At 41.8% G+C, this 72,089-nt stretch overlaps 1 protein-coding gene and 1 long non-coding RNA gene across 2 annotated transcripts in view; one reads left to right on the plus strand and one right to left on the minus strand.

Moving 5' to 3' along the window:
* Window positions 1-5,431: 5,431 nt before the first annotated feature.
* Window positions 5,432-53,271, plus strand: LOC121850050 (slit homolog 2 protein-like). Its single transcript, XM_042340065.1, has 4 exons — window positions 5,432-6,375; window positions 24,730-24,801; window positions 29,101-29,172; window positions 53,196-53,271. Exons 1-4 carry the CDS (start codon window positions 6,203-6,205, stop codon window positions 53,269-53,271), a joined length of 393 nt encoding a protein of 130 aa, XP_042195999.1. The 5' UTR covers window positions 5,432-6,202.
* Window positions 53,272-68,046: 14,775 nt separating this feature from the next.
* LOC103177283 overlaps window positions 68,047-72,089 on the minus strand; it is a 12,478-nt gene continuing 8,435 nt past the window's right edge. Inside the window, exon 4 of the long non-coding RNA XR_487704.2 lies at window positions 68,047-68,196. This is a non-coding gene — a long non-coding RNA (uncharacterized LOC103177283). The remainder of the gene's footprint in view (window positions 68,197-72,089) is intronic.

The raw sequence follows: 72,089 nt of genomic DNA on the forward strand, positions 1-72,089 counted from the left end.
CTTCCTAAAAACAGCTGTCATCATCCCTATACTAAAGAAACCTTCACTGGACTCATCCCTGCTCACTAACTACTGCCCCATCTCTAATCTCCCTTTCCTTTCCAAGGTCCTTGAAAGAGTTGTTGCTTCCCAGCTTCACTCCTTCCTCTCCTGCCACTCCCTTACGAACCTCTCCAATTGTGTTTCTGTGCTGTTCACAGCATTGAAACAGCCTTGGTCAAGATGACAAATGATATTCTGTCCATCTATCTCCTCATCCTTCTCGACCTCTCTACTGCTTTCGACACTGCTGCCTCTGCATCCCTCCTCTTCGACCGTGCCTTTGACCACCCTCCTACCCTCTCTTCCCTCCACCCTCTCTGATCCCACCTCCCTGCCAGTTCAGGTCCTAATTCCTGACAGTTCAGCGCCAAGGATGTCCTCCTGATGTGAAAGGCGCTTTACAAATGTAATTTTGTATTGTATAGTCTTTAGTGTTGCTAGTAACCTTCCTCTCCCACCAGTGCTTGGCTGAACACTTGTACAGTTGCTGTTTCCAACATGCTGTATGTATCTTAAGCCCTTAACAGATTGTCACCACTTAAATGTTAATCTGCAAAGGAAATCACGGGGTTTGGGAGACTATTTTTTGGAATGTTTGCAGGTTAAATTGTATACATATTTACATAGATCCAACAGCACCGAAACAGAGCTTTGGCCAATTGGTCCATGCTGGTGTTTATACTCCACATGAATCTCCAACAATCCTTACTCCTCTCTATGTCCTTCTCCCTCGTATGTATATCTAATAATAATGATATAATTTGCCAGATTCTGGGTGCTCTGTAATGCTACATAAATAGAGCAAATGTAGACCCAGATAGAATTTCTCCCTCAACATAGCTTAACCCCACTTACTGCAATTTAGCCTTTTATTGAAAAATCATTCGGTCAGCCCATAATAAAACAAGATTTTATAAAAGAGGTTTGTTGTTTAAAACACTGGACTAGTAGCGCCCATAAAGTGCATCTACCCCAGCGTACCATTTTTATTTTCCACACTAGTTGAATAGATTTGCTATTCAAGTGCCAAATTGTGGGAAATTCTTTCCTGTGAGCCTGTGCCCATTAGGAAATGCGACAAGTTTACCCCAAACAGAGAAACCAAGAGAGTCCGGGCTGGATTTCAAACCAGCCATGTAACCCAATCCAGAAGGCAAAAACATAAAATCTTGGCAGGGACTGTTCTTTAGCTAAAAAAAGCAAAAGTAAATCTGTTCATAACTTGAGTTTAGAACAAAATTCAGACCATGCGCATCTCTGACCTCTGGATCTTACTGATTGAGGCTCAGTAACAATATATATATATATATAGGTTGACGGAATTTATAATATCATATGTCATTTATCCACCAGCACTTCATCTATTTACAAACTCTCTCACGTACAACGTAACCTGTACAAAGCACAGTATTTCCTGGTATCAAAAGCTTGTCGCGCTCCATTTTTAGTAAGTTGGTGTAAAGGCATTTTCTTTTTGTTATTGCTCAGCCATTCCTCTACAGATCATTTTGATGTTGTTCCTAATTTAAGACATGTTAATAAAAGCTACTTAAATGTAAGTTTACCTTTGGCCATGCTCTTGGAATATCATTATGCTGCTTAAACTGCCTTCATTGAGCAATGGGTCAAAATTCAAGGATTGAAACAGTTAATGCAAGTTGAACTCAGAGGCCCATATCTTCTCTGAGACCATCCAGCAAGTGAGAAGCTGTGAAACTAATGATGGGCCAGGCATGAGAGTCGCCCTTTGACAACCTAGTTAGCCATCTTAACAGGGCCATAACATCTCGCAACCATGTGAAAGTGGGGAGATCCCCAAGGTTGGCGTTCAGGGGTATTGACCCTACTCAGGAACCAACGCTTTAATAGTTGGTGATCATGCCATGTTCTGTTCTGAATTCATGCTTATCAGTTCACATCTTCTCATGCTGTGAAGTGCATCACCAAACCCCAATTTATTCCTGTTAATCTCACACACAGTAGCTCTGAACAGTAGGAGAAACTTTAAAAACTTTACGCACTTCACTGAGGTTGATAAAAGTTGTTATACTCAGGCCAGAGGAGAGCAGCTCCTAACCACAGAATGGAAACAACAGAAAGGAAAATCATTAGCAGATTGATAGAACTTGCATCCATAAATGTTAACGATCCCTATCTGCGAAATCGTCGTCAGGCGAGTTTTCAGCCCATGTTCCTCTTTCTCTGGAATCCATTTTGGAGTCCCTCCAACTCGCTCCCTCATCTCATTCAAGGTCCGTCTCAATATCTACCTCTTTAATTGCGCTTTTGGTTATTTTTCCCTTCCCCACCTCGCTTGGTTCCTTCCCCCAGCTCAATATCCATCCGGTAATTTTAAGCACCTTGGACATCCTCTCGACATGAAAGGTGCTATATAGATGTAAATTTGCATTGTATTGTATAAATATCATTTAACATTCAGTGGAGTCTTGTAGCATATTGGTTAGAGCACTCACCCCACAAGTGAGAGGACCCAGGTTCAATTCCTGGGCAGGGCAAAACCTTAAGCAAATTTTCTTACTCTACATGCCTTTGTTTACCTTGCAGTAAGTACCAACCCGATTGTTAGTTGATTGGCGGATCGCTTTCTGGGGAATAAACCCTTAAAAAATTTTAATAATTTGGTCACTCAGTCCCCGACTGTTTGTCTGCTAACTGCTGTGTGCAATTGGCTGCCGCGTTTTGCCCACAAAATATGCAATCAATTCACTTTACAGTATATTTTCGAAGACCTGATAAGATATCAAATGCAATGATTATTGTTATATATCTCAAAACCTCTTCCTGTTAAGAAGGGCACGAAAAATGTTAAGGTGATGCAGAGATATTAAAAACATAGACACATTCACAGAAGATAATACCAGTAATACCATCACATTTCTTTGCCACTACAAAGCATACCAATTGAAAATGTTACACAAATAGAGCCAGATATAATCATGCCTGTTAAGTGACCACAAATATTTTAACAATGGAAATAATGGTAGGCTTACGAAAATCAGCCTGGCTTAGCTGGTAGCGGTCTTGCTTCTGAGCCAGAAGGTTGTGGATTTAAATTCCACAGCAGAACTTTGAATTCGTATCGGTGTCTAGGCTGACACTTCAGTGCAGCGCTGGGAGGGGGGGCGTGGGCTGCATTGTAGAATGTGCCGCCCTTTGGATTAGATTTGAAACCGATCCGATCTGCCTGTTCAAGTGGATATTAAAGCTCCTATTGCGTGACTCGAAAAGGGAAAGAAGTTCCTGCTGGTGTCCTGGCCAACCAGCCTGGGTGTCCTATCACCCAGATAAAATTGATCATTCATTTCAGGGCTGTTTGCTGGGACATTGCTGTGTACAAATTGGCTGCCGCGTTCGCCTACAAAAAATATACAATTATTACATTCTGCAGTAGATCCTGTGAAATGCTTTGAGGCAGCCCCCTGACATGGAAGGAGCTATATTAAATGCAAAGATTATTATTTTAATATGGAGATCAGGAGTATGAATCCCAACAAGTACACCAAAACCAGTGGTTGGGACAACAAGCGGCAATCAATTCACTCAGCACAGCTCAGGTGTCAAATCTGCTTTTCGTGGCTTGGTCCCACATTACACATGTAAACATCCAATTGTTCTTTTTTGTGATATTTGTTTTAATTACTTCTCCACAACACACAATCTCAATTAGGTATGAAAATCTAGTGATACTGCAGAATGTCTCATGCGACAAGATCTATGTCCCGGAGCTGCATGTGCTGCTGATTGTAGAGCCACCAGAGGGCGACATAGCTGTAGAGAAAGTTTAATTATAGTATATTCAATGTTGAAAATTCCCCAAAATGAAGAAATGGGGTTTTCCTTCGATTTCTCCCGAGATGAATAATTCCTCTTGGTTGGAATCCAGTCAGACATTTTGTCTGTTAGTTGTAAGCTTGTTTTTAAACCGCGTTTAAATTGAATAAAACTTGCTCAGAGCTGGTAAGAGTGTGTACACTTCTGCCTTTGAACCGAACCAGAATGAAGCGCAGCTTCCACCGATCAATAAACCTGACAGCAATTGCCTATATTTACATCAATTAGAATGTCTGCCTTCAGCTTCCCTTTCTCCCAGTTGGTTTCTGTTTATGAAGCACTCTGAGACACTATCCTGGGTTCTATCCAAGTGTAATTTGTTGTTGTTGTATATAAAATGCAAGTTGTTGTTGTTTGGCGCATCACTAGCGTATGTCCTTGAGGCTGTCGGCAAAGGCAGTAGCATAGGAAAGGTTTCTTACAAGATGCAGCGTATTTCAGAAAAACATCCCTCTGTTTCACCAGATTCTATTACTATTACCTTTATCATTTGTATATAAACTAGGGATTCATTACTCGTTAATCAAAGCTTACTGGTTGTAAATGAAGTAATTAGCTGATTGTTTTTCCTGCTGGACTCAGGTTTCATTGGTGCTGCTGCTGTCCTGGGACTTTCTCAAGTGGCCGTTCTTTGTGTGTCAACTATTGATGGTGAATTTTGGCAAGAGGGTAAGAGGAGCATCACCCACAAATCTCCCTCTTTCCTTACTCAGAGTCCATCCATCTGCAGTTTTCCAGCAGGAGTCAATGGATAGGGATTGGGCGCTGAAACCCATGTTGATTTTTCCCTCCCCTATTCTAGTGTCACTGAAGCCAATTATAGAGTCTTCGTAGCAATACAACTGCAATCCACTAACTGAATAAAGGTGCTGAGCCACCAGTGTCCCATAAACAGTCGTGGATTGAAGTGATCAATTTATTATTATGTGAATATTGGCTACGTTCACCTACAAAAAACACTCAAACTACTCTTTACAGTAAAATCCTATGAAAGGCTTTGAAATGTCTTGATAGTGAGATAAAGCACAATGCTGAATGCAAGGATTATTATGATTATTATTACAGGAGACTACAAGCAAAGAAGCAGAGAAATGACTTAAAAAGTTACGGATAAAAGGAAATCTTTTGTTTTGGCCGCGGAATAGATTTACAAGAATCCACTTAAATAAATGGTTTCACATTCAACAATCTTGAGAGTCTCAATCTTCTATAGGAAAAGAAAAATGTATTCCAAATAAGTGACATTTAGTTAACAATAGGAACAGAGACATAGAGTGAGTAAGGAACAAAAAAACACAGAGGAAGAGAAGTGGGCAGTCAAAGGCTAAGACTGTGTGTAAGTAGGTGTGGGTGAGGGAGAAATTGTAAGAGAGAGAGAGTGTGTGTGCATGTGTGTGGGAGAAAGAGCGCAGCTTTCATTCTAACATGTTGGGTGACATCAGCAAGGAGGGAACCAGTAGAAACTTCAGCTGGGAATTTAGGGCGAGTATAAGAACTTTTATCTCAGAAAAGGCACTCCAGAGTGCAGAGCTAGGAAATGAAAGGAACTACTCCATGATTTTACAACAATCACAATAACAGCAGGAATGAGAGAAAGCTGGGATCAGTCTTAGTACTGGGAAAAGAACACAAACCAACCCAGGATCTGAGCAGAGACTGTCCCACTCCTTAAGTTTGTGAAGAGTAGCCTGTGAAGAATTCTGCATGAGTTTTGAGGGTATAAAGGGCTTGTGGACAGTGGTGTAGTTTAGTGCTGAGAGATTTGATGGATCAGAAGAGCTGAGAGAAGCTGGTCTCTTGTTTTTGCCTGGAGGCTCCCTTGGCTATTCTCTCCCAATCAAGAGGATTTAAAAAAACACACTGACTGATCAGGAATACTGTTCAGTCAGAAAAAGCCTGCTGGCTGGAATTTCTTTTGAAAAGGAAAAAGTTTCAAGCTGTTTTGAGTCTTCTCCTGGTTGGTCAAGGAGTTTAAAGTGAAAGGTTTTGGAGGAAGGATTGTAGTCTGGAAACTGCATGTATAAAGGCTTCCAGGAATGTTGGAGTATTAGATTAAAGGTTAGGGGTCGGTGATTTGTAGTATAACAGGGTCCTCTGACTGCTGGATGTTTGAGGAGCAAGATATACTTCAGTGGGTATAAGCAAGAGCTGGGGGCTGTGAGTTTCACCAACTCTCTGCTTGTGAAAAAACTTTTTAAACTAATCGGAGGGAGGGAGAAGCTGAACTCTGACATACTTGTTCCTGCTGCTTGCAATCTTTTGCTGCTTGTACCTCTCTCACTCACTCTCCTCCACTTTGCCTTTCTTGATGGCTGGATTTAAGGACAGGATTCTGTGCTCTCTCATCCTCGCTCTGGTGTTTTGGGGACTTTGTGCCCACAGTTGCCCAAGTCGTTGCATCTGCTCTGGATCCAATGTGGACTGCCATCGTTTGGGATTAAAGTCTGTTCCGAAGGGAATACCAAGGAATACCGAACGGCTGTAAGTAAATCAAAATTCCAATAAAATGCATGTTTATTTCTTTCGATGAAAGATGTAAGATTGAAATAAAATAAAAAGATGCTAAGTACATTTTTAAAAGGTGTATATCAATATTAATTTGCTCGCGAATACTTTTTAAATCACGGCGAGGTCAATATTTCAAAGTTTCTTGATTTGTTTTTCTGGGGAGGGTGCATAGGTGAGCAATTGTGGGAACTGCCGAGAATGGCTAAGTGGTTGCCAACAGCAACATCTCCACTCTGTGCAGACGAGTGAACTCGTTGAAGTCCTTTTAGCCACACTGTTTCTGAGGTAGTTTGGGAAGGTGAGGAAATCAGATTATTCTGGATCGCAATGATATTGTACAGAAAACAAAGTAGAGAGCCCTTTGTGGTGATTAATGACATTGATGCATTCTGTACTCATCCCAGTGCTGTAATAAACCTCTACTGATGATGAGACACTGGGAATGCTAGCCATGTGTAGAGCAGTTAGATACTCGCGAGTGATTGAGGCACAAAACACATTGAGGGAGTTCAGGAGACACCATAAACTCCAAGAACAAAGTTTTTGAAAAGTTTAGAAGTTTTGATTGATCCTTGAACAGCGAGTATTTTTGGCAAACCAGCCAGTGTGGCTCCTTCACAGTAGGTGCTAGAGAATGGGCGGTGGTAGAAGTTAGAAGTCGTACTGGGGTCCAAAATGCGGTACTTGTAACCCATCCTGTCCTACAGGGAAGCAGATGTTAGCCCCACTGGCCTGTGGGATCTCCCCTCAGTCATATCCTGGAAACAGATTATGTCAGAGAGGAGTTCCTGCAGATCAGCAAGATGTAAATCCGACTCCCTGCAGGGCTCTGTGTTTCCAAATCCTTTTCCAAACATCACATTTTGCACCATTTCCTCAATCTGTCCTGTGGAGTGGGAAGGGCACAGAATTTAGACATGTTTTCCCCTCACCTGGATGATCCGCTGCTGGTGAGGGTCAGGGTCAGGTCGTTGCATGTTAATACCTGACGCTGTCCACATTTAAGCATTAGCAGCTGGAGTGTAGACCTATTAGCCAGATGATAACCTGCAATGAAGGAAGGTGGGAGCAACCATATCACATATTTTCTTACGCATACAGGGTTCACAACATCACTGCATTGGTTTAGATGAAAAAGGCCCTTCAGCCCATCTGATTTTATCCCTCCAAAACACCCACCTTGCCTTCCCCCATCACAGCATCAAGCTGCTTTCTAAATGAGTCCAGTGGCCCTGGTAACCTGTTCCAGTCACTGATTACCCTCTGCATAAAGAAGAACTTCCTGATATGTGTCCTGAAATTGCTCTTTACAACTATGTCCTTTTGTTCCACTGTTGGGTTTTAAAGTATTGATCTGGGTTTACTTCTTCAATCTCATTCAAAATTTTGTTCAAAATCTCTGAATCGTCTTCTCTCAAGGCTGAAAAATTGTCTCTGGTTATTCAAAGTTCCTTGGTGGTCCCTGTGTATGTGGAGGCGAGCACAGGATCAGATTCGGGGTACGATGTCTCCCATAGTCTGTTAACCCAGGCAATGGCCACCTGGTGAGGTTCCAGAGAAACAATATCTTTGTAGAAGAAGAAAACAATATCTTCGTACAAGAAGAATAGAGCCAAAAGGCTTCAGGAGAGGTGGTCACTTGTTGAAGATGAATTAAACAAAATAACCCTGGATATATCCTCACTGCCGTCAGTATGTGTGGGGGAAGGGCAAGTATCCATCATGGCTCTAGACTGCAAACACAGCTGTCGCGGTTGCCTTAGCACTGGGATTTAACCAACTATTTCTAATGTGAAGAATAAATATTGCTGCTAATTACTGTTGTGATGTGTTAAATAAAATCCATTTGTGCCCAAGCGCTGTTGTTGGTGGAAGGGGGGGGTAAGGGCAAAATGGATCTTCGTTATCACATACACAGCATTATTGGGTAAACCTAAGAGCAGGTTACAGATCTCTACTAAATTTTACGAACTGTTAGGACAGAACCTTGCTTGTCAGAACTAAACATTGTTAGAAATTAATCAAAAAATCTTTCACTTAAAAAAAAGCACTGTCTTGTGTTGTAGTCTCTACTTCGTTAGGATTCTGTGGCATCAGAATTACCTCTTCAATGAACTAACATTTTTAAAAGGATTGCACTATCTTTAAAGATTTTATCTTTAATTAACACTAGTGTTTTGTGATGAGCTACAGGTTTTCCACTGAGTTGTTTGCTTTTTTGTACATTCCCCCCACCCCTCCCCTCGTGCCGTCCCCCTGCACATGTTCCATGAGTTAGAAACGCATAATAAGAAGATCAGTGATGCACTCGCCTTTCACCTCGAGGATTCTGGCTTGAATCCGTCTGAGATCAATGAGGCGAAAGTCTTTCTGTTACAACCTTATTAGAGAAAGCCAAATACACCTGGCCAGTCTTATCTCCATAGTTAATGGGTCGTCCATAAACTTGGCACAAATTGCAACTGAGCTAGTAATAATCCATGCTGTACTCTCCCTGTGGTGTGCTGGATGGGACTGTGTAAAGGGTTTCTTCCTCTGTATCAATCCCATTCTCTAATGTGGACTTCTGAGTGCTGGATGGAATAGTGCAACTGACCTGTGCTGACCCTGTCCTGGGAGCGTTTGACTCTAATAGAAGTATTGGGACGTCCTCCCGACGTGAAATGTGCTCTATAAATGCAATCATGTTGTTGTTGTTGTATTGTAGCAATAAGAAAAATGTTCTGACATTCCAGGTTGAATACAGCACAGTAAAGTTCCCTCTACACTTCCTCATATAACACTTCCAGATCATGTAGAGCACAGTTTATATATAGAATAAAACTCCCTCTACACTGAACCATCAATGACTTCCAGATCACATTTGACACAGGTTGGATAAAACATAAAGGTCTCTCTGATTCCTTTGGCAAGCACAACATTCACCAAACCTACCACCCCTCACCCCAATTTCCTGGACATTCTGAATTACAAGTCAATGGAAAAGTGAGGCATTGCCAGAAGCCCCTGTGCAGATGCACTCACTACATCGGCAGGGCCTGAGGTTTGCACTGACCATGAAGCCCAAGAGATTTCTTGGAGTGCGATACAACAGATACAAAGTCAAGTATATTCCAGCTGCACTTTCTAATCCTCGTAATCCATTGTTTTTTTAAAAAATAAGTAGTGTTGGCTGCTCTATTTTGTAAAGTCATTTCTCCCCTTCCAAAATCCTTTACCCCCAAACTATTTTTTTTCACACCCAAACCTCATGGTGAGCAGGTCACTAAAGTGCTCGGTACTATTCCTCCTGAACCAGTCACAGGAAGAAGGTCTGTCTAACTTATTCCTCCCTCTGCTTCAGCGCTCTCCCCAGGTCTGTAGAGAGAGAATCCACAGGAGAGAACCTTCGTGGGCTATGCCCTGATATAGTATTTTAATATGTGGAGTCTTGTAGTGTATTGATTAGAGGACCAGGGTTCGAGTCCTGGGCAGGGCGAAACATTAGGTAAATTTCCTTAATGCACATTCCTACGTTTACCTAGCAGTCAGTAGGAACCCAGTTGTTAGTCGATTGGCGGATCGCTTTCTGGGGGCAATAATCCCTTCAAAAGAAAATGTAGTCACTCTTTCCACGACTGTGCGTGACACTGCTGTGTGCAATTGGCTGCCACGTTTCACCCACAAAATATAATAATAATCCTTGTATTTGATAGAAACATAGAAACAGGAGTAGACTATTCAGCCCCTCGAGCCTGTTCTGCCATATTATAAGATTATGGCTGATCTGTACCTCAAATCCAGTTACTCGCCCTTGCCTCATATCCCTTAATACCCTGACTTACAATCTTTCTACCTCCGTCTTGAAAATATGAATGGATCCAGCATCCACAGCCTTTTGGGGGAGAGAATTCCAGATTTCCACTACCCTCTGGGTGAAAAACTGCCTCCTAATTCCACTCCTAAATGGCCTAGCTCTAATTTTAAGATTATGCCCACTTGTTCTGGATTCCCCCACCAGTGGAAATATAGGGCCTTATCACGTCTTTGAGATGTCTCAAAACGCTTCACAGAATATACTGTAAAGTGTATTGACCGTATATTTTGTGGTGAAATTCGGCAGCCAACTGAGCACAGCAGTGTCCCACAAACAGTCGTGGATTGAGTGACCAATTTATCATTTCTTTTTTCTTTGAAAAAGTATATAATTAATTGTCAATTCACTTTACAATATATTCTTTGAAGTGCCTTTATGTGATAAGGAGCGATATCAAATGCAAAGATTATTATTATTATTTACGATAAATCCAGTAACTTTGTCATCTGACTGCTTTAAGAGACTAAAAGTAAAATACCTTTTAATCACACAAGCATAGTTAGATGCTGAGTCTTTCTTTGATGTTATGAGAGTAAACTGTGTGTGTTCGTAAATTTAGATTATTTCAGTCAACGATCAAAAGTAAACCTTTAAGGTTTCATGTGATTTATGAGAGATTATGAGAGATGCGACATTGATTTCTGCAAAAAGTGATTTTAGAATAATTTTAGAAATTATTCCGTTTGTCACATTTAAAACCTTTTTCATTTGGAAGATTTTTCATTTGGAAGCAATGCAGATTGAAAGAGATGTATGAGAGAGGGAAGGCAAATAAGTGTTGGTGATATGAAGAGATAATGGAGGGATTAGAATCTTCCAGCACAGAAGGAGGCCATTCGGCCCATTATGCCTATGCTGGGTCTTTGAAAGAGCTATCCAACTGGTTCCATGCCCCCGCTCTTACTCCATAGCCAGCAAATGTTTCCTTTTCAAGTACATATACAATTTCCTTTTGAAAGCTACTATTGAATCTGCTTTCAACACACACTCAGGCAGTTCATTCCAGATAATAACAACTCACTGGGTTAAAAACATTTCTCCTTGTCTCTGGTTCTTTTGCCAATTATCTTAAATAATTGGAAAATTAGAGAAGTAATTCCCCACAAAGGATGTCCTGATCTCTGCTGTATAGCTAAGGGAGTGCTAAGTTTGAGGCCAGACATTTCCCCAAATCAATTGGGTATCTTCAGCATTATCCCCTTTGTGAGTCAGTATAGATGCTTTATGGAACACTTCAACTGCCTTTCCTGACTAGAAGAGACCGATAAATTTTAAATGTTCTTGTTGATTCCAGTTTAGTTTGGTGGTTTAGAGTTCTAGTAATATTGGGATTTTTATTTTGAGCTGGGTTTAATTCAACTGAAACCTCTTGGATCTGAGCCAGGTTTTGTTAATGTTGGTGACTTTAACTCAGCCGTTTTGGTATTTTTAAAGTCTGGGATTGTATTCAAGCAGTCCGGGTTCAATGTGGGTCAAACTGAATGAAATCCAAATCGCATTAAGTCATATCCTTGGCCAGAATTATTTTTCAAAGCTCTTCCTATCTTTTTCCAGCCTTATATTCTCTGTTTAGCATTTGTTTGTATCTGTACAAGGTCTAAGTAGTTGTAGCCTGTGGACTTGGCTGAGGATCAAGCCAGAGAAGGACATACTTCAAACCTGTAATTGTATATGTTAGGCACATCATTGCTTGAGTTTGTTACTATCGTAGATCTTGCTTTTATAGGTTAGATTGATTTAACTGCACCTTTGAATATAACAAATGACGCTTATGTCTCCTTGTTCCTTGGATCAGTGTCCAAATCCTATCTTAATTTTCAAATCAATAAATTCCACTTTGCCACAATGCTTCCTGTCTGCCCACACTGATTGACACATCGCAACTATTCACTCATCTACAGCATTTGCTCACGGTACCATTCCCCATCTCAATGCAACATTATCTGCTTAACATAGTGTTTAACTCCTTTTCCTAGAGAAACCAAAAAAAGGGGCCCCTAGTTTGAAAATACACTTACCACTTGACCCACTTTCCACTCTAGATTATTTAACTTTATTTTTCATGATATTTGTAGCTGTCTAAAACAGAAACCTTTTTATAATGATTATGAAGATTTGCTATGATCTACATCCAATAAATATAGCCCTTCTCTTCAGTAATTGAGAAAAACATCTTTGGCCCATGAGGGTATCCTTTATTCTTGACTTTGTTCAAATGTGATCTTGCTGACAATATTGGATGCTCTCCTCTTAAATCATCCTTGCTTCAATTGGTCCATTATATCAGAGCTGCCGTTAACCTTGTTCTTGTCAATATCTGTCTTTAATCTTCATGTGCACTGTTCGGAACTTTATGTCTTTTTGTATGCCCAATAACAGAGCTTCTTGAGTTTGCCTATGTGTGAAAGATTTTGTCTTCTCGGGTTAATAGACTCTCTGACCCTTGGATAACTTCCCTTTGATTTATTTCCCCCTTCCTCTGTGGAGAAGAACTGACCTTCCTCCGTGCCTTCCAATACAATATGGATGTTTTGGAACTCACCAAATGAATATGAATCATTTGCCCAACCTGTTGGGCTTCCCAGCTAATGCTATAAAACTCCCTGAAGTGAAACATAGTTTTTGCACAAAAAAAAAGCCTGGTTATCAGCCAAGAATGGTTACTATGATTCAGTGATTCAAATTCTGGCACCCGCAAAATTCTTCCCAAAAGAACACACAAAGTGGTGAATTTATTCATTTGAGCTACAATGAGCCATTAGAACAAATGGACAGGTTTAGATTTGCAAAGGGCAATTTCCAGACATTAGCCAGGAAGTATTTCTTTATATTGATGGCAATTAACAATTGGAACAGCTGACCAGGAAGGCTGGTTGATCTCATTTAAAAATCAGCTTGATGCAGTGATAGGAAGAAAATAAGGTGGGATCCAAACCAATCTTGTGATCTATGCCTTACTAAAACCCTTGAAAATGATTGAGACAGGAGTTGAACTTCTTTATCTGGGCATTTTTTAATTCTGTTTGTACAAGTCAAAACCAGCATCACAGTGAACATTCAGACACCTGATGTCATTGTTGAACTATGGCCAATTAGATAGCTGTCTGAGCAGAGTGCTTCACCTGGCAAGCCTTGTTTACCGGGTTCTGGAGGATGGGAAAGAGCCTATGGTGATTATGCCTTGAAGAACTGCTCCTTATGAGTGTTTTCTTTCATATCCAAGGTGCCCTGTACTCACGAAAAGATGTTTGGCAATGTTTAATCCATTTGTAAGTGCAAGCCGCAATGAAGGAAACGGCATTAAAAGTATTTTATTGCACCATTTGGATGTATCAATTTGGGGGGTAGCCGGGTGTCATGTATTGGACAACCATACTTAAGAGTATCCAAACCAGACCGAGAGTTTCACATATGGAGTCCTGTAGCTCAGTGGTTAGCTTCGCAAGCGAGAAACCTGGGTTTGATTCCTGGCAGGGCGAAATGTTGGCAAAGTTTCTTTAGTCCACATGCCTCTGTTTACCTAGCAGTAAGTAGGAATCCGGTTGTCAGTTGATTGGCAGATCCCTTTTCTGGGGTCACTTCAATCCACGACTGTTTGTGGGACACTGATATGTGCAATTGGCTGCCGTGTTTCACCCACAAATATACAGTTAACTCACTTTACAGTACATTCTGTGAAGTGCTTTGACACATCTCACAGACATGATAGGTGCTGGATCAAATGTAAGGATTATTATTATATGTGTTACACATGGAAATTTCCCTGGGTCTGGAATGGATGCACATTCTTTATCTTGAGAGATGAATCCTGAAGTAAGACAGTGAGTCTTTGTGATGGTAAAGATCCCACCTTTTGATAAAAGCACCTTTTAATAATGACGTATTCTTTTAAATGTCTTTTTTTCCACAGTAACGTAGGACTAGAAAAGATGTGGTGCATCTGGCTAATTCTAAAGCAAAAATAGCTGAATAAACCTCTCTCAAACCCTTCGATCAGTTTCTTTGCCTTATAGCTAATTGTCTTTTACATTAGCTGACACTATCTACTTCCACTGATGGTATGCCATACATTCAACATTAACCATAAAGTAATACATTTTGAACTTTCTAAATCCTGAGCTCAGGCTGCCTCCAACTTAGGGTCCATCCCAAAACTAGAAACCTGGGCCTCAGTTCCTGGAGATGTTAACAGTGTAGATGGAACTTCACTCTGTATCTACTGGCTGTGGTCACTGTTATTTTACCAGTTGTCTAGTAAATTCAGCCCTCTGTTTCTGAGCAGCAAATGCCACAAGAGTTACCGTAGGAGCAAGGACAGATCAAATGTTGAGGAATATTCTGCTGCTGTGTAACTGTGTAACTTGTATTTAGAGGAGCTGGATAGAGCTCTGTATATTTTCTGAAAGCAGGAACATCAAAGGCAATGGATCAATTTCCGGCGTAATGGATTATGGATGAAATTATTTTAAAATCTGAAATTTGTCATGTGGAGTAAGTGTGAAACTTTTCATAACAAAACATAACAATTTACTCTCTTGTATCTTGCATTATTTTGTCTCTAGATAAGTGCAAAACTGAGAATTGTATATAAATACACATAAATGCCTGAGGCTATGAGTAGCATATTGAAGTTTTTTGCATGAAATTATGACAAAACTTTGAACTCTTTGAAGGCTGAATGTCTTAAGGATAAAATTACCTTCAAAATGCTGGCATTAAAAGTTGAAAAATAATACCTTTGTAATTGCTTTTTACCTTAGTTATCATTAATACAATATCGAAGAGTGAAATCCCACATAAACACCCTGGAATGTGTGTTTTAGATATTAGGTAGGGTATCCTCGATGCTTGTCACATGAGTGAAAGGTTAATGACCAGAGAAGAATGGATCATTCAAAGTTTGCCAAAGCTGGTGCAAGCTAACCAGAACCAGATGCTTGAGCGCATTTGTTTTTTTTCGTCCACAAACTCATTGTTGGTTATAATAAAATAGCTTCCATGCAGAAGACTTATTCTTGTTCCGTGTTCATTAACTTGCTCAAGGGTGTTTGCGTCTCTTCAAAGATTTGCATACAATAATCTGTGTCTTTCAGCACAAGTTGAAATCCGCACAGACTGCCCTAGGACATGCCTCAATTTAAAAAGGGTGGTTTCCATGTGAATCAAAGGGGAACTTCTTGGTTTTTTTTCGAAAAATGAGTGAGCACCTCTGCTGACCTTTTGACATCACTCACTGGCAGCAGTGAGCTGTGCCGATTCAAAGGTTGTAGATTCCAGATCTCTACTAGGGCAGCAGTAGGAGAACAACAACTGGTCTCCCATTTCTGATCCTTATTGAGGGACCTTTACTAGAAGATATGAATGTGAGGAGGGCAGAGGGCAGGATTAGATTTGGCCAAGACTTGGCCACTTCTCATTGGTTGAATCCCCAGATTTCCTTTCTACCCCACATCCGTCTCCTGACCAAGACTGCTTTTTTCCACCTCCATCACATTGCCCGCCTCCGTCCATATATCAAGTCCGCAGCAGCCAAAATCCTCGTCCACGCCCTTGTCACTTCCCGGCTGGACTATTCAAATGTCCTCCATGCTGATCTCCCCAGCTCCACCATACACAAAATTCAATTAATTCAGAACTTTACCACCCGGATACTATCCAGCACAAAACTCCGTACTCACATCACACTAGTTCTTACCAGGCTACACTGGCTGCCAATTACCGAACGCATTGACTTCAAGATCCTCTAACTTGTTTTCAAATCCCTTCAGGCCCTCGCGCCTTCCTACCTATCCGCTCACCCTCCACTCCACCATCCGCTGCTTCTGTTTGTTTGGCTCTGGCCTCTTGTTCGTCCCTCACCCCCTCCGCTAAAGCATCGGCGGCTGTGCTTTCAACCAGTATGGCCTGAAGCTCTGGAACTCTCTCCCTCCATCCCTCCGGCCCCCCCTCCCCACATTCAAATCCTGCCAAAAGACCTTCCTTTTTGATTGTGCTTGTGGTCATCTCCCCACTTCTTCGCTTCCTGGCTCAGGGTCAGAATCCGGGACACTACCCCATGTGAAGAGCGCTATATAAAAGTTGTTGTTGAATACCGTGCGAGCACTCACTGTCAAAGCTCATACCTGAATAATGTCCATTTATGCAAGGAACTTGAGAGTGCCAATAGGAATTGAATGGAATTGAACTATCTGTATTCTGCCATTGGACTCCTGTAGCATATTGGTTAGAGCACTCGCCTTGCAATAAGAGGACCTGGGTTTGACTTCCAGGCAGGGCAAAACCTTAGGCAAATTTCCTTATTCTACATACGTCTGTTTACCTACCAGTAAATAGGAACCCGATTGTTAGTCGAATGGCAAATCACTTTATGGGGGTAATAATCCCTTAAAAAAAGAATTTGGTCACTTAATCCACGACTATTTGTGGACCACTGCTGTGTGCAATTGGCTGCTGGTTTTCGCCCATAAAATAAATTCACTTTTACAGAATATTATTACAACAACAAGATTCCATTTATTCCATTTACGTGAAGTGCTTTGAGACATCTCAATGATGTGATAAGGTAGTATATCAAATGCAAGTATTATTATTATTCACCCTTCTCCCAGCATCATATCTTTATAAATGATCTGGACTTGGAAATTTTACTCCCTATACTCAAGTTTGCAGATGATACTAAGCTAGAAAAAGCAGTAAATGATGAGGAAGATAGAAGCAGACTATAAAGGGCAATAGACAGACTTTTAAAATGGGCAGACACGTGGCAGATGAAGTTTAATGTGGAGAAATGCGAAGTGATACATTTTGGGAGGAAGAATGTGGAGAGGCCATATAATCTGATGGTAGAATCTTAAAAGGAGGTGAAGGAACAGAGAGACCTGAGGGTTCATATTAATAAATCTTTGAAGGTGGCAGGACAGGCCGATAAAGCTGTTAAAAAAAAAGCATACGGATACTAGACTTTATAAACAGGAGCATAGAATACAAAAGTCAGGAAGTTACAATGAACCTTTATAAAACACTGGTTAGGCCTCAGCTGGAGACTGTGTTCAGTTCGGGGCACCACACTTTAGGAAGGATGTCAAGGCATTGGAGAGGATGCAAAGGAGATTTACCAGGATGGTACCAGAATGAAGCACTTCAGTTATGAGGAGAAGCTAGAGAAGCTAGGATTATTCTCTTTGGAGCAGAGAAGGTTAAGAGAAGACTTATTAGAAGTTTTCAAAATGATGAGGGGATTTGATAAGGTGAACAAGGAGGAACTATTTCCACTGGTGCGTGGTCCGTAACCTGAGGACACCGATTTTAAATATGTGTTAAAAGAAACAAAGGGGAGGTGAGGAGAATTTTTTTCACACAGCGCGTTGTTCATTATCAACCTCATTATCAACCTCTCCTTATCCACTGTCATTGTTCCCACCCTTCTAAAAACAGTTGTCATCGTCCCCATCCTCAAAAAATCTTCCCTGGACCCATCACTACTCTCCGGCTATAGCCCCATCTCCAACCTCCCATTTCTCTCCAAGGCCCTGGAGCAAGTTGTTGCGCCCAGCTACCAATCAGCATTGACTTCTCTGGTATAAAAGACTATTGCAACTATTTATAGCATAGTTGTTAAATGAAATAGAGGGGAGGTGAGGAGAAATTTTTTCACACAGCGTGTTGTTTGGACCTGGAATGCATTGCTGAAAGAATGTTGAAAGCTGATTCGATAACAACTTTTAAGGGAGAAGTAGATAATTATTTGGAGAGTACAAGTTTGCAGGGCTTTGGGGAGAGTGCGGGGGAGTGAGATTGATTTGAGAAGCTCTTTTTAAACAGCCAGCACAGACACGATGGGCTGAATGGCCTCCTTCTGAGCTGTATAATTCTATGATTACAACAAACTGACATTTCACAAAAACGAAAACAAGTTACAATAATCACGATAGAGTAGACCTGATTATACTGAGCCAACCATTCATTCTCTGTGCGAAATACCAAACGCAATGCACAAGGCCATGAATCAAGGTAGGGTTAATACCACTTGCACACACTAGCTCATTCAGCTCTTTAATTGGGTAACTGCAATATTTTTGAGTGTTTATTTTAGCAATGTATCATGTGGCTATAGTTGCTAAAATTAGCAATTCTATTATTTATTTAAAATGGGCAGAGGAATGAGAGGGATCACAATGTTTAGTGATTTCTGTGCTGGATCCCACAGCCTCCAAAACATATGCATTTGCCCTGCTTCATCTGAATTGCCAATTTTCAGCCGTTGAAACAATTATCCCCTCCCCCCAAAGATCAGTTGCCAGGTTTGAAACAAGGTTTGAAGTTTCAGTGTAAGTAAAGTACCTCTCAATCGGTCACTTTAACTGAGGACAGGATGGGGCCAAAGAAATAGCCTGCCAATACTTGCCATCAAGGCTTACACTGAATAATAGCTATTTGGATGAGGTACTGGATGGTAAGTGGCTCCTACCTATAGTAGGCAGAGTCTATACAACAATCTTGGCTAATGTCCCAAACCTTTTAAGGCTAAAGGGTGGGATTCCTACCCAATAGTCAATAGAATGAAATAGAAACACACACTGTTTGTATTGGCTCTCTGGACAGAATCCCAACCCTCTTTGAGGTTAGCTTCTACTGCTCCCATTCTCCCTTTCTGAATGTCTGCCATTTTGATTTTTGTCTTTTATCTCAATGACTTTCTCTACCTCTATGCCCATTCTATGTTTCGCTGACTAACCCTACACTGTACTAAAGTCACACTTACATTCACATTGGCAAGAAAATCCAGTTGTGCATATGCAAAGTTACTAAGGAACTGAATAAATCTCGGCCCTAATAACCTAGCGACTTTGCATTGTGCACAACTGGATGTCTGATTCTATTCAGTATCACAATGGAGAGGACTGGGATTCTATTGCAAAAGCCGTAGAAATAAAGTTCAGGAAGCTATCACTGGTATTGGAGAGTGTAGCCAAATAGAAGGAAAAAAGGGGCCAAATTCCTTCAGGAGAGGGAATTAACAACAGAGAAGCAAAAAGTACATGCTTAGCTCAATATTAAGACACTGTTGGTTCAAAAGTAATAATACATGTTAATAATAATACTTGCATTTGATATAGTGCTTTATCATATTGTGATGTTGAAAAACCCTTCACAGGATATAATGTAACGTGTAGTGACTGCGTATTTCGTAGGCGAAACACAGCAGCCAGTTTTGCACAGCAATAACCCATAAACAACCATGGAGTGAGTGAACAATTTTATTTGGGGGATTGTTGGCCAAGATACTGGGAGAAACTCTTCTCTTTTTACATAATAGGATCTTTTAACGTCCACCTGAACAGGCAGACGGGACCTCAGTTTAATGTCTCATCCGAAAGATGGCACCTCCAATAATGCAGCACACCCTCAGCATTACACTGGAGTGTCAGCTTATGCTAGGCTTGAACCCACAACCTTCTGACTCAGCGGCAAGTGTTCTACCACTGAGCCAAGCTGAAACTGTGTTGCTTGGAAAAGGAGAGGCAAGGATAATGTTAAATCTACACGATGGTGAGAAATATGCGCTGGCCACCTGATTCCATTAGGATTTTATACCTGACATTTCTTTACATTTGCTTCAGCTTCTGTTTTTGATAATTGTCTTTTTTCATATTGGTATAATTTTTTTAATTTCAAGGATATTGCATTTATGGTCAGGTTGTTACTTCCCCTCTATGATGTGGTGGCAATTTTCAAGTGATAATGGGGCTGTTTCCAATGAAGTTGATTAACACAGACATTTCTTCATGGCAATTTTCACGGTAGTTGTGATGTAGCAATGATTGACAGGTGTGTTGCGTTGGCTTTGACTAGGAATTGGAAGCACCTGTTTGAAATGTAAAATGAAGAATGCAGTAATTCTATCCAGTCAGAATGACAGCCATCTTGCCTGTTACACTTGGCTGTCTGCATACCCCCTATCACAGAATCACAATGGTCTTCGAATGTTGAAGAGAGACAGTAGAGCTTAATCTGTTCTCATCAGGGAAAAAGAATATTGAAATGCAACTTTAAAATAATACGGGAAAGGATTGATGGTGTGTTGCAGAGAGCAGAGCCCCCTATTAACAGGTGTTTAAACCTTGTGTCTTATTTTGCACTAAAACCTTAATATCCAGCACTATATTTAATACATTCAGATATCAATCGAATGGCAACACTATCTTTGTGACTGGAAAAATATGTTGTTCGGTACCTCTCACCTTTTATTCTAGATCGGTTGGAAGGTACAAAACTTGGGAGCAGATTTGCGCTGAGTTGGTAACTAGCAACATTTTGGCTCTGCTCTTTCAAACAGTTCAGAGAAGTTAGATTGTTGAGCTATGAAGACCAGCCACAACTGAGTACAAATCTGCTCCCACGTTGAGTCTTTCTTTGGGCGGGGAAGAAAGTCACAAACGGTGTTTTTAAATCATGATTATCTCCACAACAAAGGGAGGCATTATTTCAAAGGAGTTGGCACCCAAATGTGTTTGTGGGTTAGGCACTAAAATTATGATTATTGTTATGTTCTATTGAAACAGGGTGGGGTTCTTCTCACAAAAAAACTGAAATACTCTATAGGGTAAGAATGATATAAATGAATAACTATAACTGTAATTAATACTTCCTATTGTCTTTTCAATTGCAATGATACAACAATTCAGCAAAGTTAACGTTTGAACGATAATTCCAGGTACTTCCTACTCTTGGCTTGTTGCAGGATTGGAATATTCCTTCCTTTTTCTCATCTTTGGTTATGATTCATGCTGGGTGTAGTTCCTTAAGTGTCAGTTTCCCTCACACACGTTGGCACATGTGAGCCTCGTCAGGGAATATTGGAGCATTATGCAGCAAAGAGGACACCTGGATCCCATTCTGTCCTTAGCCTATATCAACTTGTTCATTGACCCTGTGGAGCAGAAACCCTGACTCGTTACTTTTCAAGATCCTAGCATGGGTTGTGGGTAAGGGCAAATGAAGCACTGATACTCTAGCTGACATCAGCGACCTTATCGCAGATGAAGAATCAAATATAAGATTTAGTACGACATTATGCAAGCATTTGCCCACATTACATTTATTGTGGGCTTGTAATGGATGGTTGGCAATATCCAGGAGAGTGTTTGATATGTTGACATTGGATCATATCTTCATCATGTGCTGCTGAGCTGCTGCCTTTTCTCATCAGACTGATATCTGTTTCTGAGGCTTGGTCAGGGCTGTCGTTCTCATTTGAAACATTAATACAACACAAAATTACATTTGTATAGCACCTTTCACATTGGGAGGATGTCACAAAGAGTTGGAGTTAACAGACTCCTGTAGTAATGACACTGGAGATGAGGACTGAAACTTCCATATCCCTTGAAGGGATTCACTGACCTTGGAACCTTGCTTGGCTATTTGTATAAGTGAATTTTTCACTTACAAATACAGTCAGTGCTCTAACCAGAAATGGAGTCATGTAGCGTATTGGTTAGAGCACTCGCCTCACAAGCGAGAGGACCTGAATTCAATTCCTGGGCAGGGCAAAACCTTAGGCACATTTCCTTATTCTACATGTCTGTTTACTTGGCAATAAGAAGGAACTCGATTATTAGTTGATTGGTGGATTGCTTTCCGGGGTTAATAAACCTTCCAAAAAAGACTGGGGCACTCAATCCATGACTGTTTGTAGGGCACTGCTGTGCACAATTGGCTGCTGTGTTTCGCTCATAAAATATACAGTTAATTCACTTTACAGTAATCCATGCATTTGATATCCTTGCAAAATAATAATAAATAATCCTTGCATTTGATATAGTTCTTTATCACGCCTTTGAGACGTCTCAAAGCACTTCACAGAATATACTGTAAAGTGAATTGACTGTATATTTTGTTGGCGAAACACGGCAGCCAATTATGCACAGCAGTGTCCCACAAACTATCATGAATTGAAGTGACTAATTTATTATTATTATTTTTTGAAGGAGTTATTACTGCCGGAAGAGTGATCCACCCATCGACTAACAACCGGGTTCCTACTAGGTGAACAGAAATGAATGGAGAGTAAGGAAACTTGCCCAACATTTCGCCCTGCCAGAAATCAAACCGAGGTCCCTCGGTTTCGAGGCGGTTGCTCTAACCACTGAGCTACAGGACTCCATGAATATAGTTAATTTACTTCACGGTATATTCTGTGAAACGCTTTGAAACATCTCAATGACATGCTAAGGCGCTATATCAAATACAAGGATTATTATTATTAAACTCTGTAAAGGCACTGTATTAGATACAAGAATAATTATATTTTATATATATCAAATCAAATGTTATTTATTATTTTACCCCGACTTGAGTGATGAAAGTAAATCCTCACATGTATTGTATTGGTGATTGACACCCTGTTCACCGGAAGATTATGACAGTATTCACTAAACGAACATTTCACAAGATCATTTATTAAGTCCAATGTGTTTACCCAAGAGGGTTGACTATACGGAAGCTGTGCACAGGGATTGAGTGATTCATGTGATTACAATGATCACTGCGGTTAATCGGGAATGTTGGATTTCAAACGTTCCACTCTGTGTGGGTAAAGTTTCAAAGCGTTGTGCTCACATCTGTTGAAGCACTCTTGGGGTCAGGAGCTGCTCAGGCACAGGCCCCCAGAGCCAATCTACAGAGGCTCACTGCACCCATCCTCCACAGCTTGGCAAACTCCACATCCCAATTGCCATATCCCGACTGCTTCATCTAAGGGAGAGAACTATTTCAGTCTTATATAATAATGTAATAATCCTTGCATTTGATATCGCACCGTATCATGTCAATGATCTTGAAGTGCTTCACAGGATACACTGTAAAGTGAATTGACTGTGTATTTGTGCATTTTTTTCCAAAGGGGGATATCTAACCATCTCTTTGAAACATAATTAAAATAATTATTATGCTTAATTAAATATAGTGAGAAATGAGCACCTAAATTGTTTTGTTGTAGATTTTCCATTTTGAAACATTGAGTTGCATTACTAGGATAAGGACGCCAGCACATCTGACCAGTATAAAATATCAGTTTATTCCTGTTAATTTAGTTCTCTCTCACTTCCCTGCCTGTACTGTGTTACTTTACTGTACACCTACTGATGTCAATCCATTACCCTCGCACTGCCATCATCCATAACAGCAGCCTGTGTTACTGACTGTATCTCTGCCGATGTTAATCCAGCTCCATTGTACTGTCAAGCTTCCTGTTTTATATGATTGTCTCTCTGCTGATGTTAATCCAGCTCCCTCACACTGTCGGGCTCCCTGTTTTACTGACTGTACCTCCACTGATGACAACGCTGTCGGGCATAGTGTCTCCTCCCAGACAGCTCCTTCTGTTACTGCTGACTGCATCTTTATTGATATTAATCCAGCTCCCTCACTCTGTGAATCTCCCCCTGGTTGCCACAATACTGACATTCATCACACCGTGTAAATAAAAACATTCAAGAGCTCAGCAAAAATAGAAAAATAAGCTTTAATAATTTCTTCTTAAGTTTTAAGAAGGATTTTTAAGTTTGCATAGAATTGTGGAAAATTCCTTGTTAACTTGAAACCAGGTTTTCCTATGTTCTTAAAAAAAACTGAACTGTCTTTTAATTTAAGCCTGTATTCAAGAATTTTCCACAGTTGTGCTGATCTTAAATCTTGAGATGAAATAGCCCTATAGACTAAGACTAGATGGAATTTCAAGCTAGATGTCCCCATGCTCAGAGTGCACAATTCTTGCTACGTGATTTTGGAGAAGCACCAAGCAGGGGCCAGGTGTGAATGAAATCTGAAGGCAAAAGCTCCATGTGTTAATAAGCTCCAGATGCCTCGCTGCAGACAGGCCCCGCATGTCCTGGGGGGATGGGGGGTGTCCCAGCGGCAGGGAAGCAAGGCTGGCAGCGAGTTATGAGCAGCTTCAGACACACAACTTTGGTGATGTCATAAACCAAGAGGGAAGCTTGAGTGATTTAAGGTCCTGAACCCAGCCCAATGTTCCTGCACTCACCAGTTAGTTATTGGTACTTCTTTGTAATATATAGCCTATAATTAAAGTTTATTAACTTTTTTTAAACTGTCTATATTGAACAATGTTAAGCACAAGGGAGATCTCCCACAATACAGAGGTAATGAAGTTAGTAACGTCAATATCAGGAAATAAACAACAACAACTTAATTTATATCATAAAAAACATATGTTTGAGCATTTACAAGATTCAGCCTTCAACAAATAGTGCCCCAAAGCCTTTTATTGTGCCAGAAGGGATATGAGTTGCATGCTATGTTCACCACAATATCATAGTGATACATTTCAGTTGTCATGCTGTGTGTCTGTGAACAAATCAAGGTTTCCTGGAAAGGTCTTCTGAAAGTGCTGGGCCCTTTAAGAGGATGTGGTGAATACACTTATTCATTTGAAATCTTTTTCTTTGCAGTGATCTGGATAAGAATAACATCACACGGATCACCAAGACTGACTTTGTGGGGCTGAAAAATCTCAGAGTCCTGTAAGTAAAATACATTTCTGTTTTCAGTTCTAGGTACTGACCACAAAAAAGTTACTTTTCCCTGACCCTCCCTTAGAACAACCCCCTTAGAACCATAGATATTTATAACACAGAGGATGGCCATTCGTGAGTCTCCATTAAGAGCAATCATTTCAGTCCCAGTTACCTGCCCTTTCTCCATACTTCCTGTACTCCTGATTCATTTTTAGGTATTTATCTAATTCCCTTTTGAGAGCCAATATGGATTCTGCTCCCTGCAGGGGATTCCATCTCTTAATTACTCTGGTGTGAAAAATTTCTCTGAAGCGCTCAGTTTGCTTGTTTGCAAACTATCTAGTCAATGACTCACTGACCAGTCACTGAATTACTAGCCAGAAGGTAGCTCTGGAACAATGAGCTCTACAAGACCTGGGAGGGTGATGTCTTTTCAGTGGGAAGTATTTATCTAAGCAGCACTTACTGAAACCAGCTGGCATCTGCCAACATGCTCTGGGTGTATAATTATTCTGTCCCACTGTACGTCAGTTACTGGGGTTGATTTAATATTGTTTAGTATAATATAGCATTAGAAACAATACATGAGCAGTTATTGATTCATTCTGACCAGGAGTTTCCTAAACTGTTTGGATTAAGCATTGTCCCACTGTATACGTTAACCATGAATAATAGCTAGCCATGAAACCAAGAGTGTTTATTAGTTAGCAAAAGTCTTCCCAACTGTAATTTATCCAGTCGTTTTTAAGCTTTGTTTAGTATTTGACCATTACACAGGAAAAGTACATAGAAAGAAGAGTTTGTTAACAGAACAATCAAGAACTCCTCAAAGTTTTGTTAATTAAAGGAGAAGAGTAACTTTATCCAAAGTAAGATAGACTACAGTGCAATTGCTATGAGATGGCTGTGAGTGTGTCACAGTCAGGATGGTTGGGTGACCTAGTGTACTGTGAGTCCAGCTCTGTACATTACTACAACAACAACTTGTACTTATATAGCGCCCTCCAAGCAGGGTAGCGTCTCAGAGCGCTTAGCATTGGTGGAGCATGGCTCCAAGCCGGTGGGAGGTGCCCTTAGGTACCAAAGAGGAAAGTTATCAGGTGGAACTTGAAAGAGGGGAAAGAGGGGGCAAGGTGGAGGGATTGAGGGAGAGTGTTCCAGAGTTTTGGGGGGTAGTGGCTGAAAGCACGACCTCTGATAGTGGGGCGGAGGGTATGAGGAACGAGCAGGAGGTGCCAGGTGGTGGATTGGGGAGTGAGGAGGTCGGAGAGGTAGGGAGGTGCCAGGGACTGAATGTATTTGAACACCAGAGTGAGGATCTTGAAGTCGATCCATTCAGTGATGGGGAGCCAGTGGAGCATGGCCAGAGCTGGTGAGATGTGGGTACGGAGTTTGGTCGGGGTCAGTATGCAGGTGGTAGAATTTTGAATGAGCTGATCTTGTGAATGGTGGAGCTGGGGAGACCGGTGAGGCGTGCGTTGGAGTAATCCAAGTGGGAGATGACAAATGCATGCACGAGGGTTTTGGCTGCATTAAATAGATCAGGCCTTTGTTAGTTGACAATGGAAAGTAATTTGATTGGAGCTTTTCTTCAGTGTGTGGGTGATGTATCTTGTCAAACTCCTCATGTTCTCTCCTAACTTTTACCCTCTCAAAGGAGGAAGTGGAGTGGAAAATAGCATCCTCTTATCACACTGAAACTTTTTCAGACCCATAAAGTGGTGTGGACTGACCTGCCTGCACTTACCAACAAGCACGGGGGGAAATATTAGAAGCTGGGTCCTCTCAAGAGCACCGTCAGTAGAAGAAAGAATGATTGTGGTGGAGAAACAAATGTGGCCAAAATTATTGCATTGTAAACTTCAAAAGTTTCCAAATACCACAGGAGTCCTGTGTGCAGAGGATGGTTCTTTTCACCCTCCAGATCCTCCCCATCACTGGTCTGAGATAACAGTAGTGCCTGCTCGGAAGCGATGATTTGCCTGTGGCCCAGAAGACAATGATTTGTTGCCACCATCGGTGGTCAGGTTTCAGTTTATCAGTCTTCATTCTTTAGAATTCCAACTCAGAGTCCCTACGACTAGCCCTTTCCCTCACCTCCTTCACGGTATGCCTAAAGATCTTCCTCTTTGACCATGGCTTTGGTCTTCTGCCCCACACCCCTCTGCTCCCACCCCCAGTTTGGGTGCAACCCTGGTGTATAAAGCAACTTAGGACTTCCTCCTGATGCGAAACACACTATATACATGTAAATTTGTTGTTATTATTTGTTCAGTGTAATTCACTTGTTACAAATAACTATGAAACTGACTGTTTTTAGGGGCTATTGAGCAATATAGCACTCCAACTGATTCTCTTTAACGATTTTTATGATCTAACACAGGGAAAGTTTCAAGATACTCTAGCTTGTTTTTGATCAAAGACCCAATGAGGAATTGGGATTCCTGATGGGGTGACTACCATTTGTGGTTTGCAGTGCATAAAATTGTGTTAGCAAACCTCCTGACAGATGATGTAATCGCCCACTGATGTCATCCTGTGTAAAGCTGTCTAAAGTGGACTTCCACCACACCTTTGAGCCTTCCTGTGGATGATGCCAATTACTCACAATTGCCATGGAAATAGGTTCTCCATCAAGCTAATATTCAAAGATTTCAATGGCTTGTACCAAGACCACTGAGGATTACTGATAACATAACCTGCATTGGTCAGGGTAATACTAACATTGTTTTCAGCAGTGAAGTAAATGGAGAGTCCTCTGTGCTCAAACACTTTTTTTTAAGTGAGACCACCTCAAGGGATGTTCCAAACTCCTTTCAATACAATATAATTTACTCCACACACCAACCCAACAACTTTCACTATCTACAACAGCTTGCATTTGTATGCTCCCTTCACGTGGGGTAGCGTCCGGAGCACTTTCTACAATACCTTTCACATGGGATGACTTGAAGCACTTGACAAAGGATGAAAGTCATTGGGAAGGGTGGGAGGAAGGGGTGGTTTGAGGATGTTAACCTAAGACACAAAGAGATGGGTTTCTTGAAGGCAGGGAGAGAAGGTGTAAAGCAAATGGATTCAAGATGTCCACGCAATAGCTTAAAGCAATGACACATTGGAGACCTAGTGTGAGATCAGAATCAAAAGCTTACTATGAGGTTTGTTCAATATAGCTGTTGGGATATCCAAAATCTTATACAGATAGGATTTGGCTGTGATGCCTTTTGGGACTAAGTGGTACATTTGCTTAGAACACTAACTTTGGCTTCTGGGCCTTGGACTGAAATCTAAAGTAGGCTACTGGGATGAAAGTCTTCTGTCTGCTGACTATAAGGTTGTGTGTGAAATGAATTGGGGACAGCCGCACCATTTTTTACTGGATGTGAGCTCACGTCCAAGCAATGCCCATAATTCAGCACTGATGGCACTAAATCTCAGTCTCAGTCTAGGTTGGAAAGGTCACAAGGATGTCTGGTATAGTTTGCATTAATGCACATTCCTGGGAGCTTTATTCTCCATCCAACTACATCAGCTTAATGCTGACACTTGGTACCAAAATTGAAAAATATTTCATTCATTGATAGCAAAAAAAAACCTGCAAGCACAATTTGTCGCAAAAATCCAAACCCATGTTGCACACTGAAAAGTCCTGTACCAATGGACATGCCTGCTTGCTAATCAGCGATTCTTGTTGGAACATAAACAAATATTTACGTGATTATGAGTTGGCCACAACCTTCAGTACTTGTCTACAAAAAATACAGTCACTGCACTTTAGTGCATATGAAGCACTATGAGACATTCTGTTCGGGGAACAATGCTGTGTGTATTTGGCTGCCATGTGTCGCCCACAAAATACGCAGCCAATTAAGTTTACAGTATATTCTGTGAAATGCTTTGAGATGTCTTAACGATGTGATATGGTACTATACAAAATGCAAGGATTATTAATAGCCATGATTTCTGAGTGTCAATGAAAAAATTTTTGCGATGATTAAAAATTAATTATTCCTAAAATTTCGGTGGGATTATATTTCTATCATGGACATTCCCAATTGTAGCATTGACTGATGGTAGACATGGTAACTGGTCAGACTATTGTAAGTAATGTTGACAATGGCACTGCCCCCCCTACACCCACCACCACCATCCTACTGGGTTACCATAAACTATTGATGAGCATCAATCGGGTTTGAAAAAAGTGGTTGATTAGTGAATCCACTGTTGGGGGCAACATCGGATAAAACAAGGAACTCCCCTCTCCCTCAATCTGAAGTGATCACAAGTATGTTTTCTCTCTTGCAGGCACCTGGAGGAGAATCAGATCACTGCAATTGAACGAGGAGCCTTTCAGGATCTGAAACAACTGGAAAGACTGTGAGTATCTCGCTTAGCATATCCGGCTTGTGATTCTTTTTGTGATTGTTTGTGATTCTTTTTGACAACCCGTCTCTTATCATTCCTCTGCTTTTTGGTGTATCAATCTTTTCACGTCTTTGGTTGATGTGGAAAGAGGCTGTTTGTGGTTATTGCAAGAGATGAGAAGCTGAAATTAGGCTAGGGAATTAGGAGCTGCAGAGTTTGACAAAGTATCTTTCAATCTGTGTTCTCTTCAGATGTCTGTCTGAATGCAATTCTTCCTAACTGGTAAATCCTACACCAGACTCATCCTCCCTGATTATTTGAGTTCTCATTTTGTTTTTTCCTGGAGAGTTGCTGCTTTGTTTTCTGACATGTATAACCTGTATAACCTCTGTCCTATACATCTCAAACTCTCTGGGGCATTACCCTGCATGAGGGGCGTTATATAAATGCAAGTTGTTGTTATCTAATGCACAAGCAGACAATTACCGAGACCTTCCCCTGACCTCTTCATTGGTGATCTTGCATTTCCAGTGACGTATGCCATGAAATATATCTAGTAACAATATTATGGGGGGCAATATCATCTTCAAGTGAAATATCAGCTGCATTAACCTGTGCTATATTGGTTGATATATATGTTACAGTAAAGTTGTGAATCCAAGGATTATACAAAATCACTGAAATTTTCAGTAAAATTGTGAAACCAAGAAATCGCTGAAATTAGGAGTCGGGATTTTGTGAAAAAGTGATCATTTCATCATATTGATAACCTTGCCTTGACACTTGTAGGCAGTATCAACAAATAATTAACATATTATGAAAATTAATATTTTATTTACCATAAAATTCATGCAGCATTTCATTCACTGATGGGTCAAATGTTCATTTGTTAACACAAGTGAGGCTTCCAGGACAACCAGGAATTATGTTTTAGCTTTGCTTTGAAGCATTTGCATATTTTAGTCTGATAATAATAATAATCCTTGCATTTGATATAGCAACTTTTCACGTCTTCTCGACGTCTCAAAGCTCTTCACAGAATATGCTGTAAAGTGAATTGACTAAGATTTCTTTTGACCACAGTTACACTTCATAAAGCCTTGACCACCACAAACAGACTGTGCAATGACAGCTTCACGGAGTGACACTGACTTCTCCTGGTTGATGCAGGAGACTTGAAAAATTCTAGCGTTTTGTTGGGACGTTGAGTATTTGCATTTTAGCACTTTAATCGTGTGATCACACCTCTCGTGACCAGTGGCGATATGTGCATGTTTGATTACGTCAAACTTTGGCTCAATGGTGACATGGTATAGAGGGGCTTCCTCAGGGTTGATCCGCCTCTTGATCAGCTTCTCCTGTAGAAATAGCCTCTCAGCTCAGGGTTATCTTCCTTCTCTTTGATGCGCTTGCCATTCTTTGGAATGACATTGGTTCCCAATTTACAACCCAAATCATCACTGAGCTAAAACAGGTGTGGCCAAACCTCATTTTAATTCATGGCAAATATCTGATATTGATTTGTTGATAATGCAAACGAGTGTCAAGGCAAGGTTATCAATATGATAACATGATCACTTTTTTAGGGAATCCCTGACTCCTAATTTCAGTGATTTTCATGGTTTGACAATTTTACTGAAATTTTTAGTGGAACTTGGTCCTTAAAGCCACAAAGTGTGGAGTCCTGTAGCTCAGTGGTTAGAGCACTCGCCTTGCAAGCGAAACACCTGGTTCAATTCCAGGCAGGGCGAAACCTTGGGCAAGTTTCCTTACTTCACACGCCTAATAATAATCTCTCCAAAAAAACAAAACAATAATAAATTGGTTATTTTCAATCTATGTTTGTGGGACATTGCTGTGTGCAATTGGCTGCCGCGTTCGCCCACAAATATACAGTCAATTCACTTTACAGTATAGTCTGTGAAGCGCTTTGGGATGTCTAGAAGAGGTGAAAAGCGCTATATCAAATGCAACGATTATTATTATTATTAAAGAGCTACCATGGTTACAAATTCTTAGGACTGGTGCTGTGTCTTTGTCTTTCTTTGTTGCCTGTCACAACAACGGGTGTTGAACACTAGAGTGAAAATGAGAGGCACATCACTAAGTTGTCAGATGAAACTGCTTTGTCCTCACTACATGGGATTGGGCCACTGATACTTGATTTTGATACTTTTGCTCAGATTATTAAAAACCAGTGGCCTGATTGGCAAAAGAATACTAATTAATGGTTTAAAAAAAAGGGCGATCCTACAACTTAATAATAATAATCCTTGCATTTAATATAGCATCTTATTACATCTTCGAGACATCTCAAAGCGCTTCATAGGATACACTAAAGTGTAGTGACTGTATATTTTGTGGGTGAAATAGTGGTGACACCAACTCCAGGCTCCTTTAAAGTGCTTGGCTGCACCTTGTCCTTCAATCTATATCTCTATGCAAGCATCTAACCAGCTAGAATGGCCATTACAATTAGTGAAGTTAGTCAGGCATGACTCGTATGCGTCTCCATGCTAACTGATGTATGCCTATTGTCAAATGCGTAGGGTATGTACCTGTACTACAGGCAATATTATTCGTGAGAAGGATAAGTTATTTTGGCAATGGGTGAAACCACCACTCAGGTTACCATTTTTGACGGATTACTACAACAACAACAACGTGCACTTATATAGCGTCCTCCACACAGGGTAGCATCTCAGAGCGCTTACAGCACAAGACCGTGAAGATGATGTACATTCACAGAGGGAGGATAGGTTGGTAAGAGTACCACAAATGGACAAGAATCCACACATTGTTTTCCTGTGAAGAGAGCATCTGAGCTCCATAGGGTAAAGACGCATTAAGCGTTGCAGCAATGCTTTCAGAGGTTTCTACAGAGCTGTGCCACTGAATCACTTTAGTAACTCCCTTTTCTGAAGGGGTTCTCAACCTCACAATGTATACTTATTGTATTTAGTGCGTACAGTTTTTAATTTGCATCCATTTGACTGTAGAAGCTGATAGCAATGTGTATGCTTGATTAATTCAAGAATATGTTCCTTTGTTTTTGCCAGACTGAACAAGCGTCATTGCTGGTACATTTCCTGTCTGTCTGAGGAACACGCAGAGCAAAGAACAAATAGGGTATAATAGGCAGGTGGCAGCAAGTTATGAGATATTAATTTAATATGACTGATTGAATCATCACAGTAAACTCAGTGCTAGACAGTGGTTACTCATTGTAATACACAGTCTGTTGTCTGATTATTGAATTAATTTGTTTGATATTGTACTTTTTTTCCATTGCTTGCTTCACTGTTCAGCAGTGAGTGCACAAGATCCTAAGAAAGGCATTAGTGAAAGGGTGATAAGTATATGGGGAAAAAATCCATTTGGGTCTATCTAGATTCATTCTGTTTGTGTAGCATTTGGCAAATTATTAAACACAGCCTTAATTTTCCAGCTTTTTTTTTCAAGTTTCTTTTAAGACCTACAGAAAACTGACTTCAAAGTTAAGAACAAATTCACAATTATCCAAATTCTGGATAATCTGAAATCCCAAATAAATGGAATAAATCCCCACCCAGTTGGAATTTCTCCCCAGTAGATTGAGACACTTAAGTTGTTTACATCATCCGTTGACAAGCCCTTGGGGTACAGTAAACTCCTGATAACTCAACCCTGGCTTAACTTGTCACTAACAATTAAGTCATCGCGCTGTCAATATCCCGGCCACATTTATTTATGTATTTATATAGATATGCCTAACCTTTCCACTCCGTTTAACTCGTCACTGAGCTCGTTTCCCTTGGAATGACAAGTTATCAGGAGTTTACTGTACATAGAGGAGATGGAGCTTTACATGGTAAACAGCCAAACCTGGGAAAGGTCTACACATTTGCATAAGCAAAGTACATGCTGCCTTGATGCTAGAAATTCACTAACATAATTTCCCTTGGTAGCTTTTTGAAATGAATCCTTTGCCTTTATCCCTGCTTTACATGTGTTGATGTTTTATATTCCTCTGCAAAAATATTCAGCATAAAGAGCGAGAAATATGCACAGTCTCCTATTTGCTACATTTTTAAGGCGAGAGTTTGTGTGAGGAAAGAATCTTGATCTCATTACACTTCTTTATGGGAGGGAGGGAGGGAAGGAGGGAGAGAAAGGAAGAGTTTGATTCAAGTTCAAACAGCATACTTTAATTTGCCCATTAAATTTTAATTAATTCCATAAGTTTACATAACACACATGTATAGTTTGTACATATTTTAAGTAGGACACTCGTGAAACAAACTCAACATTGTTTTTCAGAGTCAAACTCCTTGACTTTAAATAAGATTCACCGTAAAAAGTGTATTTTTTTAAAAAAGCAGTGCTCCCCAATTTATTTTACCTATTAATAAATCTAATAAAACCACAAAAGCTGATCACCAAAGAGACAGTAATGGAAATCGGTTGATGGTTTTATGGTAATTACAATGTGGAGAACCCTGGTTTGCAGCCAATGTGCAAACTAGCAGAATGCAGAGCGCCACGTAAGCTGTTGTGAATATGTTCACTGAGCTATGAGCAGCCCACTCATCATGTCTCTTGGACCATGTTCCGCAGATCACTGTGAACTGGACTGTCACGCACATATACGTTAACATACTGTGAACAGGACTGTGTATATCATACACAAACATACTTCTCATTCAGCTGTGTGTGTGTGTGTTCTTGTGTGTGTCTCTGTGTGTGTGTGTGTGTGTGCGCGCACCTGTGCGTGTGGAGTCCTGTAGCTCAGTGGTTAGAGCACTCGCTTTGCAAGTGAGAGACCTGAGTTCAATTCCAGGCAGGGGGCGAAACCTTGGGCAAGTTTCCTTACTCCACACAGAGCCTAATAATAATCCCTCCAAAAAACCAAAAACAATAATAAATTGGTCATTTTCAATCTACGACTGTTTGTGGGACATTGCTGTGCGCAATTGGCTGCCGCGTTCGCCCACAAATATACAGTCAATTCACTTTACAGTGTGTAGCACTTTGGGACGTCCTCCCGACGTGAAAAGCGCTATATCAAATGCAAGGATTATTATTATTATTATTTGTTTCTGTGTATATGTGCCCATGTATATGTATATGTGTGTTCCTCATGTGTATGTGTGTGTATTTTCCTGTGTGTATGCTTGTGTCCCTGTATTTGTGTATGTGTAAGATTGTGTGTATGTTTGGGTCTCAATGTGTGCGAGTATGTATGTGTTTGTGCACATACTCATTTTTTATTTTGGTTTCAATCTCACAGTTTTGCACTCCACTCCAGAACCTATTCATCCCCGTTGATACAAGAAGCACTTTAATTTCTATGAGAGTGTGAGTGTTGCAGAACTGTCAGTGCTGAGCCTCTGGAATGCTTATAAGGAGCCGATCAGGGTAGTAAACACGCCCGGCTATTTAAAGCTTAAATTAGTCATGCCCTGTTGTGGCAAGGGATGGAATTTTCTGCACATTGTTTACAGTTATCAAATGCTAAATCATTTTTTAAAGAGATACCATTGTAACCAAAAAATCCAACCTTGGCTGAGAAATTAAGTTATCAAAAATTAAGTCTCTTTGAAAAAACGCTTTCAAGAAGCTAAATCTATTTCTCCCACAAAATGTACACATTCACACATGTGTCCTGAGAAACGTTTTTGAGATATCTTGACAATGTGATAAGGCATGATATCAAATGCAAGATTGATCCTCAAAATAGCCAGACCTTGGAAAAAAATTCTATTTTTAAAATATGAACTTCAATCCATTTCATGAGATAGCGTTTTGACCTGGAAATCCCATATTTGATCACTGGTCTACTCTACCGAAGGCAACAGAATTAACATCAAGTGTCCATAATGGGCAAAGGAAAAATTCTGCTAAGGTTCATGCTCCTGATCACTATTGGTACTGAATGATTTGTGTGGGTGTGTTTGTGTCACTGGAATTTTTGGAAGGGACTGGGTTGAGATTCCATTTGTCACTAAAGTTTCTGGATGTACATAGGAACAGGAGTAGGCTATTGAGCCCTTCAAGCCTGTTCCGCCATTCTGTTAGATCATGGCTGATCAGTACCTCAACCTCAATTACCTGCCTTTGCCCCATATTCCCTGATAACCTTACCTAACAAAAATCTATAAATTTCAGTCTTGAAAATTTGAATGGATGCAGCATCCGCAGATGTACTTATGATAGAGAATTTATTATGGGCCACAATTTCACTGTTCAGCAGATATTTGTGCCCCTTTCCAGGGCAGGATGCAATGGTTTGTATGAATCACAGCTAATTCTGATCTCAGATCAGTTAATGTTTCTGTTTGCAGTTCTCCGATCTTTCATCCTCTCTTGATCTGTCATGTTTTCCTGCAATATCAGTGGGAAAGGGGGGATTTTCTCAATATAAACGTGAAACAACAAGAGAATGACAGCAGTCAGCATGTGATGGACACCACCTCAGTTCACGTATCATGAAAGGTTACATGAGAGAGATACTGGAGGGTGTCTGGCACACTACAGAAGAGGGATGTGGATGACAAATATCTTTCAGCCAATTTTAATATCCTTCTTGCTGTAGGTCAACCTTACTGTTGTCCCAATGCAGAATCCAGCTGTTTGCAAACTCTTTCCATTGTGGCATCAAGTTATTTCTTAGATTGGAAAAAATGCTGGGAAGTGAGAGGGGAAAGAATGTAATGTCAGGAAAGCTATGATGATCTTTGGATGTCTGATCACACATTTCTATTAGCAACCAGGACAAGAGCACAGTCTGAGCCATGGGCTGTCACCCATGGCATCCCACAGTTGCCCATTTGAGTGCCACTTTCTTTAGACATTAGAATGTCTCCACCAGTGGTCATGATGGAACTCTTGGCATTCCATTGGAGAAGGGCATGTTGATCAAGAACCATTTCCTCAATGAGGAAAACAGGTGAAGAAATAAAAAATGAAGCATTGCCAGGAATTCTATGACATCTAGTGTGATGCTGGGGACCTTCAGGGGATCTTCAGTTAATGGTCAATGTGGTTGAGAGGATCCTGATGAGTTCTGAAAAGCTGTATACATAATTATAGGCTTGAGTCCATGACCCAATAGAGAGATGGTATTTAATTTAGATGGTAGAATTGGCAGGATGGCTGGGAACCATTTTCAAATGTCTTGTGATTTGATTACACCACAGAAAAAGATAAGTATGGGAAGAATTCTGGTTTCTGTACATGAGGCGGGTTGTGCAACACTCAGCAAAACATTTGTTGGGAGAACGCAAAAGAAACCTAAGTGCTATTGTAGCAAAACTATTGGCACTTGTATTGATGGCTGGAGAGCAGGGCTCTCTGAACTGCAGCTGGAATTTTGGGAGAGCATAAGGCCTTTTTTTTTCTTCCCAGTTATGAAATTGTGTGGCTGTAATCCTGGGCAATCTTGGGAGAGAGCTGCGGGATAAGGTCTTGGTTTGAGTTACTGTGTGAACTTAGTGAGTGGGGAGAAGGGAGAATTAACTGGAATAAGAAGTTAAGCTGGGACTCTGGCTGTGTGTTCCCGCACTGCTGTGCATAAATTGACTGCCACGTTCACCTACAAGTATAGAGAACCTACACTTTATAATATGCCCTGTGAAGCCCTTTGAGACATTTTGATAACATGATACACACTATATCAGTACAGAGATGTTCTTCTTATTATAAATCTTTCACAGTTTCTATGCACTGTTCATTTAGGCATTAACACAAAGTTGTTATTTATTCTCCAGGTCATGGAAGACTTATTTGTTTTGAGTCAGTGCAACCTATTCTATTTTTCTAATACTTTCAGCAAGCACTCTGATCACTGGTTGGATGTATCTGCAGTTACAGATGTCTCTTACTAAGCCACTTAATGACAAAAGTCCTTGTAAATCAGCAATAACAACTTGCAGTTAGGTAGTTCTCTTCATGTAGGTTAACGTCTTAGAGCGTTTCACTAAGACAGGGTTAATCGCCAACAACAACAAGATTCCATTTATAGAGCGCCTTTCACGTCGGGAGCCAGGGAGAAGGGGGAGGTGATCAGAGGCATGGTGGAAAAGGTAGGTTTTTAAACGGATTTCAAAACCGTTAGAGAGAGGGCGAGACAAGAGGGATAGAGGGCGGGAGTTCCAGAGGTTAAGAGCATAGTAGTTGAATGCTCAGCCACTGATGTCAATGTGGAGATGACAGGGGATGTGCAGCAGACCTGAGTGAGCGGAGGGACGAGCAGAGAAGTGAGATGGGGATGATCACAGAGGTAGGGAGGTGCTTGGACATGAAGGAACTTATAGGTGAGGACATTGAAGTCAGTGGAGCCTGGCGAGGACAGGGGTAATGAGCACCAGGTACGTATCAGGGTTGAGAAGTTGATCTTTGATTCCTAAACAACAACAACAACAACAACAACAAGATTCCATTTATAGAGCGCCTTTCACGTCAGGAGGACGTCCCAAGGCGCTGCACAGTTGGGTCATGACCCGAGCAGGGGGGAAATGGTCAGGGTGAGGGGAGGGAAGGGAGGGAGAGAGGAGGGGGGAAATGGTCAGGGTGAGGGGAGGGAAGGGAGGGAGCGAGGAGGAGGAAGAGAGTCGAGAGGGGAGCTGAAGGCACGGTCAAAGAGAAAGGTTTTGAGACCGGCCTTGAAGGAGGAAAGGGAGGAAGCAAGGCGAAGGCACTGGGGGATGGAGTTCCAGAGCCTCGGGGCTGAGAGGCTGAAGGCCCGACCACCGATAGTAGGGCGGTTGGGGCGGGGGACGTGGAGCAGACCGGAGCCAGAGGAACGGAGGGTACGGGCAGGTAGGTAGGGGGATAGTAGGTTGGAGAGGTAGGAGGGAGCAAGGCCGTGAATGGCCTTGTAGGTGAGGATGAGGATCTTGAAATCAATCCTCTGGGGGATGGGGAGCCAGTGGAGGCGAGCGAGGGTGGGAGTGATGTGGTCCCGAAGCCTGGTGCGGGACAGTACACGAGCTGCAGAGTTCTGAATGACCTGCAGCTTGTGGAGGGAGGTGCCGGGAAGGCCGGAAAGGAGAGAGTTCCCATAGTCCAGCCTTGAGGTGACAAAGGCGTGAACCAGGGTTTCAGCGGCGTGAGGGGTGAGGTAGTGCCGTAGTCTGGCGATATTCCGGAGGTGATGGAAGGCGGTGCCAGTTGTGGTGCGGATGTGAGGGAGAAAGGACAGCTCAGGGTCGAACAAAACACCGAGGTTCCTGACTGGCTTTGAGAGGTGGAGAGTGCAGCCTTGGATGCTGATGGTGTCAGCGCCTGAGGTGCAGAGGCGCTGACGTGAGCCAATCAGGAGGGCCTCGGTTTTTCGCACGTTGAGCTGAAGAAAGTTGTCTCTCGTCCAGGACTCGATACCTCGATATTTTTTTAAACCTCTTTAAAAAAGTGCTTGAATTAAATTGAACACCCTGTCATTACCTGTATCTTTTTACAGGGAGATAAGATGCTCTCTGCAATGTAATGTTTCCTCCCAAACTGTGCCAGGCAGTGGCATTGCCATATTCGGTAACCTTAGTACGTGGGTGGTGATGGGGGAGGGGGGAATCTTAGGGAGAAGCTGATATCCTATTGGTACAATGATCCTACAATACCATGACTCTCAATCCAATTAGTTTGGAAACTTTCAGATAAAGGGGCGGGAAATCCACTGCACCAAGGTGTTCATTAAACTCAGACAACACAGAATCTGACACAATCCAAATCGCAGGGTCATCTGACTTGAATGAGTGATGAGCCGAAAATGCTTTTGTCTTTTAGGACTATTCCTTGCTAAGGGTAACTCCCTTCGTTCCCATCCATGGTTGCTCTCATTGTAAATTCCCTCTGTGGCCAGTAGATTAATATACTTAGTGCCAGCGCTTTGGGAATGTGCACTAATGAAAGCGTGTCCAACCACATTACCCTACTGTGTCTGTGTCTAATCGTGCCTGTCCGTACCTTTCCTTTAATCAGCCGCCTAGTCATTCCTCTGCAGTTTGTTGTAGTGCAGCGGAACCAAACATCCTGCTTATAATATGGATCAATGGGGCATGCCGCTGATCTCCCCCTCATAGTCCTGCTAACTCGGGACATGCCGGAAATCTATAGGCTCTTCCAAAGGGGATTTGTGGATTCCTGTGGCTTAGTGGTTGGAGCACTCGCCTCTCAAGCGAGAGGACCTGGGTTCGATTCCCGGCAAGGCGAAATGTTGGGCACATTTTCTTACTCCACATGCCTCTGTTTACCTAGCATGAAGTAATAATAAATAATAATAATCCTTGCATTTGATAAAGCGCTTTTCACGTCGGGAGGACGTCCCAAAGCGCTTCACAGAACACACTGTAAAGTGAATTGACTGTATATTTGTGGGCGAACGCGGCAGCCAATTGCGCACAGCAATGTCCCACAAACAGTCAGAGATTGAAAATGACCAATTTATTATTGTTTTGGGTTTTGGAGGGATTATATAGTAGGAACACAGTTGTTAGTCGCTTTTTCTGTGGTAATAATTCTTTCAAAATAAATGAAAATAATTTGGTCACTCAATCCATTACTGTTTGCGGGACACTGCTGTGTGGTTTCACCCACAAAATATAGTCAATTCACTTTACAGTATATTCTGTGAAGCGTTTTGAGTCACCTCAAGGACATGTTAAGGCCTATATCAAGTGCAAGAATTATTATTATTTGATTTTTAGTGAGCTGGCATAGTGGACCAATTCCTGTGCTGGAAAATTCTGAATTCTGCCATTTTAGATCATATCACACCACTGTCTCTTATGATAGCTTTGTAATTAAAGTCTCAGTGCAAGCCAGTATATATATATATATATATAGTCAGTACAAGGGAAACATCTTAATGAAGACCCTGTCAGGGAAGGAAGGAGTCCTTTTTTTGACTGGTTGTTTTGTGCTGTGCAAATAATGAATAAAATTCCACATTCTGTGGATTGTTAGAAAGCAGGTTTCATCACACTCCCCCCTCCCACCAGAGTCCTGTGACATGTAACTCTCGACTGTGTGACAGGGAGATGCAGACCCTGTGCTACCTTGCAAAAGCATTCTGGTGTCGGTTGGTCGATCAGTCGGCATCATCCTAGCATTTGATTTCACGTTGCTGATGCATCTCAAAACACATCACAGGGGTTTACTATCAAAATATAGTATTCTGTGTATTTGTATGCCAACAATTTGCGCATAGCACTGTCCCACACACAGCCATGAAGTGATTGACCAATATGAAGAGGAGATTGTTAGCCAGGACAGCAGGAGAAACTCCCTGTTACTGTTCAGTCCCTGATTTCTCAGTACAAGGGTGGAACAAATGTTTGCCAAGTGTTAGCAACTGACCTTGACCCCAATCTCAGAAACATGCCCCCTGTGATGAGGTTTACATTTCCCATACTATCCCATCCTGTGACCTGTCAGAAAGAGATTGACAATTTTGCTCAAACTATGGACAGTTTTCTCCTTTGGGTCTCACTGACCATGAGTAGGTTTAAGACTGGTGAAGCTTAGTTCAGTTGTAGGAGAGTGCGGCAGCCTGTATCCTATGAGTCTGAGCTGGAATTGAAGTCTTAAAGTTTAACTTAGTGCTTGCATATTAAGTAGCATACAAAGGCTCACTCAAAGGTATCTGTAAGTGCATGGACACATCAAACAAGAAAACAATAATAATCCTTGCACTTGATATATCGCCTCATCATGTCTTTGAGATGTCCCAAAGCAATTCACAGGAATTACTGTAAAGTGTGGTAACTATGTATTTTGTAGAACTTCGAGCGCTTGCTTAAAAGCATCAATGGAATTTGACAGGTTGCTTTGGTGTTACAACAAATAAGTGACCTTGTCGAGTGTGCTTGATAAACTATTCCATTTGATGGTTAGATTAATCCAGTTGCCTCTCACTGTCTAACTCAGTAATTCAAAGTTCATACTCTCCTTTGTTGTGTCTCTGCTGTTGTGTGTCTAGTTGCCTTGCATTGTCCAGCTCAGTAACCTCTCCAAGGTCACTGACTGTAGATCTAACATGCCCTTATTGATCAAAATAGTGATCTTATTTGTTACTGGTTCATTGACGGGTGTGACAGGGGATAAACCTGTCCCTGATTTCTACAGTTATTGGTGCTTAACACATGTGTAAAGGAGCGTGTTGGATTATTTTGTAACATGTTTAAAAAAAAGTGCCTTAATCAAGGGAGCTAACGGAGGCTGGACTCCAATCAGACCTGTTTGGAATTCCAGCCCAAAGTGCTAATTGGGCACCAGAAATGGGCTACTGAGCACGAGTATAAAGATGGGAGCTTGCGAGAAGTACAGAGACTGGAGAAGATGGATATCAAAATATCCAAATTAACTCTCTTTTTATAGTTTAAAACCGTTGTGCAAGTTTGTTTTCGTCACCCACAACCTCCTACGGGGTAACTATTATAAATAAGTGATAAAGAAATCTCTGTTTCTAGTGACTGGTGTCCAACAGTCTGTGTGTCCAACAGTCAGGCTCAGAAACTCCTCCACTGATGACTAACGGTGCTAATGTCTAAAGCCTCAACATTCCATCCAGTCACCCTCCCAGCCTGTCAGATCATTTTGCATTAAAATTGGAGATTGCATCAAATTTTATAAAAATTGACAAAATTCATGTGCGGAAGTTGTTTTTTTTGAAGTTCTTAAATATAAACCGGCTTCTAAAATGATACTGGATTGAAGACATTTTCTACAAATCTGCGCAGTCTTGCATTTTAAGATGAAATGATCTCACAGGCTAAGTAAAACAAGGTGAAAATCCAGACTTTATAAATCCCGTGAGATTAATCCACACTCTGAGACAAGAAAGGCACTGACTGTATAATGTAAATTGTATTGTACTATATAATGCTGACTTCTCCTCAGTCAGCTCCACTTATGGCTATTTGAAGCTCACCCCCCCCACTGCACCCCGTATCCCCATAAAAATTACCAGTGTTAGTAAAATTAAAGTCAATGTTCTCCATAATTTTTAGTGAGCCTGCTGGCGATTTATGCTGGTTGTACAGAAGACTAGGAATGCAAATGTTATTAACGCACTGCCAAACTCAAACAGCACTTGAGGACTGTGGAGGGGGAAAAAATCAGGAGTTGAGACATTTATTTTTCTTTGCAAAAATTTCCCATATCACATCGGAGGTCAAAAGTGGCTCTTTCCTCCCTTTGATCACAATGTAGAGCTTTAGCTCACTCTGTCTCTGCATCTGATGACCCTGTTTTCTTTGTATAAAGATGTTGTGTAGATTACTGCTGGTGACGTTTTAATGTTGACCCGAGACTTTGATTTATCTTTGTTACAGGGTGAGTTTGACAGTCTGGTGAGTTCTCCCCTCCCCCTTATCAAAGCCTGGTCCTAATTGATATTGGTTTGCTAACTCTGGCTTCTGAAGAAAGTTGTTTCTCTCTTTCTCCTCCTCCCCCCTCCCCTTGCCTTGATTCTTCAGATCCTGGCTTTACCTCCCCCTTGCACATTCTGTGAAATATAAACAGTTCATGCAAGCCACGTGGTGTTTAGTATAGATTTAATCATGATTATCTTGGGAGTCTGCTCGCCAACCTATTCCAACCTTCCTGCACTATTACGGCGTTGATTTGAGGAGGGTTGATTCTATCCGCCATGTCTGTTCGGCAATTGCATTAGGGCTGTCAGTGATTTTATTAGGATCTTAGTGCTTTGCAAACTTACAGGAATCTGCATGGAACCAGTGCAGAAAGCAAAACACTTTCACTGAGAGAAGAATTGCTAGTCAAACATACTTGTGGCTGGTTCTGGCATCTGTTCGTTGCTCCTTAGACTTTCTGGAGTCTGTGTGGTGCTAACAAAACCCCACACAGATGTCATGAAGAGCCACAAGTGTTTTCCTTTAGATTTGTTTTTCTCATTTTCTTCCTTGCTCCCTCTTAGATACTCTTCTGCCATTTGAATGCTCTTGCCTTCAGGTAAGGCAAGACGGGTGGACAGCACATCATATCTGAATTACGTCCACAAATGTAGAATGCACTATGCTTCGCTTCAATAGGGTGGGTACAAGAAGGGAGTTAGCTGTTGTAGGGGAAGAAATTCTACCTGGATTGGGATTTACTCAATGTAGCATTTCAGATCCTCCAAGAATTTGTCAAATCGCTGAATTGAATCTTAACTTTGTCTTCTGAAGAAAGTTGTTTCTCTCCCTCTCCTCCCCCCTCCCCTTGGCTTTCAGTAGCTCTTAAAAGAAATTTACAGAAAAAATAGCTTCAAAATTGGGATTGTAATTTTAAAAATTGCCAAATTCTAGATGTTCAGAAACACCATGTTATTAAAGTAAATTTAGTTGAATTTCTCTGTCCTGTGTTCTTTCCGTGTGCCAGAATTTCAGGCCTTGTCTGGAGAAGAGGAGTTGCAATGTGTATGATACTATATTTACATGGTATAGAGACTGTACAGTGATAAGAAAACTTTTCTAAATGCATCTCTTGCCTTGTGTGTCAGCCTGGCTTGATTATTAGCCACTTTCTATCTAGGTCAGAAAGTTGTTTTAAGACCTCTGAGATGCTATCATGCGTGAAGAGGCTATATAAATGCAAGTTGTTGTTGTTAATGTGGTTTCAAGCCTCATACCCTGGCTTTGAGCTTAAAGTCTGGGCTGACATTCCAAAGCAGTATTGGGGGAAGTGCTGCTTATCAGTGGTGCCTTTTTTGGATGTGATATTAAGCATAGGGCCCCATCTGTCCGTTCAAGTGGATATTAAGGATCCCATGACTCTATTGCAAAAGATTTTATCCTGGTGACTTGGCCAACAATCTTCCACGACAAAAGTATCCATTCAATTCATGGCTATTTTTGAGCTCTTGCTATCTGCAAAATTTGCTGCGCTTTTTTGCTATATTTGACAGGAATTTACATGTGAAAGACTGGGACACATCAATGTTTTAGGCGCTGTATCAAATGCAAGGATTGTTACTGTGATAATCAGAGTTACAGATGATGAGGTTGCAAGATAAATATTTTTTTTATACCTGCTAAGCTTCAGCTCATAGTGTTAAATAACTGAGGAAACTTAGTGCCTAATAGCTGACTTACCTGCATATGAAGGGACCAAATAGAATCCCAGGGATCTCTCAGCAGGACAGTACACTCTGGTGCATCGGTCTCAACTATCTGTAAGTTGCTGTCCTTCTCTTCAGAGAAGCAATTTCAGAAACCCCCCCACAAATCAAAGCAGTATGTAAGCACATGTATTTTTGTTGTTTAAACTGGTTTCTCATGAATTCTGTGAAAACGTTTCTCCATCAACCTCCTTGTACAGATATACAGAGTATGAATATATATCAATGTGTGGAACAAGAGAATGCTCTTCAGCCCGTCAACAACAACAGCTTGCATTTGTATAGTGTCCTTCATAGTGTCTCAGAGTGCTGAACAATGGGACACAGTAAACTCCAGATAACTCAACCCTTGCTTAACTTATCACTACCACTTAAGTCATCATGCTGTCAATATCCCAGCCTCATTTATTTATGTATTTATACACACAGTTAACTTGCCACTCCAGATAACTTGTCATTGAACTCTCTTCCTTTAGAGTGACAAGTTACCAGGAGTTCACTGTAGTTTGATGCGGGGAGAAAAGAGAGGTGACTGAAGACACGCATCAAACACATTCCTTCCACAGATCACCGTCATGGACTACACCCATCCTTTCTACCTCTTGGGGAATGTTCTGTGTAGATACTGTCTGATTCCCAAAGTTAATCAAGTAAAAACTCCAAAACATTCATCCATCCCCATCACAACATCTTCAGCTCTGCCTGGCTTCTCCCTACAGATTCATTCTCCCTCCACTCAAAACAACCCATATTTGTGTGTGTCTCTGTCTACATCTATTTCTATATTCTCCAATATTTATTCAGTTCTTTTTGGAAGGAGCTAATCGACTGAGCATCATTTGTTTGTACTGGCAGTGTACTCTACATATCTGCTGCTCTGTGGGAGGAAAAAAATCCTTCTAATCTCTATTCTCACGCATTTGTTACGGCGTATTTCTTCCATGACGACATCAATTGATTGTTAACATGACTGGGGTTTCATAAAACAAATGGGGCATGAAACATTTTCCTTTTACCAATGGTATTTTGTTATATTGGATTTCTATTGTATGCATTAAAACGTGCAAAGCAAAGAATTTCACCATATACCCAGACATGAGTGTGTTATACAATTACTGACATGGATCAGAAGAGCAGAACTGAGCACATCATGGATAATAATCCCTCCAAAACAACAAAAAAATAATAAATTGGTCATTTTCAATCTACGACTGTGGGACACTGCTGTGCGCAATTGGCTGCTGCGTTTGCCCACAAATATAGAGTCAATTCACTTTACAGTATATTCTGTGAAGCACTTTGAGACGTCTAGAAGATGTGAAAAGCGCTATATAAAATGCAAGGATTATTATTATTATATCTATATACATTATACAATGCACAAGTGGACTTGACTGAGATTACACCAGTGCATTTGACTTGTACAATATTCCAATGGAACTCAAACTATTCAGAGAATGTGGCTGCTGTAAAGGATATAAAATAACTCCCCTGTTAGCCCATAAAGCTAGAGGCTCAACCCAGATTGTTAAATCACAAGTTCAAATCTTGATTTTGTGTTAGAGTGATTTGATCACAATTACAATACTCAGCCACTAGCAGTGCAAGAGAGTTAAATTCATAATACATTTATGTGATCTGTGGAAGAAATGGGCTTGTTCGGTTTATCGACCTTCTCATTCTAGACTTGCTTATGATCTGCTCTTTTGCACTGAGCGTACACAGAGGTGCAGAATGGATAATTTATGCTGATAAAGGGAGTCAACTCTTCCTAAGGAATTGTTCTGTTTTAAAATCTTAAATTGTCAGAGTGCTCAGTATTAACCTCTTCCCCCATGTCTGCCCCAGCATAATTTTCTGTTTATCCTAGATAAACCGTTCTAACTTCCCCTTAAAAGTAAGGAAGTTTGTTTACTACATAATCCAGAGACAATGGAACTGTCATCACCTCCTCCAACTTTGGACAAACCTGGCTCAGAATCTGTGGCTTTAGTAAGATCACCTCTGACCTCTTAAACTGGCCTGTTACAGGGGTTTTGCCCAGAGATTGCTGAGCAAACCGCAGAGACAGGATTCCCGACCAGATGGTTCAAGGCATAGCAGGTCAGGAGCTGATTGGAATTCATCTGTGAAGCTGATTTTAATTGGTTTTAAAATGTGTTCAGGATGGGTGAATGGCTTTCATTATCCCACTTAGAGCGATGGAATTCATTCTGCTGGCTGTATTAAGTTTTATTTCAAACACGATCAAAGCTCCTCCTCGCACCCAAACCTGGGTTTTCCTTTTGTGTATCTCATCAAGTGCATGGATTTTAAACTCTATTTTCATCCCATTTAAATTATCCATCTCCGAATGTCCTTTTCCAGAAAAAAATGGTTACTGGGAATGGGAGACTATTTGTTATAATAATAATAATAATAATAATAATAATAATCCTTGCATTTGATATAGCGCTTTTCACGTCGGGAGGACGTCCCAAAGCGCTTCACAGAACACACTGTAAAGTGAATTGACTGTATATTTGTGGGTGAACGCGGCAGCCAATTGCGCACAGCAATGTCCCACAAACAGTCGTAGATTGAAAATGACCAATTTATTATTGTTTTTGGTTTTGGAGGGATTGTTATTAGGCTCTGTGCGGAGTAAGGAAACTTGCCCAAGGTTTCGCCCTGACCTGCCTGGAATTGAACTCAGGTCTCTCGCTTGCAAAGCGAGTGCTCTAACCACTGAGCTACAGGACTCCACAAATAGCCCTTTTTATGTTGGGAGAATGTAACACAACGCTTCCCAGGATTTACTGTAAAGTGTAGTGACTGTGTATTTTATAGGCTTTATATCTGTCAGCTTCTCCTTGGCCTGTAAATCAAATCACAAGTAAATTGGTTGCGCTTTTCCTTATTTCATATCATTGCAATCCTAATTTTAGTTCTTTGCATGACTCAGTGTTTAAATGGTGCTCTGGTAATAAGCAACACAAATCCATAAGCTGCCAGGTTGGATGCTGTTCTATGGTGAGGTAGCTGAGACAGTGGCAAAAGCAATTACAGTTGACCTCAGAGTATATGGGGTCAGGAGAGAAAAATCAGCCATAGGTGGGGAGAGGAGTCCTACTCCTGATTGCTATCAGTGATGACTCTCCCCCACTTTCTGGAAAGCATATGAGTGCTCTGAGCAAAATGAGGTTCAGTTTTGATTCTGCTCTGAAGCACTGAATAGCCTGCCAATGCTCACCCTTCAGTCTCACATATGAAGAATAACAACAACTTGCATTTATATAGCGCCCCTCACCAGGACAGCGTCCCAGAGTGTTTGACAATGGCGGAGCACGACACTGAGGCCGGGGGAGGGCCATAGGCATGGTTGGATAGGAAGGTCTTCAGGTCCCACCTGAAGTTGGGGAGTATGCGGAGATCAGCTGGATCCTGTGCATGGTGGAGCTGGGGAGATTGGCAGAGAGGGCATTTGAGAAGTCGAGTCGGGAGGTGACAAATGCAAGAACTAATGTTTCAGCTGCATCTGGGGTATGGTATGGTACAGTTGGAGGCTAGCAATGTGTTGGAGGTGGAGGAAGGAGGTCCTGGTCAGGGTCCAGATGTGGGGAAGGAAGGACAGCTGTGGATCGGAACCTGATGCCTAGGTGGTGCACTGGTCTGGTAAGTCTTAGGGATAGGCAGGGAGGTTGAGGCGGTCAGAGCCGTGGGATACAAGATGTTGACAGGAGCCAATGAGTATGGCTTCCATTTTGTCAAAATTAAGTTGTAGGAAGTTTTCGCTCATCCAGACCACCAGACAAGCTGAGAGACCGTCGGGGAACCTGGAGTCGCAGCTAGAGGAGGAGAAGTAGATTTGTGTGCCATCCCCATACATGTGGAAGTTTACCCCTGATCTGCAGCTGACAACAACAACAACTTGCATTTATATAGTGCCCTCCACACAGGTTAGCATCTCAGAGTGCTAAACAGTGGCGGAACCTGACATCACCGAGAGGGAGCATATAAATGAGGAAGAGGATGGGGCCAAGGATGGAGCCCTGGTGTACACGATGGGTGACTGGGTGGGGGCAGGAAAAGAAACTGAGGCAGATAAAGTGAATAGTGAGTTGGGTGAAGCACCAGAATGGGAGACATGCTGGAAGTACAAATTGAAATCGAGCAAAGCTGGATTTATAACCTTTGTGAAAAATGGCACTTGTTTTGAATCTTGCTGGCAGAGCTCGTAAATTGTTCACTTGTGAGATAAATCTGGCGATGCAACACTGCTAGGAAGACATTTTTGATTTGCAGCAAGAACGATTGTTTGGGAACAATCCTGAAACTGCTTCATCATAGCTGTGCATCTGGCCAGCTTAATCGTGCTCCAACCACCTCTCTGTGGGAGCAGTTTAGGGCTGATGTAATCTTGTTAAAGGAATTGCATTACTTGGTAGCCATCCTTTTGGGATGACCAGAGGAATCTTTATCCCAGACTGCTGCAGATCCACAAGTCATCTTCCCAAACAGCTGAAGTCTCCACTGGAGCAATGTGAAGGAAGACATTCCTAAATGCTTCTGTGTTGTCCATGATAACTCCAGAACCAAAGAACCCTGGGGCTCCTGCTGTGTCCTACAGATCCTGCAAACAGAAGAAGATAATCTTCCGATGGCCATTCTTAAAGTAAATGCTAATCCTAAAGCACTTCCTTTGGGGATAGGGTGGGAATTGAGGGGATGGGGTGTACTAATCATTGGAATTACATGAACAACAAGTAAATTAATGTACTTCATGGTGTTGCTTTCAATAGTTCAACTGATTCCCTGAGTGTTGCTGTACTGAATAGATCTGGATGGAAGGTATTCTTGGTCTTTGACCTTCAGGAGAATAATCCTCCTTGCATCCAGAAGTAGGAACCGACCTTTCATTGTTCCCACCTCTTCACCATACATTATTGCCGCTTAAAGTTCCCATGTGCTGCACCCTGGGGTATGTTACTCACCCATTGTTAACTCTGTCAGTCTTTCATTGAAATCACGAATCACATAAATGATAGAACAGGCTATGATAGTGCTTGCTCCAAAATTGGAGCAATCTCATTTAATCCCAATTACCTGCTCTTTTCCTGTACTTTTCAGTACCTTCTTCAAATACTTATCCATATTCCTTTTTAAATGGTTATGGTTTGAAATTCAGTAGCCAATTGTGGCAAAGAATTCTAATAACGCCTTTGCATTTTAAAAAAATCACCTAACCTCCCCCTTCATTTTCAGTGGTAATCTTGAGTTTATGGAATTATCGATAGGTTTGTGCTGTGGGCCAAAACTTTTAAGAAACTTGGTTTTATTGAACCCCAAACACATTTCCCACCAGACATCCACAATCAACGGATTGAGAAGATAGCATCTCATCGCAGCTGAACTAAGGGTTGAGTGTACTTCACACTGTACAACACATCACCTAGGATGAGAGACTGTAACCAAAGAAAAACTAAGTTTTGTTTATGCTCATTGAAAGCAATGTTAACATTGATATTGCTCACAAAAACATCATTCTGATTTAGACAGAACATATTAACTGAAGGGAGTTTCAATTAAAAAAAACACATGCTCTCTATCATTCCACTGAGAAAGTACAAGGAAAATAAATTAGTTCTATTATTTGAGAAATTATCAAATGGAATAAGATCATCTGAATGGGAAGATTAATTAGTATCACTGTCACCCCATAAATTAAGAAAGACAATGAGGGACAAAATATTCCAATTTGGAATGAACAATATGGTAAATTTCAAATGAAGGCCATTTGAGTGTGTTGAGCTTGTTGCACAATAATAATAATGATCCTTGCATTTGATATAACACCTTATCACGTCATTGAGATGTCTCAAAGCTCTTCACAGAATATATTGTACAGTATCAATTGCGCACAGCAGTGACTCACAAACTTTTGTGCATTGAATGTGGAGTGGAGGGATACCAGTCTGAATTTTTCGTCTATCTTTGCTCAATTTCTCCTCTGATCTCAGTTTGTAGTGGGCCAGTGGAACGTCAGTATAAGCTAGTAGATTGTCCAACCTTCACAAACGTTTGCCTGAGGTTGGCAGTGAGATCCGATTGAGGCAGAGGGAGAAAATTAAACCTAAGAAATTAGATTATATGCGTTCTCACTAGTAGGACAACCGAGAAAGCTTTTGATGGATGAGAAGTGTGATACGTTACAATAGAATTTGTAATAAGTTAAAAGCAAATGTTTCTCAGTAAGATGGGAAATTATGATTTTCTATATAGTAATAGATAAATGGAGTTGATGGGGCCCTTCAATTAATGGAAATCTACCTCCATTGCCTCAGAAGAATCACAACAGTAGTTCAGATAAGGAAGATCCTCCAGCCCAGCTGGTCTCATCCCTCCAGAACACCTGGCCTAATGTTCTCCCATCATAGCATCAAACTGTCTGTTAAAATTAGTTCAGTGTTCAGGTCTGAACCAGGCAACTTCCTGGCAACCTGTTCCAGCCCTTAATTACCCTCTGGGTACGGAAGAACTTCTTGGTGTTTGTCCTGAAATTCTAAACTTATGTCCTCTTATTCTATTCTCTCGGTGCATCCGAAAGAATTGGATTTACTTGTTCAATCCCATTTGAAATATTTATACACCTCTATAACCTCTCAACTCAGATGTCTTCAGATGTTTCATTGAGGGAGGAAAGAGAACCTCTCTTTGTAGTTTTCTGCTTCCAGTAGCTGAGAACCTGTGTCTAATGTGAGCAAAAACTGATTAGGAATTCAGTTGGATTTTAATTTTACTTGAAACAAAAATGAGCTCAGAAGTGGTAAATTATGAAAAACTTTGGAAGAGTGTTCCCCTGGGAATTGGAGGAACTCAAATATTTTCTAACTCAATTAATTTTAAAAATCCCGTTCATATGACTGAGTTCTGAACGCACTATATATTAATATATAAGTCCATAAGAATTGATTTACATTAGTTCAAACTGTTGTGATGCCCTTTCATATTCACAAAGGATTTTCATTGCAGCTCTTAATCATTTAACCTTTCAGCTTGAACTTCTGCTGGTTCAATATATTATACAGGACAGGTGAGCTTGTAATAATAATAATAAATAATAATAATCCTTGCATTTGATATAGTGCTTTTCACGTCTTCTAGATGTCTCAAAGCGCTTCACAGAATAGACTGCAAAATGAATTGACTATTTGTGGGCAAAATGCGGCAGCAGATTGCGCACAGCAGCATCCCACGAACAGTCATGGATTGAACTGACCGAATTATTATTGTTTTTTTTCTTGAGGGATTATTGTCAACAATATTGATTATTGTGGAGTAAGGAAACTTGCCCAAGGTTTTGCCCTGCCGGGAAAGGCTTTTTTGTGTGACACAAATGGTTTTCTGTGACTTGTTGGTGATATTTTGTTCATCAAGGTCTAGTTGATTGGTTGGTGAATTTAGGAACGATGCTGTCAGAGTGATGGTCAGTTGTTTCTCTGTAAGTGTTTGTAAGAAAGCTCTCAGTGAGCTAGTTGAGTTTCTTACGGCCTGAATTGTGAAGTACATTACTCACTGCGTGGGCATTTGGTTCTTACTTGTCTTACTTACCTGCCTGTCCGACATCGAGTCCTGGACGAGAGACAACTTTCTTCAGCTCAACGTGCGAAAAACCGAGGCCCTCCTGATTGGCTCACGTCAGCGCCTCCGCACCTCAGGCGCTGACACCATCAGCATCCAAGGCTGCACTCTCCACCTCTCAAAGCCAGTCAGGAACCTCGGCGTTTTGTTCGACCCTGAGCTGTCCTTTCTCCCTCACATCCGCACCACAACTGGCACCGCCTTCCACCACCTCCGGAACATCGCCAGACTACGGCACTACCTCACCCCTCACGCTGCTGAAACCCTGGTTCACGCCTTTGTCACCTCAAGGCTGGACTATGGGAACTCTCTCCTCGCCGGCCTTCCCGCCACCTCCCTCCACAAGCTGCAGGTCATTCAGAACTCTGCAGCTCGTGTACTGTCCCGCACCAGGCTTCGGGACCACATCACTCCCACCCTCGCTCGCCTCCACTGGCTCCCCATCCCCCAGAGGATTGATTTCAAGATCCTCATCCTCACCTACAAGGCCATTCACGGCCTTGCTCCCTCCTACCTCTCCAACCTACTATCCCCCTACCTACCTGCCCGTACCCTCCGTTCCTCTGGCTCCGGTCTGCTCCACGTCCCCCGCCCCAACCGCCCTACCATCGGTGGTCGGGCCTTCAGCCTCTCAGCCCCCAGGCTCTGGAACTCCATCCCCCAGTGCCTTCGCCTTGCTTCCTCCCTTTCCTCCTTCAAGGCCGGTCTCAAAACCTTTCTCTTTGACCGTGCCTTCAGCTCCCCTCTCGACTCTCTTCCCCCTCCTCGCTCCCTCCCTTCCCTCCCCTCACCCTGACCATTTCCCCCCTCCTCGCCCCCTCCCTTCCCTCCCCTCACCCTGACCATTCCCCCCCCTGCTCGGGTCATGACCCAACTGTGCAGCGCCTTGGGACGTCCTCCTGACGTGAAAGGCGCTTTATAAATGGAATCTTGTTGTTGTCTTGTTGTCTTGTTACTTGATGTTGAAACATGAATGGATTTTGTACAGAGCAAATTTGTGAAGTGCACTATACTAGTGTCAGTTATGCTATTGTATATGATACATTACAGTGTTTGATGTCCTTTACAGGACAGCATGTATTGTAGGATCTTAGAATTACATTGGTGGATGTTAGTGCACATAGTGTCATGAATGAACATTTCACAAAATTGTGTGTAAGCGAGTTGGGCTCATCCAAAGAATAATTTGTGGTCTCATGCACAAAATAGTATAGATTACAGAGTTCAGCGGAACTGAATTTGAATTTGTGTGTTCAATGTGTGCCTTTGATTAATACAGTAGTTTTGATTCTAGTTGTCCATATTTGTTTCTTCTCAGGCGACTCAACAAGAATAAGCTGCAGATCCTCCCCGAGCTGCTGTTCCAAGGGACTCCAAAACTCTCCCGACTGTAAGTAATACAAGGATCATTGCTTTTCATTGCTTCATTGCTTTCAATCTATGTTTTTTGCAGCAGTACATGTCATGCGTTTTAGTTACCAAATTTTTTGGTGTGACACAAATAGTTTTCTGTGCCTTGTTGGTGATATTTTGTTCATCAAGGTCTAGTTGATTGGTTGGTGAACTTAGGAACGATGCTGTCAGAGTGATGGTCAGTTGTTTCGCTGTAAGTGTTTGTAAGAAAGCTCTGTGAGCTAGTTGAGTTTCTTACGGCCTGAATTGTGAAGTACATTACTCACTGCGTGGGCATTTGGTTCTTACTTGATGTTGAAACATGAATGGATTTTGCCCATTTGTAGAGTTCCACCTGTACAACAGTGTTTGGTGGCTATTGAGATGACTTTTTTTTTTATCTCCCACCCTTTGGCGATGACTCTTAAAGATGGGAGAAATGATAACAAATCACAATTGTGCGTAAATGAGATTTTGTGCAAATTCTTCTTTACCGTATCTCTTGTGCACTGCTCACAAGTTGGCACGTGTGACATTTTAAAAATATTTATTCTCCCCATTATTGGTATGCTTTTGAGTCACATGCTTTTGCGACTGAGTGGACAGGCTGCTTGATCTGTTTTGAAAGAAGGGTTGCGATACAGATGTTATCAATGGGAAGACAAAGACATTTAAGTTTTAGATCATGCCATTATGCAAATGCAAGGATTATTACTGTAATTAAAGAGTTGGTTTCTTACTTGTGGAAGTGCTTATGGTTAGAATAGTTTGACTGAGTCAGTTAAGTAGTCAGAGGACATTTTTATGCAGTGAGGAGCATAACCTAGCAATATGTGGTGCTCTGTGTGATAAGATTTAGTTATGTGATGTCAGCGTGGATCATAATAATAATCCTTGCGTTTGATGGCGCACTTTACACATCAGGAAGACATCTCAAAGTGCTTTACTGGATATGCTGTAAACTGTAGTGACTGTGTGTTTGTAAGCAAATGTGGCAGCAATACTCTACAAACAGCTGTGAAGCGAAATACCAATTTTATCAGTGGGAGATCAGGCAAGTTCATCACCCTTTGATGTTGATCAAAACCACAAGAAACCATGGTGTGATGTGGGATGTCTCCTTGAAAATAATAATAACAACAAATTCATTTGTATAGTGCCTTTCATTTCGGGAGGGCGTCCCAAAATGTGACAAGACAGACTCCAAAGAGTGCGATGGTGACCATTACCCTGACAATACTGCACACATTGTTTGAAAACTTTAATAAATAACATCAAAAGCTTTTTTTTAAAAAGTGGTCTTGGTGCAGATCCAGATATTAAAAACGTCCATCAATACACCTCCTGGAAGGAGACTGGAGTAACCACATGTTGCTGACGCATGTTTCATCTTGAAGTAATGTCTGAGAAATAAAGGTGTTTGGAAATAGTGATTTGTGATCTATTTAGATTACTTTGTCAGAAATCTTTCTCTTCCCACATCCCCACCCCATCTTTAAGAACAAAATCAGCTGCTGAAGGATCAGATAGACTGATCATCTATAAATATCTGGGTCTGTTTAAAAATTAGAGCTTGCTAGATCTCATCTGTGTCAGAATAAATCTAGTTGATAGGCCATTCTTGGAGATTCATCCCTTGAGTATTTGGTCCCTGGGTATCATTACTCTATTATTTTGCTGGATAATTTACTCCAACCAAACCTCGAGGCCTTCATTTGATTAATCACCTAAATGCAAGTTCAGTCATTGATCAGAAGTCTGGAATAGTTATGGGCTTGTTGATGGGCTGGCATTTGGTTTACATTTTGTCTGACTATTTCCTTTCTTTCTCTTTTCATGGGTCAGAAGGAGAGGTGGGGGGAGGGAAGGTAAAACTCTCCAAAGTCAGGAGCATAATCTAGATACATAGATGGAAAGGAGTACAGAATAGCCCAGAAACCTATTAAGTGACTTCGGGATATATATATTGTATATATATCTCCCTAACGATATAGATAGGTACACGTCTCTCCTATTTAGGCCCTTCCTAGGGTAAGAGCAAAAACAGCACCCCTCGCTGCCAAAGATGGCTAGCTAGTGAGGGAAAAGATTTACTCTTATGATACTCTTTTCAAAATTACTGGTGTGGACTCGATGGGCCACATTGCTTCATTCTGCGCTGTAGATTTCTATGTTTCAATACACTGGCCACAAAATCCAGCCTTGCTACCAGATATTACTGTTGAGTTCCGGTTGGAGTCAAAGTCATTGTTTCCCTCCAAGGGCCTGAGTTCTTTCCAAGGGCCTGTATTCAACTCCAGAGGCCAGACCGAAGATCTCAAAACAAAAGGGTGAAAAGATGGGGCTGCTCCAAAATAGAGTGAAGGGAGTTGGTGTTATTGCTTGGCTGGTGATTAGCCAAGGTTCTGTTTCTGGCCTCAGACCACAGCACAATGAACCTGGCCACTCAATTGTCTTTGATATCAGGCTTGGGGAAGAGTGTGGTTCTGTTTTAAAGTTTCATAAAGACATAGCTAAAGACTCATTTGCACAGATAATAATAATAATAATAATCCTTGCATTTGATATAGCGCTTTTCACGTCAGGAGGATGTCCCAAAGCGCTTCACAGAACACACTGTAAAGTGAATTGACTGTATATTTGTGGGCGAACGCGGCAGCCAATTGCGCACAGCGATGTCCCACAAATAGTCGTGATTGAAAATGAACAATTTATTATTGTTTTTGGTTTTGGAGGGATTATTATTAGGCTCTGTGTGGAGTAAGGAAACTTGCCCAAGGTTTCGCCCTCTGCCGGGAATTGAACTCAGGCCTCTCACTTGCAAAGCGAGTGCTCTAACCACTGAGCTACAGGACTCCACAATATACAGTACACCCATACACACAGCCCACACTTGTTCTCTCTTTGTTGTGTTTTGATCCACCGAAACTGACTTTATCCATGTAGGAGGTTGGGTGGCCAGGGGTAGCTTTTCCAGATTTTTAAATAATTCAGAATTCAATATGTTTATGTGTGTCTGTGTGTGTGTTGGGAGGGGAGTGGGGGAGCTCAGTGAGATTGTTATACATTAGAAAAACAGTTCTTTTGAAAACCGTAGCAATCAACTTGTGTTTTTGGAAGTTGTGAGGTTTGCGTTTGGAAGTGCAGGTCAACCCCGAGTGCAAAGTGCCACTTGGGAAGCAGCCAAGCTCCTAACAAGCTCCCATTAACTGCAACTGCACAGATTGTAAGCTCACTGTGCAGACTGTGTCAGCGCCTACTGAAGCTCCACGTCTGCTTCCAATTTTCCTCAAGATGTTCGAACTGCATTACTTCCTTCTCTCTAGGAATAAGCCAATCTTTGGCTCTAATGGCATATTGGATTTCCATGTGAGAGAGGCTGGCTCATATCATGGATGTGGAGAAAGGCTGAAGAAGGTGGATAAATGCATCCAAGTTCCCAGGAAAATGTGCATTCAGTCCTTTAAGATTCTTCCCACCACCTTGCCTTGCTCTCCATCGCTCTTGACTCCAGCCTACAGCTCGGGTGCAAACTGGTGACTGTCCAATGCCTTGACACATCATCCCATTATGAAAGGCACAATATAAATGCAAGCTGTTGATGTTGTCAGATTGGCTTTCTCAAATAACCAAATACATGTATTTTAGAGAAATCTGTGGGTGTATCTCATACATGTGCCTAGATTGGCAGCGAGAAAGTGGTTAGAATAGAATTGGCATCTACTGGCATGTTTCACACACGCTATATACACGCACGCATCAATTTCAAACAGCTTCCGGCAGAGCATCAGGGTCCCGCTAACACTGCTCCCATTGGAATTGGAACAAAATTGACTGATCTCAAAGTGATGGGGGCAGAGGCATGACTGGTTCAAATCCCTAGAAATCATCCTCAAGCTATATAAAGCCCTGGTCAGGCTGTACATTAAGTATTGCATACAGTTTCGGTTCCTCTGACATGAGGGAGCTGCCCAGCTGTAGGGAGAAGCAATGGGGATGATCCCTGATGTCAGAGGGGGCAATGATTAGACAAGCTAGGGTTCTTCAGTCTTGAAAGGAAATGTCTCAGAGGTGATCTAATGGAGGTGTAGATATTTTTTTAAACAGAATTTATAAACGCAGAACAATATTTTTGGAAGCACCAAGACAACAGAAGAGGACATGGGTTTAGAGTTGCAGAAGGCAATTTCAGGACAGACACCAGCAAGTATTGCTTTATTCAGAGAGTAGTTAATTTATTTACTCAGAGGGTAGGGAACACGGTACCAGGAAGGGTAGTTGAGGCCAGGACACTGGACTCATTTTTAAAAAAAACAGCTTGATGCCCTGATGGAAGGACAGCAGAATGGGTATTCTGGAGGGATGAGATCAAATAGGCTGAATCAGTCTTGTGATCTTGTGATTCCCAGTGTCAAACCTCTTTGTTGTAAAATGAACTTGTATGTAAACATTGGCTGTCGCCTGTGACGTCTGTAGCTGGTATTCTTATTCCTGAGTATCTGCTTCTTTGGACCCTATGATAGGATAATCTGATGCAACAGATTGCACCAAAGCTTCTCTTGGTATTTCTATAGTAAATATTGTATTTTCATTTGAACTAAAATAATCCTGTACATCAAACAGTCTTGGGATGTGTTTTCATGTGTTCATAATCCCGATGGGAATCATCATGGAGCTGTGATGGAGGATGAGGGAGGAATGGAATTGAAGCAAGGTGAGCTAATTCGCTTGCGATGCAGTCATTTCCCTGTGTCAGCGGAGCACAGTCCAAGTTCGTGGTACATCTTAAAAATAAAAACCCATTTTTTTAACTGCTGATTACATTTGCAGAAAACACGTCAGGAATTGGTCTGTTGTTTTCCTCACATGCTGGTGATGTTACTGGCTTTCTCTAAGCAATTTTTTTCCTTCCCTTTCCCACTCTGAGCACTTTTCCACTTGTTCTGTCGGTCGCCAGTTTCTGAAATGAATTCCCGTAAACTGACGAGTAAATTGTTGTTGGGACAAAAGATTATCAGAACTTTGAATCATAAAGAAAGCATGTATTAGATGTGTCTTCTGTACTCAGCACTAAGTGTAGTGGAGATGAAACAGAACAAGCGTCCTTTGTTTATTTGGCTGCACAGTCTCTTGTGAAGTCTGAGTTTACAGAGTTAACCGCAGTTTAAAGTGCATAAACATAATCGCTCCATGTATGTTGCAGAACAAATTATCTGACCACATGTTCCATGCTTGTCTGGTATTTCAAAGCTTCTGATGTAGGGAATGACTTTTTCTGATTCCCAAACACACGTGTCGCACAAGACTGATTGAAGTGGCCCTTCTCCTAATTACACGCAAATTATTGATAGTATCACAATGTGCATTACTTTCTCTTTTGTGAGTTCCATTGCTGGCTTCCTGCAGGGTTCTGCAATGAGTCAGGCTCTGGATCTGATATAAATTGCACATGAATGGGCTCCAAGCTGTAGAGTGAAACCTGAAGTTGTCTAGGTGAGAGGATGTTATGTTTTCATGACTGTGGGCACCTACATGTCGAATTAGCTCAAAGTGTCATGTGTGCTTTTCTTTTCCCTGCTCTGACTTTCTGATTTCCCACTTTCATTCCAGACAAGAGGGCTGCATTACAGCACCGAAAAGGCCATTCAGTCCACCAAGACTGCACTGGTGCTTTTCCTTGACATGAGTGAATCTAATGGCACTCTCCTGTTTGCTCGCCATTAGTTTTCCTATTGTATCTACTGCACAACACGAACAGAGATTTTAACTTCTAACCTTCTCATGCTATGTGTAGCCCATGTCCTCTGTGACACACTGAGATGAGTATTGGAGCAATGACACCGAAACCCATTGCTGAAATTTTTGTTTTGCATCCAATGGAAACAGAAATATGACAGCACAGCCAAATAGAATGGCTGAAATTCAACCAGGTGTTTCCTCTGGATGATCAGGTAAGGTCTGATACAGGATTTTAAAGGACTGTTTGACAGCTGACCACTTTATTGTTTTACTGTAACTTCCTCAAATGCAAATGCCGCTTCCTGCAACAATGAAGCTGGTAACTTTTCGTAGGCAGCAGATTATTCACTTTACAGGAAGGAAGTTTTGTGTGTAATTGCAATTGGTTGAAGTCAGACCTTCAATGCTTGGAGAGAAGAGTGTAGTGTCTATTGTTATACATCAAGACTCTTTGAGCCAGCTGTGCTGGAAAGAGCATGGAATCTGTCCCTTTAGTGATCGCCATCCCAGTCACATTACAGTTAGCGGATTGGTAATTGTTCCCACCATTCATCAGGCAGGATAAGGGTAACAACCCTGTGGAACCCATCACAGTTGTTAATTTCACACTGTATAAAGAAATACTTCCTTGTGTCTGTCCTGACATAACCCTCTACAACCGTGAGCCGTTTGCCTCATTTCCTTGGTGTATCTAAAAGTCTTGTTCTCAGGTCAGTTCTCAGTGTATGGGAGAGGAGGTTGTGTATCAAGACAAGAATGAGTGTTGAAGGTTGTGAATTGTTCTGTGTCTCATTATTACTGTGCATAATCATTTGCAGTTGGATTCCTCCTGGGTTCTTTTCTGTTTCCTTCTCCTGACTCTAGAGGATAAGAAAGCAAAATCAACAAGCACCGAGCAAGACCAGGGATTCAAAGAATGTTTTTCTCCCTCTGGGGCAGTAGAAACATGGAATAGACCCATCAAAATCAGTTAATGCGCTGTCCATTAACATCTCCATACAAGGCTACGATGCTGTCCTGCTGGGACTGTGCAAATGTCATCTGTTCATTGCAGCTGGTCGGAGCTCAGAAATGTTAAGTATAATGTCAGATTGTTCTCCTGGGGTTTTACTCAATTATCTGACATGAGGGGAGATTTCCTTGTGTCCTTCCTCCTCTCACCTCTCAGAGGTATTACCTGTGTGTCTGTCAGGGGATGAGGTGGATTGACAGGAGTTCACGTCAGTACACACTGCCTCTGATGTGTTTCCAGAAGCTGGCTGCATGCTCTTTTTTTGTTGTCACACTTTCTCATTCAACAAGAGGTGAATCTGCCACAGTGAGGTCCTTAGGAAAGTTTTACAATGAGGAAAGCTTTAGAGGACCTCATTCATATTATCAAACAGGTTTCTGCCATTAAAATTGAAACCCATTTGCTATCCCTCAACACCACATCACAAGCATTCCCTTCTCCAATACCCATCAGTCTAGCTCCTGCCCCGCTGCCTGTCAGTGCCCTTGCCCTGCAACTCATTAACCTCTCTGTCCCACTCCCAATCAGGGCCTTTGCCTGTCCCAAGAATTTACCCTGTTTCAAAAATTCCCTTTCCCTCCATGTTTTACATTATAAAGTATAAAGTAATATTATAATGTAATATTATAATGTAATAATGTGGCTGGTTTTAGCCACCAGCGTAACAAACCTTACTTTCTCTAAATGCTATATTATTTGCTAAATGCTATAATATAATATCTGGAGTCCTGTAGCTCAGTGGTTAGAGCACTCGCTTTGCAAGTGAGAGACCTGAGTTCAATTCCAGGCAGGGCGAAACCTTGGGCAAGTTTCCTTACTCCACACGCCTAATAATAATCCCTCCAAAACCAAAAACAATAATAAATTAGTCATTTTCAATCTACGACTGTTTGTGGGACATTGCTGTGCGCAATTGGCTGCCGCGTTCACCCACAAATATACAGTCAATTCACTTTACAGTGTGTTCTGTGAAGCGCTTTGGGACGTCCTCCTGACGTGAAAAGCGCTATATCAAATGCAAGGATTATTATTATTTTTTATAAACTGTATTCTGTTTCCAATCCTCCTCTCTCCCTCAAAACTGTTTTACTGCCAGACATTGACTTGGTTTCAGGCCTGTGTCCTGCTGAGGCTGATGATATCTACTCCAGTGTAAACTGGGATTCAGGTCCCAGACAAGACAAGCAAATGTTCTTCCCATCCAGGTGGAATGGAATCCATCAGCACAGCCACTCAACTCCCCACCACCCCCCCACTTTGGTGATTTTGATCCAGGCACGTTGAAGCGAGTGTTATTCTATTGTTTGTTGAGGTGAGGAGGAGCGGTTGGAAACAGGCTGATCACTTTGCCTCCTCTTCAAGACCCTGCAGTTTGGGTGTAGGTAAAAGTGTGCTGGCGATCATTGACTTTGAACGGCTGCTCTCATTACATCTCTAGTCCATTGCTTACTTTACCATAACACGACAGGGGTGATGACCCGAATGATTTAGTTTTTTTCTTTTCTTCTTTGAAATTCTGTAACTCTGAAATCCAAATTCTACATCCAATTGTTAATTGGTCTCACATGTTCGCTGCTCTCCCCCTGATTCTCATTGTGGCTGGCAGCTGGGTATATTATGCTGGAGTGTGCATTGCATCTTTCCTATTCTTGCTCCTTAGCTCAAAGTTATGAATACAACATGTTTCTAAGGATGGAGCATTGACCAGATTTTCTTTTGGAAGGAGCCTACGTTACTCACACAAGGATTGATAAACTGGACTCATTGGCATCGCTTAATTCCTTTCCCTCAATGGGCACAAGCCACATGGGTAATAGCTGAAAGGTTTAACCCTTAAACTAGAGTGTCTGGCAAACCAAACTGCGGGGAGAAATTCCACCTAGGTCTAGATTTACTCTTTTTATAACAACAACAACTTTCATTTATATAACACCCCTCAAGGAGGGGACCGTCCAGGAGCGCTTAGATAGTATTTCTCTTATGACTATGCATAGTGTTTACATAGTATTTCAGGGTGTCCAGAATTTGCCAAATTCTTAAATGCGGCCTTCACTTTGAAGGATTTTTTCTGCAGGTTTCATTTTAAGAACTACAGAAATGTGACTTCACAGTTAAGGCTGGATTCAAGAATTTGTCAAATTCTGGGCGGTCTACAATGTTACATAAATAGAGTAAATCTAGACACCTGTGAAATTTCTCCCCACAGAAGCATTGCAATTCCAGCTAAAGGGGGAAGAAGAGAAAGAGAGAGACAAAAACACATTGAATGAACTTGTTGGGCTGTGTGCAGAAAAGGTGTTTCTGAACTCTGTGCAATAACCTTGCAGAGGCAGCAATTCTCAAGCTAAGGCTTCTGTTGACCTTATTAATACTCAGTTCCACAGCTAATAGTAGACAGACAGACTTCGAAAGTATATAGAATCCTCTTAAAGGGGAAAAGTAACCCATTTTTGAGGTGCACAAAAAGAGGGTCTTTGTTGCTATATGGGGTGATGTTGGGGGGATGGGAGTTGAGGTTAAACTAAATTAATATGCTGCTGTGCCTCAGCCAACCCTCCACCATGAATTGCCAATGCACTCGAATCGCAAGAGCTGAAACTAAGCCATATCACATCATTGATCCCTAGTTTGCATGAAATCACACCAGGAAGCCTCATAGTGATCAGAATATTTGCGGGTTCCTGATGCCTTACCACATTTGTGCAGAGAGACTCTTGCAAGAAATGTTTCTGTTCTGCTTCATTCACAAATGCATAACGGGGTATGTTCACTGAGGCTAATAAATATCTAATTTTAAGAGCAACAGAAAAACACGCTTAAACACAAAATACTGCAGGTGCTGGAATCTGAAACAAAAAGCAGAGAGAGCTGGGAAAACTCAGCAGGTCAGGCAGCATCTATAAAGAAAGGAAAGTAAGTCAATGTTTCGGGTCCACGACCCTTTCTCTTTTGCCTCAAAAAAAATAAAATTGTTTGCCAATGCTCTTTCAAGTTGTACGGCTTGGGACTTGTACATTTCATCGTGTTCATGTGATTTCATCATGGGTTCCCTCTCTCTCCGTGTCCCCGCCCATTATTTATTATGTTTAATTTCTGGAATAGAGGTGTTTGATCTTGGCCGATCCCATGGCACTTATTCTCTCAAGCTCTTTGCAACATTGGCAAACATGGTGCTGTTAACTGACAGTCTCAGAAGACAGAAAATGGCTTCAATATAGCATGGTAACCAGAGCAGGTTATAGAATTGGGTGGGAGATTTGCGACAGTGTCACGGGAAATGGTCAGACCAAGGAGGTTGATTAGAGGGAGACTGGGTCAGTGCCAAAGTTCAAAAGAGCATTACACTATTGGCATACAGCAAGCTTGCCAATATTTCATTCCTAAAGAGGCGTTTTCTTTTGTATCGGCCTATTGTGACTGTCTTACTGAAACCAACCTCTGCCCACATAACTTTCAGTTGGATCTATTTTGCCAAGAGTTTTACAACAACGTGCATCTAAAACTTGAATAACGGGGAGTTGCGTCAGCCCTGTTAAATCAAAGTCTTTTCAGATCTGCTCCTTGCTTTGCAGGTTCCCCCTCCCCTTCACCCCTCTTTCCCTGAAACAAGTGACTCCCGTGTGTTGCTCTGCATACCTCTAAGGCTATACTTTATGTTGAGTTGGGGGGAGGGCAGTGCCCATTACAGCCAAGCCCGCTTTTGTCCTTGCTCAACAATTGCATGAACACATACTTCATCAGAACCCGCTGCATAGTTACTACACTCCATGCACCCAACCAGAGTTGTGTGTTGAAGAAATCTGACACACATGTCATAGTCATAGTGATCTGCTGTTACTAGTACCTCAGAAATATCTTCCCACCAAGCACCACCACCAAGCTCCTGCTGTAGATAAAGGCACTAGAAGGAGCTTGGACAGGGAAACCCTGTTATAATGCTTCAGATTTTTTAAAAAAAGATTTTACATATAATTATGACGGGATTATGAACATGAAATAGCCGCTGGCCTGATGATCGGTGATGACAGGATGTCAAGTCAGACTGGCTGTCTTCTTGCAATAAATGGAGGAAGGTGGCTTGTCAGCCACGACTGCACTTAGAATGAACGTTTGCAAGAATGGTCACACTGACCAGACGGTTTCCTGTGTGCGGGTTCGAGAAGCTGGCAGAATGCTCTGGAAGTCCGAGTGTAGTGAACTTCCATTAACCGCAGCTCCGCAGCTGACCAAGCAAACTTGAACACACATAGTTACATAGCCACCCTGTGAGAAGCAGCTTCACTATCTAGATTTTCAGCAGCCAGACCACACTGGTCAAAGTCACCCGGCAACATGAGGTTGTGTTTGAAAAGCTCTTCATGAAGATCAGAAATAGTGAAACATTTTCTTATGGTTGATATAATTGTTTGGTACATGATTGGTACATTGCAACACACAGACATACTGGGTTGACCAATACACTGAAAGAGGTTCCCCTGAAGATTACATGCTATGAGTTGGTTCCTGCCTCAATCTTGTTTTCTGAGAGAAAATAAGGAGAATAACACAGAAGCCCAAATCATCATCTGGCTGAAAGAATAGTTTTTTTTATACACTGCATATAACATGCAAGATTTATATCTGTGCACCATGTATGTTAACTGCTGACTGTGATTGAGGGCTTCATCCGTTAGCCAAGGGTCTGAGCCATTGCAATAAGCACAAGGCTGAAGGTGTTGTCCAATGTGCTTAATAGTTCCTGTATCCGCGAGTGAATAGCTCTTACCACAACCATAAAATTCTGACAGCAACAATCCTATTATAAAACCATTTGAACAGGGAGACTGAGGCTACACCCTGTGTTAATGTATTCCACTGAAGCTTTTAACCCTTAGTAATAAAGAACCCAGTCTCCTTGAAAGTGTCCTTGCTCGCCAGCAATCTGGAACCTGATAAACATACATGCCTGGATTCTGGAGATACACTGACATGCAGATCCAGAAGCCAACTGAATTATAATATCCTGAGGCTGTTCTTAAACATAGCAAAGTTTGCGCTTTTACTTTTTGAATCATCGGACTATGAATCATCCGCTGCCTTGTACCTAACCATAGCCACTATTCTGCATCATTGAGAAACTCTAACCAGCTTCAATAAACTGGTTGCATGTGCGCCTCCACACTTAACATCTACTTTAGAAAGCTTGCTTGCATTGCAAATCAAACTCGCACATGGAACACTTTAATAAGACAGGATGTACAGAGCGACATGTTCTAATCCAGTGAACAGTGCTTCAATATTCTGAACTATACTTTGTAGCTTCACAGAGAAACAGGAGGAGAAGAATCAGGTATATGGAATTGGGGAACAACTGCTTTCCATTTACATTGGACACACCAGCATCTGTTTTCCCCGGGGGTGCATCTTAATTGGCTTTCAATTCAAAGGGCCCACGGAATTGCAACCTAGCGTCCTACTTGGGGAGTTGAATAGTTCAATCTCCAAATGGTCCCAGTTAACACTTCCTTGACACTTATTCTGTTCAGAATAAAATATAGGCAGAACAGCTGAGTGGCATGCAAGGAGTTAAAAGTATTGATATCAGAACTCTCAAAAATACAATCTCTTCACAATCTCTGAGATTAAAATAGATTTCAATCATGTCACATTCAATATCACAATCAGATTCCATAACACTGGCTATTTGACTTGAAAAATGGTACCAGTTTCAAGTTGGATAAGATAATAATAATAATCCTTGTATTTGATATGATGCCTTACCACATCTTTGAGACGTCTCAAAACGCTTCACAGAATATATTGTGAAGTGGATTGACTGTATTTTGTGGACAAAACATGGCAACCAATTGCACACAGCAATGTCCCACAAACAATCAGACATTAACAAACTTTAAAAAAAGGTCATTTTAAAAGATTCTTCCTCTTTTTTCTTCAAACCTCCTGTGAATGTGCACCACCTGCAGTTACACAGGTAGACCAGCTCAGTGAAGGCCAATGTTTCTGAGCCACTGGCCTCTCCAAGGAGTACTGGAGTCGGAGGGTGGGAGGTGGGGTCTAACCTAGATTTACCACTTCTCGAGAAGTTTGAGATTTGTTTTCACTTAGTCTATTATTATTATTACTATTATTATTAAATCAAATGAAAGGATTTTTAAAGATTATGGGTCCTTTTGTTGTGAGGCAAAGAATCATAACAAGGTCCTAGTGCGGCGTTCTGTCAAATGGGCTTCTACTGTGAGTCGGAATGAAAAATGAAATAGATATTTGTTCATGCACTCAGAATGGAGAGGGGAGCAGGAGAGAAAGGGTGCAAGGCAGGAAATTGGGTAACTAGAGAGAGATCAGCTTTAAACTTTTCATTCAACAGAAATTGAAGACTAGGGGTCTTGAGACTAATATGTAAAGAAAATAGGCATCATTTATGTACAAGAAAAAGAACCTGGTTTTGTTTAAAGGGATAGATTTGCAGTTATTTCAGTAATTATTGCCTATGTCTGCCATACCTACTACTCTATCTCCTCCCACATTCCTCTGTGTATTTCCTTGATTTAATTCAATTTTTACAGATCCCATATGTATTTTTGTGTGTGTTGCAGAAACGAAGACATTCCATCTCATGATTTTATTATTTCTTGCAAGAAATCAGGCAGGGGCAGGACATAGAGTTGCCACGTCTATGTCAGTTTTTTTCCAGGTTACCACTCTTGTTTCTAGGATCCACTTGTTTCTTTCTCCCACAAAATATATCACTTCACTTTACAGTTTTTTTCTGTGAAGCACCTTGAGATGTCTCAATGATGTGATAAGGCACTATACCAAATGCAAGGATTATTATTATTAGGAGCCGATTAAGATGGAACATTCTTCGAGTCCGTCTATTTGCGATTGTGCCGTGTGCCTCAGGTTCATTTTCAACCACCTGTCTTATTGTTGGTGGGAGTGGAGGGGAGTGGGGGGTGTGGAGTGGGGATGGGGGCGGAGTGGGTGGGAACTGAGGGGACCAGTCCTAGTACTTGCAGATTTTAGATATTAGCAAATCTTTTTATTTGGTTTCCCATTCTGAATGTGTGGTGAAAAGATTGCTACTGTTATTAATCAGCGTGTGATGGACAACAACTTGCATCTATGTAGCACCTTTCGTGTTAACTTACTCCCGTGAAGCCTTCTGCAGACAATGGGGAATCACCATTTACATCCACAGTCCATAAGAATTATAGAATTATAATTGCAGAATTATACAGCATAAAAGGAGGCCATTCGGCCCATCGTGTCTGTGTCTGCTCTTTGAAAAGAGCTATCCAAATCAATCCCACTCTCCTGCTCTCTCCCCATAGCCCTGCAAACTTGTCCTCCCCAAATAATTATCTATTATTTGGGGAGGACACCCATAATCTCCAAAGCCAGTGGAAACTTTGCGCGAGAGCATGAGGCTACAGGCAAAGTTCAGGAACTTGCCAGAGACAAATAGCAATGTGTAGTGCAAAACAAATGCCGACCTAATAAGAAGGGAACCTGTGTACAACCTCCAATCTCTGTGTACATGAGTGTCAGAAAACAAGGTATTTTCAAGATTGTTTCTTTTAGGATGTTTCAGTTAGATTCTGGATGTTGTTTACGTTTATTTCCATGTGGTCAGCCAACACCCAAAGATGTGGTTTTCTGGGCAGTAGCCCTCAAGTATATTATGTATACAGCAGTTGGATTCTTGATAATAATGGAATGCATATCATAAAAGTGGTGATCCACACTAATCCAAGTTGGCAGGCTCCAGATCTATTATGTTGCCTGGGAATCTTCTCCAGATTTCCGGAATCTATTCCATACAGCTACAATAGACAAAGTTTGTTGATTGACATAATTTTGTTCAGCTTCAAATTCAGTTTCAAGGAGAAAATGAAATGAGGCCCATTTGTGATCTTCCATACTTAGCCTTAGAATGCATCTTTCTTTGGATGAACACAGATAATAATGGGAAAATGCAAGTCACTGTACAGAGTCCATTTGTCTTGGCTGCCAAGAACGGCTGCTTTGATTGAATTTGGGATCAAATGTAGAGGGTCTTTGCTTTCCATCTTGCTTGTGGTAGTGACTGTGGGTGGTTAAGAGGAAAACTGACTCTCTGTCAGTAGATTATGCATTTATCCAGGGCAGAGTGCAGTGTGGTACGTTTGAGTCTCTGGAAGTCAATGAAAATGGGACGGTGTCAGTCAGGTTACCATTGCAACAACAACAACTTGCACATATAGTGTATACATTTTATATAGTGCCCCTAATGCAGGGTACTGTCTCAGGGTGCTTGACAGTGGTGGAGCTCGATGCTGAGCTAGGGGGAGGTGACCATAGGCCTGGTCACATAGGAAGGTCTTCAGGCACAATCTGAAAATGGGGAAGGAAGGGGCAAGGTAGAGGAATAGGGGAAGAATGTTGCAGAGTTTTGAGGTGTAGCGGCTGAAAGCACGGCCATCAATGGTGGAATCGAGGGCACAAGGGACATGCAGAAGTCCGGAGCCAGTCGAGTGGAGGCAGCAGGTTGTGGGGGGTGAGCAGGTTGTAGAGATAGGGAGGTGGCAGGACATGAAAGGATTTGAAAACAAGTGTGAGGATCTTGAACTCAATCCCTTCGGTGAGAGGGAGTCAGTGGAGCCTGGTTAGAACTGGTGTGATGGAGGTACGGAGTTCAGTACAGGTGAGGGTGGTGGAGCTTTGGATCAGCTGGATTTTGTGAATGGTACAGTTGGGGAGATTGGTGAAGAGGGCATTTGAGAAGTCCAGTTGGGAGGGGACGGACGCATGAACAAATGTTTTGGCTGCGTCTGGGGTAAGGTACGGTTGGAGAGAGGCAATGTGGCAGAAGTGGAGGAAGGGGTCCTGGTCAGGGACCTGGATGGGTAAACCAGAAATGACTGGGTGGGGGTGGGAGGAGCAACCGCTTGAGGAGATAAAGAGAAAACGGTTTGTAGGTAGGACTCAAACCAAGCTAGTGTGATTCCACTGAGGTGGATGAGGGAGAAGAAGTGATGGATGAGGATGGCATGAACAACTGTGTCGAACATGGTAGAGAGGTCCACGAGAATGAGGTAGCAGAGAGAGCCCTGGTCACAAAGGGAGAAGTTATTTGTGACCTTGACAAGTGCCATCTTTGTGCTATGGGCAGTGTGGCAGACTTTGGCAAGAAAGGACAGATTGAAAATGGGTCGGTAATTTGTGAGGTAGAATGGGTCAAGAGTGTTATTTTTTGAAGAGGGGAGTGATGACAGCAGTTTTAAGGGGGAGAGGAACAGAACCTGAGGAGAGTGACTGGTTGACTGTGTCGGCCAGCAATGGAGAAAGGAGGGGGAGTTGAGTGACCAGCAACTGGGTGGGGAGGGAGCTGAGGCAGGAGTTGGTGGGCTTCATTTGGGAGATAGTGTTTGAGAGGGAGGTGGTAGTAATTGGGGCAAAGGAGTATAGGGAGTGGGGGCATGGTAGGGGCCATAGTGGAAGGAGGGGGTTGTGTAGATGTTCTGGGGGGTGCGGAAGGGGACACGGGAGGGCTGCATAGCCAAACAGATATTTTCAATCTTTGACATGAAAAAATCTAGGACTTTTTCGCACTTAGCATAACAAGTGAGGATGGAGGCAGCTTGTGGGGGTGGGGTGCGCGGAGGAGGTGATGGATGGTGGTGAACAGTGCTTTTGGGTTGTTTTAGCCTCCAAAATGGTTTTGGAGTAAAAGGTAGTTTGGGCCTGCGAGAGGGAGAAGCGTTATTTGTGGAGACCGTCGAGCCACAGCTGGCGGTGGATTGTGAGGCCAGATTTGTGTCATCTGAGCTTGAGCGTCAGGGTTTTAGGTTTGAGGGAACGAAAGTGACTGTTATACCAGGGGGAGTGGGTAGATTTGGAGACAGACCTGGATTTCAGGGGGACAAGAAAGTTGAGGGTTGCAGAGAGGCGATCGTTTAGCAGCTTGATGGCTGCATCAGGATTGCTGCGGGTGGAAGTGCAGATTGAAAAGAGATCCAAGGAAGAGAGGGCAGGGCGTTCATAAGGGACTTGGGTGGAAGATTTTTCCAAGGTTGGAAAAAGATGGTGGAAGGCTTGGAAGATGGGAGGGGGATGCGGAAGGTAAGGGAGATGAGGAAATATGGTCTGAGATGGCTTTGTCTGAGATGGACAGGTAGGAGATATCAAGGCCATGAATGACGACAAGGTTGAGGTGGGGGCCATGGGGGATGGGAAGTTTATGTGGAGGGTGAGTTTTAGTGAAGTCAGAGGAGATGGGACAAGGGGAGTTTAGGTGAAGGTTGAAATCATCCATTATAATCAAGTGTTCAGAGCCAGAGGGATAAGAGGTGGGAGGAGATAATAATAATAATCCTTGCATTTGATATAGCGCTTTTCACATCTTCTCGACGTCTCAAAGCACTTCACAGAATAGATTGTAAAGTGAATTGACTGTATATTTGGCAGAGATGAAGGAACCAGACAGTTTGGGAGGACAATAAATTAGGAGGATTTTGAAGGAGAATGAGGCATGGTACAGGGTTAAGTGTTCAAAAGAAGGGAAGGAGCCAGGGGGATAGAGTCAGGGAAGTTTGGGAGATGAGGGCCACTCCGCTGCTGCATTGGAGGATGTGGTGAAAGGTGTAGCCAGGGGGAGAGGGTTCGATCAGGGTGACTGGTCTGTCCCAGGAATATCAATGTTCTCATCCAGGTTGAGGCCATGGATCATTAGGGCTTTATTGGAGAGGGAGCAGACATTTTGGAGAGAAATGCGAGAGGGTGAGCTGGTGGAGGAGGGCTTTGGAGGGAGGGTAGGGAAGGTTTTAGGCTGTGGGGGAGAATTGACTTTGGAGGGTGGAGAAGAAGTCAGTGATGAGGTCCAGGTGAGAAAGAAGGCAAGCAGGATGGTGGGGGAGAAGGACTGATTGAGAATAGCAGAGTGTGGGGAGTAGAAAGGGAGCATTTTCGGGGGTGGAGTTGACTCAGGTTGGGCCAGCAGCCAAAGCATGCATGCGGAGACCAGGAGCAAAGCATGCAGCGGGACATAGTCAGCCCGCAGGCATAGCGGCGGTAGGGGAGACAGCACAGAGAAGAGACGGAGGGGATGGCTCTAATGGCTTTGTTGGACCAAAGCCAGAGAGGGAGGGGGATGGTGGGGGGGGATAAAGGAGGATGACAGGGAAGAGGAGAATAGAAATGACAAAATAATTAAATCCTTTCAGCCATTCTGCCCTGCTCTCTGAAACACCATCCCTCCCTCCCCATGTTTAATGCTCACCTTGAGACTTACCTCTTCAAACACTCTCAGTCATCTTTTCCTCCCTCTTCCACCTTTCACCTCCCCCACCCCCACCCACAGCTTGGGTTCCCAGCCAGCTATCTGAAGGACTTTGAGACATCCTCTGGATGTGAAAGACACTATATAAATGTAAATTGTATTGTACTAATTTAGAAAACAATAGTACTTCAGAAAGTGTGGAGGGAAGAGGAAACAACCAATTTTCTCTCAATTCCCAACTGAGTCTAAATTAGAATTAAAAGGAGATTGAGATGTCAATATCACCTCCAGCAGATTGGCAAAATGTGTAGTTTCTGGATTCTAAAAGATTCCTGCTTAGTGCCCAGTTCTGATGGTATAGAGGATCACCCTTTAATCCAACAGCCTGAAGGTAGGTGGACAAGGAAGTTACACATGTGAACTGGATACATTCAGATAGTTTTTTTTCGGAGAAGTGAGTATCTCAAATTAGCAAATAGTGTGTTGGTTTCCATTGATTTGCATTTCTGATGGGTTGTAAATCACAGACCCATTTTCCATGTCTATAATTACTGCAGTGTTTAAAAGACTAGTAATCTGTTTTGCAGCTCTTGGATAATGTGCTAATTACAGCATAAACAGCACAGAAAGCTGAGAATTTTGCATAAACACTCGAAGGCTGAGCCCAAATTATTCTTTTGATTGCTCTAATAAAGTTAGTGGAACATAGATTTTCAAGTTTTTTTTTTGCCTTAATTGCAAAGTTTTCCTCAGATTACCTGAAGTTTACATTGGTAGCTTTGGAACTACATTTGCTGAAAGAGAGTAAC

This window comes from Callorhinchus milii, unplaced genomic scaffold (assembly GCF_018977255.1).
Source record: "Callorhinchus milii isolate IMCB2004 unplaced genomic scaffold, IMCB_Cmil_1.0 Scaffold13, whole genome shotgun sequence".
Classification (NCBI taxonomy): domain Eukaryota; kingdom Metazoa; phylum Chordata; class Chondrichthyes; order Chimaeriformes; family Callorhinchidae; genus Callorhinchus; species Callorhinchus milii.

Excerpts from the sequence above, each read along its gene's own strand:
- LOC121850050 (XM_042340065.1), top strand. The coding sequence starts at position 6,203 with ATGGCTGGATTTAAGGACAGGATTCTGTGCTCTCTCATCCTCGCTCTG. Across the intron at positions 24,802-29,100 it reads CTGAAAAATCTCAGAGTCCT|GCACCTGGAGGAGAATCAGA; the intron begins GTAAGTAAAATA and ends TCTCTCTTGCAG. Across the intron at positions 29,173-53,195 it reads CTGAAACAACTGGAAAGACT|GCGACTCAACAAGAATAAGC; the intron begins GTGAGTATCTCG and ends GTTTCTTCTCAG.